Source organism: Hibiscus syriacus, unplaced genomic scaffold (genome assembly GCF_006381635.1).
Source record: "Hibiscus syriacus cultivar Baekdansim isolate YM2019G1 unplaced genomic scaffold, ASM638163v2 tig00111028_pilon, whole genome shotgun sequence".
Classification (NCBI taxonomy): domain Eukaryota; kingdom Viridiplantae; phylum Streptophyta; class Magnoliopsida; order Malvales; family Malvaceae; genus Hibiscus; species Hibiscus syriacus.
The window spans coordinates 183,295-255,383 of record NW_024062961.1 but is presented as its reverse complement, the minus strand read 5'-3'; the positions used below and the strand labels follow the sequence as shown (position 1 = coordinate 255,383).

General features: G+C 34.4%; 6 protein-coding genes across 11 annotated transcripts in view; 2 read left to right on the top strand and 4 right to left on the bottom strand.

Annotated features, from left to right (window-relative positions):
• Positions 1-3,523, bottom strand: part of LOC120151196 (protein OBERON 1-like) — a 6,167-nt gene extending 2,644 nt beyond the window's left edge. The window contains exons 1-4 of the mRNA XM_039163723.1: positions 3,350-3,523; positions 2,204-2,601; positions 571-1,123; positions 377-443 (exon numbers count right to left, since the gene is read on the bottom strand). Coding sequence (XP_039019654.1) covers positions 377-443; positions 571-1,123; positions 2,204-2,562 — 979 coding nt within the window. The 5' untranslated portion in view covers positions 2,563-2,601; positions 3,350-3,523. The remainder of the gene's footprint in view (positions 1-376; positions 444-570; positions 1,124-2,203; positions 2,602-3,349) is intronic.
• A 5,221-nt stretch (positions 3,524-8,744) lies between these two features.
• LOC120151197 lies at positions 8,745-9,654 on the bottom strand. Its single transcript, XM_039163724.1, is given in 5 exon segments — positions 8,745-8,798; positions 8,836-8,924; positions 9,377-9,404; positions 9,407-9,501; positions 9,532-9,654. Coding segments are annotated over 5 exon segments (312 nt in total). The 5' UTR covers positions 9,578-9,654.
• Positions 9,655-14,018: 4,364 nt separating this feature from the next.
• LOC120151201 lies at positions 14,019-32,682 on the bottom strand. The gene is made up of 3 exons (XM_039163727.1): positions 31,782-32,682; positions 19,278-19,585; positions 14,019-14,516 (listed from the first exon to the last, which is right to left on the bottom strand). The coding sequence occupies exons 1-3, from the start codon at positions 32,642-32,644 to the stop codon at positions 14,158-14,160; spliced, it is 1,530 nt and encodes a 509-aa protein (XP_039019658.1). The 5' UTR covers positions 32,645-32,682; the 3' UTR covers positions 14,019-14,157.
• A 1,644-nt stretch (positions 32,683-34,326) lies between these two features.
• Positions 34,327-47,229, top strand: LOC120151159 (5'-nucleotidase SurE). The gene is given in 11 exon segments (XM_039163692.1): positions 34,327-34,553; positions 34,995-35,089; positions 35,624-35,688; positions 36,073-36,116; positions 36,271-36,348; positions 36,472-36,596; positions 36,599-36,624; positions 44,938-45,114; positions 45,622-45,681; positions 45,766-45,892; positions 46,965-47,229. Coding segments are annotated over 10 exon segments (927 nt in total). The 5' UTR covers positions 34,327-34,407; the 3' UTR covers positions 45,877-45,892; positions 46,965-47,229.
• A 428-nt stretch (positions 47,230-47,657) lies between these two features.
• Positions 47,658-50,128, top strand: LOC120151160 (protein transport protein Sec61 subunit alpha-like). Of its 6 annotated transcripts, none has more exons than XM_039163698.1 (4): positions 47,658-48,011; positions 48,157-48,203; positions 49,465-49,597; positions 49,777-50,128. In XM_039163698.1, the coding sequence occupies exons 2-4, from the start codon at positions 48,169-48,171 to the stop codon at positions 50,014-50,016; spliced, it is 408 nt and encodes a 135-aa protein (XP_039019629.1). In that variant the 5' UTR covers positions 47,658-48,011; positions 48,157-48,168; the 3' UTR covers positions 50,017-50,128. The 6 variants fall into 6 exon arrangements, with proteins under 6 accessions (XP_039019629.1, XP_039019626.1, XP_039019627.1 ...); XM_039163695.1 differs by having other exon boundaries at positions 48,157-48,247; XM_039163696.1 differs by having other exon boundaries at positions 48,114-48,203.
• Positions 50,129-70,581: 20,453 nt separating this feature from the next.
• Positions 70,582-72,089, bottom strand: part of LOC120151193 (primary amine oxidase 2-like) — a 2,805-nt gene continuing 1,297 nt past the window's right edge. Inside the window, 2 exon segments of the mRNA XM_039163722.1 lie at positions 70,582-71,441; positions 71,872-71,985. Of these exon segments, the coding sequence (XP_039019653.1) occupies positions 70,704-71,441; positions 71,872-71,985 (852 nt within the window). The 3' untranslated portion in view covers positions 70,582-70,703.

Below are 72,089 nucleotides of genomic sequence, written 5' to 3'. Positions count from 1 at the left end.
TTCTGATACACATTCGGACATAGATACACAAATATGACACTCCTAACTATGTTAGGCACATACTAGAGTTTGTGTAAAATAGTATAGATACTATCTGGATCCACTAGAATGATTTTACAAGAAAAGCCACTGTGCGGATAATATGCATTAACATCTAACTGATTGAAAACAAGAGGGAAAAAAATGAAGAAAAGAACAAAACAAACTGGCCTTCTAAGAGAGAGAATAAGAAAGTTTTCTTAAGCCCCTCAATATCCAAATCCATAGCCAAATATTTTGATGCAAATTAATATAATGAAATGTTTCATGTATTAGTAGCTAATAGAGTTGTCACTTCATTTATTTTTCATATGCATGAGATTTACAGTTAAATTACCTGTTGTAATAGCAGAATCACTTTCTTTCGCTTTCCAGATATCTTCAAGAGAAGTCCCATATTTAAGCTGATGTAAATATCAAAAGCGCTTACTAGCATTTTCACAAACCCTCAAAAAGCAGAAAGATATTTCTTGGAAAATCATGAAAGCTGTAAAGTGTTATAGCTAAAGTGCATTGAGCCATTGACCTTACCTCTTTGATAGCGGACTCGATACGGTTCAATAAGCCTCTTGCATTGGTGTTCTGTGAACCACGTAAAGCGCAGAAACCAATGTTAAGAATCTTCTCAATCTCATCCCGAGAATCTATGGATTCACAGGTTTTTAAAAGCAATGTCACATGAGGAATCAGAGATGTCTTTGAATCACAACGCCGGCAATAGTACTCTGCATCCAACCCAAAACTACCTCCAACTGTCCCAGCCATGTAAGACCGAAGAGCACAGTTTAGATGAGCAACATGCCCACATATATACCCATCCACCACTGCTTCACATTTGATATAACTATAGCCTCCATGTTTCAAGTCTATAGTCTTGCTACACAGAATACAGCAACAATCACGGCAGAAACGAGATTCACTGCAGCAAAGATCACAAGGCAAGGAAACCAAAGAAGGGCTTTCTGCTTCAGCATATAAACTGTTACACGTCTTATTCCCGGCCTTGCATGTCAAACTATCAGACTGGGGGGCAGAAACTGGAACTTCCTTCTCGTCAGAGGGGCAACAGAGAAAGCCTGAGCCACTGCATTATTCATTAAAAAAAAGTTGTTGGAAAAAAAGAAATTAAGTTTCATAGTTAGGACTAGATATCTTGAATATCCATCAAACATTGATAGTGTGAAAAAAGCAAAATGAAAGATGATGAAAATTACTATCATTATAACCTTCGTAAGTTAAGACAAAAACGCAAAATCTAAATAAGAACGTAATCTTATAAATATGCAATACTTGACTCATAGACCTCTCACTTCTATTTTCCTTGTATTTTCTATTCAGGATGATTTATTTTTGTGAATAAGAGTGCAAATAATCAACTTTCATATTTTTTTTTCTTCCCGCTTTTCCCTCATACAAAGAAACAATGAAAAAAAAATCTTTCAAACCTATGGGCTGTGTTCATCCAGGTTGCTTCACTCTGGGTGGATTGGGTGCACTCTTGTTTTATAAAAGGTAATATTGTAAAACATGTACCTATTTTGCAGAGGTCTAAATGGGACTAGAAGGAATTATTGAAACTCTTCAATTCATTCAGTATGGGATGAAATAAGACAAACAAGAGAAAGCAAATTGGCGCAGGCTAGTCTGAATAATTTCACAAAACTAAACATGCCTTGATCTCCTGGAAGGATTTGTTAGAAGGCTGCCTACAAGAATCAGACACCAGAATGGGACACTAGGAATTGGTGATTTGCCTATTCTGCAATCAGACAGAGGCGACCTGTGACCCCTTTACACATGATTGTGTTCCAAGTTGCTATGGAAGAAAGTATAGTAAGAATGTGGTACATACAGAGCTGTTGGCAGCCATCCATGATTGTGTTCTAAATTGATATGAGAGAATTATACTATTAAGTATAGGATTTAATAAATATAGCAGAGAACTGTTGTTCCGACCAAAAAGGCTAAATAACTGAAATACTGAATCAGATCATATATATTGAGAACAAAGAACTGCGACATTATACATGTTTTAAAAAAATGTAGAAGTTAATGCAGCTAACCACATAAATAATTACAAAAACTGAAATGAGAACATGGAGACAATAGAATAGAAGAAGAAAATGAACAGATTTATTGATGCTGACCGTTTTTCAAAGAATGTTTCTTCGCAGGGATTTTCCAGCTGAACGAAGCAAAAAATGCATTAATGTCTGCACCAGGGAGCACCATTTTGATATACCGCTCAACTGAAAGCTTGCTTGCAAGACCACGTTTCCTGCCTGAGTCTAAAACCTTTTGGAGGCGCTTTGGAGGATACAAATACCTATCTAAGAAATGACCAGTAATGGCTACTCTCCTTCCCACCTTCCAAGTCCATATGTCACCCTTATTAGGCCAATCCTCTGGAGCATAAGGCAAGCCAAGCCCAGATGTATCCGGCAAAACTGGACTGAGATGAAGACCGTTTTCTCTTCTCCTAGGAGTGCTTACTTTATTTTCCTTAGTATTATCAAGCTCCATAAGATTCAAGTTTAGAAGAAGTAGCCAAGAGCCAGTACACTGCACTCAATACTGTTTAAATTTTTTACGTGTTCAGCAATGAAAAGATTACAAAAACAGTTCAGTTATTGCAACATAAAGCCCATCATTCATAATCCAACTCCTATGAAACAAGAAAAAAAAAGATAGCTACATTTACAGTCCACTGCAAAAAAAAATATCTACAGCTGAAATCCATATTGAGAACCATTCAAACAGTTTCCAGTATTCAGATAAATTTCTCAAATGATGATACACATATATATATCAAATTACAAAGCATAATACTAATTTTAACTTAATATACGATAATATTTATATAAATGAATTCATTGAGCATGTTAAATTTCAAATCGGTCTGATATGTATGTAATGTCATGCAAATATTTATATAATGCCAATCAAGAATTTTATCTTTTTTTACATATCTAGAAATTAAAATCTTTTGCATAGAAAAAATAGTTAAGACATTTTTAATTTACACGAAGTCATTATAAATAATATAAACATTACAATAGTCATTTAAATCAAAATTAATTATTCAAAATTCAATGGCGTCATAAAAAACAATGCAGGTTTCGTTAGCATCCAAAAAAAATCTCAAGAATCTATTCACAAAATCCAATGAACTTGAACAGTGTTTGATGATTAAACATGAAATCATAAATTATTGAAGCCAATTACTATCGAATTTTGTATCTTTCAACTTAATGATTGAAGCAAAAACAAAAGCCAGGGAAAAAGGAATTTAACAAAAAAAAAAAATCACCTGGAACTGTTTAAAAATTTGACGGGAGCAAGATGGCGATCTATGCACCTGGTAAAATTGAAATTAGACTTTGGCTTTCTAAACTGGAAATCAAATAATCTCGACGTTTTCAGATAACAAAAAATAGAGGAAAAAAGAATTAGAGAGAAAGATGACGAAGTTGCGGTTTAGATTGAAGGAATAATAGGGGACAAAAGATTGAATAATAAATGAAAACCTAATTCAAAAGAGAGAAATATTTAAAGTGTGGTTGCGGCTATCGCCGTAAACGAGTTGAGTCGAGTTCGAATATTATTGAACTTGATTTAATTTAAAAAGTTTAAAGTCGAGTTCGGTTCTATTTGAAAACTTGCAAATATAAATAGTCAAGCTCGATTTAGACTTATAATTAAAATTTAAAAATTAAAATTCGATTCAACCAAAAGTTTATGAGCTTAAAATTTTTAAGCTTACTCGAATCAAAATTAAAGCTCAATTCAAGCTCGAAAAAATTTAAACTCGAAACTTTCTCAGACCTAGCTCGATTGAAGAGCTTGAACTTGAGTTTCAACCTGAACCTTAAGGGGATGTTTGGTTCAAGGAATGTGAGATTCTCATGGAATGAAATTCACATTCCCATGTTTGGTTGACTGTGAATCTTATTCTCGGTAATGTTTTTTACCAATAGTAGATTTTTTTGAGTATATTATCGGAAATGTCATTACCTCTTTCCTTAGGTATTGTTGGATTACCGGCGTTTTGGACTAAAATACCCTTAAAATATTATTTTTTTTCAAAAATACCATTCTTCTGTAATTGAATAATGAAAATTCTACGAAGGTTAAATTACAAATTTATTCTTAAACTATTTTACATTTACAAAAAAAGTATAATTAAAATTTTATATAAAGTTCAGAAGTTAAAATAAAATTTTACCATTTCATTAAACCTTTTTATATTTTCAATTTTGTAAAAAAAATATAATTTTATGAATTCAATTTTTTTAAAGAAAATATATAAATATTTTCCAACTTGTTAAAAAAATATATAGTAAGACAATTTGGTCAAATATACATTCCAATAATCTTTTATTCCTTTAACCAAACACGGTAATCTTACATTCCTGCTAAACCAACCAAACACAAAAACAACATTCCCAATAATCTTATTCACCGATAATCTTACATTCCCACTGGTAATCTTACATTCCATGAACCAAACGCACCCTAAGTACATGAAAGACTTATATTATATAAATAAAAAAACAACATATAAATGTTAATATTATTAATAATTTAATTTTAAAATAAAAAAATAATATATTATTTTTCATTTGCTCGAGAGCTTTTCGGATTGGTATCAAGTAGCTTACTTCGACTCGTTAAGAACTTGAGTCAAGTTCGAGCTCGAGTCGAGCTCATTTGATTCGAGTATTGACTAAGCTTTGATCGATTCGAACTCGAATAACTAACGATCTGTCTCTCTCATTTATAACCCTTGTCGGGCCTCAACGAGAAATTTGATTTTTTAAAATATTATTTGGGTAAATTAATTAATTAATTTTATTTAAATATACATATTATAATATTTGTTGATGCAACCGATGATCGGACCATCGTTGACCGATAAGTTTTATGGTGAATAAATAAAGAAGAGTCTCAAAGGATAGTAAATAGAGTGTATGGGCCAAAGAAGTCCCCTTCTCTTTGGGTGTCTAAGAGCTTGTATATTAACTCCTTATTTGTGGCAGTGTCAGACTTAAGATCACAATTATTGTTTGTAGGCCGACAAGACGATTAAATATAGTCGTTAACTAGTAGATTTGGATCTTATCATATTTTGTGAAATTTTCAATTATCCCATCAATAGGTGGCGTTGGCCTAGATGATTTAGATAATTTTGGAGGTACGACGCTTTGACTTTTGGAAATATAATATTTAGTTCTAAAGATATAACATTTGTCCCTCCTTAGTCGATGAAATGATATGAAGTAACTTGACCCGACATTTATTTGTGGAGGTATAACCTTTAGTCGATGCACTTACTATATGTACTTGGAGGTTTATCCAAGCTTTATGTATATTCTCTGAGGAGAATGCTCAGCTTTTAGACCTACGTGAATTTCTTGTTAAGGACTCTCAACGCTTTAATAGTAATTATTTCTTCATCTTTTGGAGGTCGAATGTGATACCTTACGTCCTTAACAGAGGTAATTTCTATTATGCTTGGCCGGTGAGAAAGTTATAAGGTCGTTCATTGCTCGAGATATTTCTGGGCCTTTGACTATGGAGGGGCAACTTAATATCCTTTAGGCGTTTAACCATGCACAATGTTTGAGCTTTTGACTCAATGTTTACAATAGTGCCACATATGCTCAATGTTAGCATTAGTGCCTTGGGCATATTGTATGGACATGATATTGGGGTTTTTTACTATTATCATTTGCGTACAATTTTATTATTAATACATTGAATAGGATTGTTAATTATTATAATTATCTTTAATAAGTTATTGTTGTTGGAACAATAGTAAAATAAGATTGATATGAAATTTGATAAATATTCATGAGATGAATATGTGAATGAGATTCATATATATTTGTTGAGAACAAATATCTGGATTGACTCGTTTTGAGATTAATACATAGATAAAAGTTATATATTAGTTTCAAATAGTTATGTCATTAAATTCTTATACTTGAAATTACTACAGTTCTCAAGATGATGATTGTTATGTTTTGACATTATAAAACATTGTCTTCAATCGGACAATTATAAAAGTTATGCTTGAACATGACATGAATCATGTAGTGATATGTGAGTGATTAAGATGTAATTTATCTCTCTTATCATAAGAGAGATATCTTAGGACCCTTAATGATTGAGATTGAGAAATGCATGGTCGTGCTCAAATGAGTTGATAGAGATCAATGACATTTGTTTATGTAGTTCAATTGAGTATAAAATGATATAAGGTTGACATTTTCCATGTCTTATATTCTATTAAGATATCATGAGATAAAGGATTATGACATAAGCTGCATTAAGGTTGTCTCAAATCATGAACTTTTCATTTAACTTGGGTAGTCATAATGACTTGTTGGATATCACTTATGACTTGTATGATCAAATGAGATTTTATCTACTGCCAACATTAATTGAACTTATAGGGTCGCACACTAAGAATGAATAAGAATGGTCGTGGTTATTACTATAAATGATATTTTAAGATAATGAGATTATTTTAAATTATATTGTAAAAGATTATTTATTGTTCAAATTTAAATAAGTTAAATTCATATTCTTTTGATAGAATATTTTGTTTATTATTATTTCTTTATTTGATTTAGAAATAATATTAAATAAATAATATAGTAATATTTTGTTAGGATTTGGATGATTTTGAATTCCTTATCAGATAATGGATATGCTTTATATTATTATTTATTTAAAGTGTTTTAGATAAATAATAATTATGTTATTATTTAATTTCAAATAATTTTAAATTAAGTATGATATAAAATAGAGGATTAATTTTAACCCTAATTATGTCATATATATAATATATATGTGTAATATATACTTAAGGTAATTAATTAATCTTCAGTCGTCAAAATAAAAAAAAAACCCACAAAACATATTTTTTCAAAAAGGTAACATTCCATTAATCATTCTTGATTCATTCGCGTGTGGATACGTGTAGTAGATGATTGTCTTTTAGAAAGACAACACCTTTAAAGATGGAAAAAAATAAGAGACAACATGAAAGGATTTCAAACTATAGATTAAGAATCTCACGACTTTATTTTTCGCGGTTAGTATGATATGCATGATATTATATGATTGATCAAAATTATTTAGATTTTTCGTTGTGTTATCATTGCCTTGATTTCCTCTGGTGGCATCAGAACCTCTTGCATGTTCATATTAATTATATGTATTGTGTATGATTGCTATAATCTATGCTATTAGGTGCATGATATTAGAGTTTGTGCGAACGATAATAAGAATCAAACTTCTTGTGGTGTTTTTTATATTAAATTAAATATGTTTTGTGATTAAAGTGTTTAATTGCATGATTAGATCATGGCAATACAAATTTATCAATCGTGATTTACGATTGGTCGTGTATAAGCCTTATGTGTAGTTAGATTACACTGTTTAATGCAATTAAACTAAGTTTTGGCTTGTTCACAAGTTTATTGATGAGATCAGAAAAAATGAAAATTTTGAGGCGAAATCTTAAGATTTCTCTTTAGAAAAATAATAAGTTTAATTTAATACAAATATAAAATTATTTTAACGTTGTTATGATTTTATGTAATTAAATATTTTTTATTTAATATTAATCTTATTATTATATGAAATTTAACAACATATTAAAATATTATTTTTCTAATGTTAATTTAATAACATTATTAATAGACATGCTCAAAGGTTGAACTATTGCACAAGCCCGAAGGTCCATTTAAAATTTAGGAATATCAATTAAAATATTAGGTTAAAAAATAGGTTTGGACAAAAAATAGACCAGTTTAAAATACGGGTTAAACTCGGACTTCGACATTTAAAGTTCGACCCAACCCGCTTTCTAGGTTTCTAATATATTTTATTATTTTATATTTATATAATTTTTAAGATAAACTACACATTTATTACATAAAATATCAATTTTATTTCATTTCAGTACCTACTTTTTTTTATTTATTCCGAAACCATATATATCATTTTTTTTATTTCACTTTAGTACTCAACCGTTAAAAATTTAATGAAACTTCTGCACGTGGCATTTTTTTATAGGTAAATTATATTATTCATCATACAATGATCTTCTCACTCTTACTTTGGTCACTATGTTTAATTTTTTTAATTTAATTACTCAACTTTCAAATTGCTCATGTTTTAATCACACTAATTTATTTATTGTGACATGCCATTTTTATTATTATTTTATAATATATAATTAAAATAAAGAAATTAATTTGAAAATTAGAGTGATTAAATTGGAGTAATTTGAAAGTTAAATAATTAAATAAAAAAACTTCAATGACCAAAACAAGAGTGAGAAGATAGTTAAGTGATGAATGATATTTACCGATAAAAAAGTACCATGTAGTAACAGTTCCGCTAAGTTTTTAACGGTGAGATACCAAAACGAAATAAAAAGTAAATGTTAGGTTGATTTTGAAACAAATGAAAGTTTAGGTACTAAAACGAAATAAAACTATAGTTTAGATCCTAAACATGTAGTTTACACAATGTTTATCAAAAAATTAAATATATAATGATATATAAAATTATAATACAAAAATGAACAAATATATTAAGTTATCCATGTATTAAACAGTTAAAATATTAATAAAAGGGAAAATATATATTATTTAAAGATAAAATCATAAACTAAACCTTTTAATTGTCTAACGATTTCCATGCAAGTATTCTTCATGCATAATCATCAACTGTTCTGCTACCTGTGGAAATACTGAATTCAAATCAGAATATATGTACCGCTTCAATGCTCCCATCCTCAATCTCTGTATTTAGAGAGAGTAGCATGCTTTCACGAAGCAAATTCTCTAAATCTTCTATCTGGTGTGCTGCAAATCAATTTATTTAAGTCAGTAGTCGTATTCCTATATACCATCTTAACAAGTTTTCAAAACAACATGAGCGGGACGAATGTAGGATGTAAAATAGAAAACATCAGCAGCAAGAGCAGCAAGGTAGGAGTCGATTCATGGAAATAGATTTTCGACATATTTACAAGTTAGTATCATGATATTTTTTTTTTCAATATGTTGTTCAAAATCACAATATCATGGTAGGAACACGAACAGGGATAGACACATGATTTTATGTCAAGGGTGTGAACCTTTTAAAAGTTGTATGAGAAATTTCAAGGTGTGAAATTAGATCATCGATATAAAACACAAAAAAAATACCTAAATTATGTGAGAATTTGAGATTCTCGTTAAATATGACTATCTCCTAACGTCCCTCCATCTCTGAACAGAGAAATAATTATAATCAATAAGAAAAAGAAAAGAACCTTTGGAATGAAGGAACCAAGAGAAGACATCAGCGGATGGCCACCCCATTGGTTTCGGATAGCCATTTGAAGACCATGCCATCGAGATAGAAGGGTTGTAATTCTTTCAAGCAAACAATCATGGGAGGCTGGTGACGACTCAGCCTTTTGATGAGTTGATGGAAAGCTCGAATGGTTGCTTTGTCCATTCAAGGATCCCATTTCCTCAGTCCTCTCTAATTCTTTTCAAAATATCACAACACAGAGAAATTAACATTTTGTTCAGCTTATATTCATATAGTACATATATGCATATGTATTTGTACATACATATATATATATATATACTGTTGTTCCTTGTTTGTTGAAAATATGAGAGTAAGATTGAAAGAGTTGCGAAAAGTAGGGATCAAATGAGAAACGATCGGTTGAGAATAGTCAACCATATTAAGCAATATGAAAAAGAAATTGAAAACATTTATCAAGAATTTAAATAGTTGACCATATCTAGTTTTGGTTTGGTAATCGGTATTTATAAGAAATAGGTTTGGATGATTAGTTGTTTGTAAAGCTAGTAATGCATACTCCAACACCAAAATTTAGAAAATATAAAGTTCAAATAATTTAGGTCAAGTTATTTGTGATTCGAATTGTTGTTGGACTATATAGACATTAATATATATAATACTCGATTTTCTTCCGGACTATCTTTTCCTCAAGGCTCAAACATTTTTATTGAAATTGATTTTGAAGTATAGTGTCTTCTTTAAATAGAATCGGCTTTCAGTTAGTTTTTCAACGCGTGGAGAAAACTAAATACTGGTCTAATACGAAAATTTTAATTATTACGAATTTTTATTTTTATTAAATATTTGTAATCAATTCAACCTTATACTTTCAATTGTTAGTTTAGGTAATTTAGGATATTATTTAAATTTTAAGATATTTTTAAGTCATAATTAGATTTATTTTATGCTTCCTTTCCAAGATGTCTATCTAGCATTAATGAAAAAGATGCTAGGGTTTTTTCTTGTGTAAAAAGGTGAGGCTATAAATAAGCTCTTTTCTCGTGTAAAAAGGGGAGGAAAAGAAAGAGAGAAAAAGAGAGAATCACCTAAAGTATTTTAATATGAAAGAGAAGAGCAATAAAATTGATTTCTTGTTTAAAGGTAATTTTTTATTTTTTTCTGTATTAGTTTCGGTCGATTTCGACCTTAAGGTTTCTCGAAAAAACCGATGGTATCTTGAATGAAAAGTTTTATTTATATTTATTTTATTTGATCTATAATTTGAAATATATAAAAGGAATTGGTATTTTAAATTTTTGGATTTATATTAAATTAAATGACCCGATAACTCAATTTGAATCCTTATGAGATCATAAGGTTTTCATATGGATATGAGATAATACTATTCACAGTCCATTTATTCTTTAAAATTTTAATCATATTCCCACAATTAAATGACTGGCCCAATTGGATCCCTATAAAATCATAGGTGTTCTCATATGGGTACTTTATTACATAGAATGCATGATTAGAAATCAATACGTGTCTGAGTCACCTCAGAGTCTACAGTGGCATTTAGAATATTTGGGTCACCCATCATGATAAAATATGGGTATTACAGATCATGAGTGTAGTTTGAAGGCTAGAAAGAACATGTAAACCTTTATATGGATGACACAAGAGATGACATTGTCCCACATAATGGACTTAATTTTTTAGAAGATGCCGGAGAAGATGAGGTGTTTACTTTAGGAATCTTAAATTAGATCGTGTGAGTGATCCTTAGGGTCCATTTTACCCTTACCTTTCTACCTCCACCACCACCTGTTACCACATCACTAGTCTCGGATAAAGGGTCTCTAAAGATACAAGATTGATGACATGTGATACGTGAGGAAGTCTTGATAAGAATCGATCAATTGTTAAGAGATACTTTGAGAGTTTGAGACAATTACATCTTACTCTTGAGGCTACCTTGAATGCACCACTATACTATAAAAGGTGACATGTACGACTGGTGGGAAACATATAAGATGACCTTATAGCCAAAGCCACTGACATAGGAGGATTTCTTAGCTGAGCTTAAGATTAATTATATTGGAGAGGCACATATGAATGATTTGATTGAACAATTTTCACACTTGGTTCAAGGAACCGATCAATCTATGAGTACAAGAGAGTTGGGTCAATAACTTATTAATTGGCTTTACCGCTAGAGATTAAGTGTATCCACAATGTGTTTCATGTGTTGATACTCAAGAGATATTGGTCAGATCCTTCCCGTATCATTTTGATTGAGTCTATTAAGGTGCCACTACAAGAAAATATACCTTTAATGACACACGAACGGTGACACACGTATTTTATGACTTGTAAAAAATGTGTACCATTGAGGATAAGGGGCTAAGCAACAAGAGGGTACCATTGATGAAAGTTACATGGAGAAATTATGGATATGAGGAAACTACTTAAGAGCTAGAGGAGTCTATATAGCTTCAATATTCACATCTCTCAAGTATTTTTTAAGGATGAACTTTTAAGAGTTGTAAGACATAGATTTTTGAGTCAATGTTTTATACTAACTTGAGTTGTGGATGAACCAATAAATTAGAGTAGTTGAGTTCCTTGGGTCAAGTTTTGTCTTGATTAGAAGAGAATAGGACCCAAAAGAGTGTACAAATAAAGCTTATAAGGTAAGGGTAAAAGAAGGATGGCAAAAGGTGTAATTAGACTCTTTTCTTAAAAATAAGGCTAAATACCTATTAATGTGAGTTTGTTTTATGTGGGAAACAGAAAGGTAAATTATGTACGGTGATATCACCCTCTTCTCCACTCTTTTCTCTCGTTATATTCCTCTCTTTCTCCTTCCATAAACCCTAATTTTTTAGCACTAAAAGAGTGAACCCTTTCATCCAAATCAATCATTTGGGATCCAAGAAGGTTAGATTTAACATCTCCGATCCATGAGCTTAAAAAAAGATCATCATCTTGTCCAAAACATGGTGTGAAGCTACTTAAAGGTTTTTGAAAGGGTTCAACATTTGAGAACCTTTTCAAGTCATTTCTGTTTCATTTTCATGCTTTAAATCTATAGTTTTACTTCGTCTTATATTTTTTATGATGTATGAATCAGTTCCATGATTGTTTGTTTGACAAAAAACTTGGTGAGATCTCTAGAGGAAAGAAAAAGTGGAAAGTAGTGAATAGCTAAGCAAAAGAATCTTCCTTGTTGATTTATAGCAAGGCAATACACATTTAACTTCGAAGTATTTCCTGAAGTTCATATGTATGATACTTTGTATACGAAACAGACGTATGTTTGAGTGCTTTGGTGTCCATCACTTCTGACTAAAGAGTTATGTCTAAGAATATGGATTCGGTAAATTCTTTATTTTCACGGGCATGGTAGTTGATCTTCTATACGCATCCGAGGAGCATAGTCGTGAGGGGTTGCCAACACCATTTTATCATACTACAGTACCTTATTTTCTATTGACGGGCATATGTATTCATACGATCCTTCTATATTTTTGTCCATAAACTATTATAATTTTAATTTACATTTTGTTGTAGTCAGAGCTTTAGTTTTTGTAAAATTATTTTAAGCTTATATACTTTTGATTTATCTACTTTTTTGTGTTTTGCAATGAAAATTTAACGTTTAGTATCAATCAAAAATGGATTTTAAATTTCCATTTTATATTTGATGGTCGTCTCGATAACAAAATGCAATACGCTAGACCATTCAAATATTTCAGATCAAGTTCAGGGTGTTACAAAGACAGTTATACGAGATTGAAGCTCCTTAATGTGTTAAATTATAAGTTAAAATAATAATATAGTTTATATACTGAAACATGAATAAGATCCTTTAGATATACGTGTAAATCAAGTACTATACTCGGATAAGAGAGGGCTGGTAATCCTTCATCGACGATGCTTCTTTGATTACATAAAAAAAAATTTGAACACTGAATTTTATAAACTCGCTGGCATCAACTCTATTATTCTAATGAAATTCATAAACATAAACAAGCATACAAGTCAAATATAAACAGTTGGATATGAGTGTAGTCATCTAGCTTGCTTATTTATTAACCGTGCTTAAACCAAACAAATAAGAAGAAGAAATACAACTCAAATCATATCAAATGCTTAATTTGCTATATATCCTAAAAAATATTTCAGAACAGGCATTAAATAAAATTTCTCAGGTGGCATCACATATGTCCAGGGGCGGACCCAGGGGTTGCCAGGGTAGCCCGAACAACCTCTCAAATTGTGAGGAACATTGATCAAATGATATTATTTTAATAATTTTATATATATATTTTGTGATTTTTAGGTAGAATCCTATATTTCAGATAAATTCTTATAGAAAAAAATTTTATACAACAAAATTGTCTACTTAGTATTAATTTTTTCTAATTTTTTTAATTAATACAAGTGTCACCTTTAATATTGTGCAACCCCTAAAAAAATTTATAAGAATTTTTTGTGCAACCCCTGAATTTTTGTCATAGGTCCGCCCCTGCATATGTCCACGTTAACTAGCTAACTGAAGTATGGTTTTATAAGAAAACACCACTCTTCACCTATCCAGACTTTTCTCAGCATAAAACTACGAAAATGATCTTCAAGTTGATGCCAAATAATTTCATCAATGAAATAAAATTCATTTTCCAATACCATGAAATGGCAATATCAGATATCTACGGACCAGTTATTGCCAAGTTCAAACAACTACAATTCAGAATACATTACAGTACCTTTGCAATGTTAAGCCAGAGCCAACTATCTGGTTCCTTTAGGCTCTCTCCGACTCTCGATCACGACCTTGTTCCGCGTTTCAAAATCAACCTTCTCCATATCAGCAACTGTTCCTAGGTAGCCGTAAAAGATCCTTTTTCTTTCTCCAGTCCTCTCATCCACCTTCACGAGGTTTGGATTTTTATCATCCTCCTCCTTCCCTAAAGTCAATGGCTGTAGACGGGACCAAGCCTTGCGACCACGGTTTTCCTTCTCAAAGTATTCAGCAAGATTGATGGCATCATTCAGGCCTGACTGATCACTCGCAAACTTGGCCAGTGTAATACCTAGATGACCTTCTCTACCATACATGGACTTGCACTTGCCACTTCCAAATCCAAGGTCTGAAAGCACATGAATAAGAGTAAAATGAAATATTTCGACTTAAGTTCACTCATTTGAACTTTCAAATGCATGGTGAAATATCTTTTTTCCAGGGTTGTTATGTTTTTGTAATATCTTTGGAATCATGATATAGATTCCCCAAAGTCAGAAAAAAGCATATTCTAACATCACCAGCAGACATACTCGGATGAAACACGCTCGACAAAATATCTCAGCCAACAAAATAAGACCGGTCAAAAAGTTTTGCTCTCAAAGTGGCTGCTGTAAGAACACTTCCATTGTACAAGTGAAAACAGATAGCAAAGAGGGTCATTTAAATGGATCAATCAATAAAAACAAATAAATGAGACATCAAGAACCTACTGTAATTGGCTGGCATGAAACAGTAACACAACATGAAACCCACCAGGTAAAAAAACATAGCTCTGACAAAGATGAAGGGTAACAAAATTTATCTGTAATGCCATGTACAATGAGCACAATCAAATGACAAACATATAGCAATCCAAACTTCGAACTTCAAGGTGATCAGAAAGCGAATCATTTAATACAAAAACGCAACTGAGAAAAGGAAAAAGACAAGTTTGTGGATCAAAACAAACAAGTTTAAAGTAAAGTAATGAAAGAAATAGATTACTACCCATAAAGACCATGTCAGAATATGACTGCATCTGTGTGCTAGAAAAGGATCCTCATCACTACTTAAAATTAATAAACATCAACTACTTTATCCGTGGGTGACACTTTCAGCTACTTATATGGTTCATATTTGTTCAAATTCCTTTTCACCTTTTTAATTCATCATCATTTATCTTTATATTTAATTTAAGGCCATTAAAATTTCAACCATAGATTAACTTCAATGTGAATTAGTCACATCTGAATAAACAGGTGGACATATCCACTACTGTGGAGCGATCTTTACCCCTGTACAACAGTTACATCAAGTGGAGCCAGAAGGGCTGTTTTAGAGAGAAGAGAAGGCGGCTCTAGCAAGGTGCCAGTGATTTTAAAAATCTAGAATGATTGATCTAACAGGCAAAAATCAACATTTTAGCGAATTCTTATCAAGTGAGATACATATTCCCACCAAAGGGCTAATGAGCCACATGAAATGAAATAAAACAGTGTAAAATTATATGATTATCGAATAGTTATCTCAAATATGATATCTTACTACTAATAGTAGCTCAGTAACTAGACCATTAATGAGGTCTTCTGTGCTTACATAAAATCTAATTGCTGACCATATCCCTTTTATGCATAGTGGCCTAGCCAAATGCCCAATCTTCCCCTGGAAGGGATCACTCCATTCCATATATAGTTGTTGACCAAGTTACTTGAGCATGTGTGCGAGCAGTGACCGATTCAAAAATATTTTTGAGGGTGGACACACATGCTTTAATAACACAATTTCGTATGGGTGGCTACAAATAAAATTTCAGGGAGGGCACAATCAATAAAATAAGTAACTAACCGAAGAAAATTCGGATTTCAGGGTAGGCACGTGTCCACCCTAGACTAAGGGTCGATTGCCACTGTGTGTGTGTGTCAAATACGAGTATGTCAATTTTTTATATTTATTTGGAGGGCAATATATCTCTGATGTCTGATTATGTGTCAGGCAAGGGAGTCAGACATGAGTATATCAAGAGAAATAGAGTCAGAGCAACATAGGTCGTTACACAATTATTAGCAACAAAAAGAAATACAATATCCTCCCTGCCACACAAAAAAAACTTCTGAATGACATCAATGCAGCATGCTACTCGAATACACTCCAAAAATTCAATCAATAATAATTTGAGAATGGTAATTCAGAGAAATACACAGCTTCATGAAGAATCCATGAGCATTAAGTATTTTAAAAATCATGTACTGCGTGATCTCCTACATTTTCGTTTAGTAAAATAAATGGATGTCAACTGCAGCAGTCTGAGGAATCTTAAAAATTAGAAAAGCTAAACATTGTCCATAATGGAAAACCGGGCATTGTCTACAGCTCATCTTCTCTAAGCATTTTCTCCAGAAAAGAAAGAGGTATGTTGCCAATATCAAAATTTTCTGCCACTTAGCATCATCCTATTCTTTATTTCCAATAAGTTAACTAATAATAACAACAACAATAATAACAATATCACAAACTTAAAACCATCATTTTAACTGAAAACTGAAAACTGGCATAACCTGACTAACAACACAAACCTGTAGCTTAACTACTTATGCTCTAGTTGGAAATTGATTATAATTAGCAGTACTTGCAACGGGAAACTACAACCAATATTAGGAAAATGCAAGCATCAACCACAAAAAAGCTAAATTAGAGTCAACATAATCTAGATGGTATCAAGAGAACAAGTAATTTTGGATATATGGAATCCAATATAAGCACAGAAAATCTACGGCTCTTCCGGAAATTGTTATCAAGGGCTCAGACATAAGTAAAGCAGCATCTAAAGATTTTCAAAAAAAGTAGATCTCATCAACTCTCATCACCTTAGCACTAGCCAAACCGGAACACCAATAACAAAACATGTGGTTTTCTTAACCAGAAACATTGCAGTAACCTCAATGAAATTACATACCGATTGCAAATTTGAGTGGATAGTGAGTGGGTCTGAATATACTCTATTTCAAGAGAAAATTAACCTATCGGACATAACTGAATGCTGACTCCCTGGTATTATACTTACCACAACAACAATTAGAAGAGTTAAAAAAGTAAATGTGAGAGCAAAAATTACTAAGATGGGCAAAAAGAATTTCAATAATGATAAAATATCAGTACAGTGAAGAGTGCAACTTTTGTTAACCAAAAAGGTGATATTCAGAATCAGTGTTTTAATACTAGTGACTAAAATTTAAACCATAAACAGAAAAATGGCAGAAAGGTTAACATGGGGCGAAGAGAAAATTAAAAAATATAACAAGTAAATAAGATGTTTTTGTAGGACCATTGATATTCAGGAACAAGTCTGTGGGACACAAAACTTAGAGCTCAAGACAAAAAGGTGCTTAAGAAACAAATCATTGATATTTTCATGCGAAAATATTGGAACTGAAATGAGATTTTATGCATCTCGACTCAAAACATGTATTTTACCATCAAAGATGTCTGTATGATAAATGTCTGAACTCAATGAAATACAAAAGATAATTATTTACTAGTCCATTAATACAACAGAAGCATGCATAAACAAACATAGCATCGTTTTTTTTTTGTTGAAATTAGTCATAATGCCATTAACCGAAATTAGCTTCTGTTACAACTTGACCAGCAATACAAGATGGATAGTCATATTGAAAGGACATGGTCGAAGCTGTAGTGGAAGCATACTGAGCGAGACAATGAGCCACATCGTTGGCAGAATGGCAAAGGGAACGGATACTAAAGTCAGGGTGCGTGTCCAAGATATTCTGGGCCTCTGCTAAAGCATGGAGGCAAACATAGCATCATTTTTATATAAAGCCCAAACGTCAGGCATGGAGGCAAGCACAACTGAGGAGTCTATCATGTTAATCTCCTTTGCTTACCATTCCATCTTGACACCAAAATGTAGGAAGTGAAGCTAGTTTCTTCAAACCAGATGATTTCACCAGGTTATAGGTTTCAACAGGTGTGAGGCTCAAGGAAATTTTATCAAGCTAGTACATTGATCTGGATATTAATCGGGACCAGCTTGAGGACCATCTTCCTAATTTAATCAAACCGTGTTTTTTGAAATGGATTGCAATTAAACCAATTAGAGGACTACCTGCTCAAACTGCCAAGTCCAGTCCAACTTTAATAATATTGGGTAAAGCATATAAATCATATAGCAACAATAGCCAAAGCTTTGATGGAAATCGACCAAAGCATCAGACAAATAATACTAGCTTGGTTTCTCTAAGAACATATATTAATGCACAGGTAAAACTTGGATCCATTTTAATAGATCAAGCAAAACTTGTCCCATCACCAGTCTACGTCAGATAAACATGGTTCAGATCCCATCATGCTAGATCCATAGAAATTAACATTAAGCATACTGGTTAGAGACTGTAAGCATCAACAGAAGAGGGAGAAAATGTAAAGGAATTAAAAGAAAGAGTGTGCACTAAACAAATTTAAGAACTTTAGAAGTGAAACTGAAGTTCAGGATTGGCTACATTGACCATTCAAGCAAGGCACAACGAAGAATACGTGCAAGCATAATCAGAAATATTATCCACAACTGAGGATAACAAAAGTTCACGTCACACTTATTATCAAAAGGATTGAATGAAGGGGAAAATTAAAGAATCAGTACACACAAATTGCTGTCTCAATTTTCACCTAATAAGCGCATACAAAATTGAGGAATTAGCATGCACAAAATTTGTCACAAGGTTCAGAAAATTTTCTAGTGTTACCCCCCCCCACACCACAAAACACAGGAAAAAAATAAATAAATCTCCAACATATATATTGCATACTTGCTCCTTTGCTGGATAGATGGCTTCATGAGATGGAAAGAGTTCTCAAAATGGTGCACCCATAAGTTTATCAAGGCCAACAGAGATTGCACAGTCGTGCTAAACAAAATGGAATTTGACTAAACTAACAAGTGCATTTGATGACAAATTATAACTGGTCTACGCAGTATGAAAACATAATTTAAAACTTATAAGGAAAGAGAAGGGAACTAAATAGATAACAAGGATTAACTAAACAAATCACTAGCCACCGTGTTGATCATCAACAACAATGAAGTATAATGAACAATTGGGGCACATTATACCTCTTAGTTTGCTATCCATTGCTTTGTTTCCCATACCTTCCACGCGCCCATCTTTCCCCTTTCCTGTTATAGTATTATGTACTATCACCATAGGAGGCCACATAATCAAATCCTCTTGGTTTGAGGCTGCTTCATCTGCAGGTAAGAACTGATAGGCCTTTGAATTATCAGGAGGCTTTGAGTGGTTCCATCCCATTAGTACACATAGAGCCTTGTGTAAGCCTAAGTGATCCACACGCAAGTCAGGATTATCTGAGTAGTACGTGTGCATTATCAGACCATGCATATCAGAGAAGTCTTTAGAGAACCTGTAATTTTTCATATCAAGTGCATTGAAGAATAAAATTCAGGTCTTCCTTTGAGATATCACTAGAATCAGCCGACATGATTGAACAAGGGAAATGGAGAAAAAAAATATTCAACAGTTTAAGAATAAGTTGAACAAATAAAAGAAGTATCGCGCATGGCATAGGGCCAACATATTCTACCGTCACCCAAGTAGACCACAAACATCAAATAAAAACTTGCACAAAAGGCAAATTTTTTTTATAAGAATTGAAGGCCTCGTTAAAAACCCCCTTCGTAATTAATGGAGCTTGGAGAAAGCTCCTTAATCATTGGAAGTAGGAAAAGAGAGCCTTAGGATTTTATTCAACAACATAAAATACATAGGAAACAACCAGGACCACACCCCCCATCAAACAATAAACAACATAAAGCGCTCAAAACCCAAAGCAAACCAAAACTATACAGAAACCTACTCAAAACCGACACAGCAGTACCCTAGATCAGAGGGTGAGTCCTGATTCCCAAACTAGCAATACTATTACAAAGGATCAACCACAACAAAACCCATCGAAAAAGCACAAAACATTACAAGAAGCCTGTTACACTTAATCGATCCCCTGCTTAGCTAAACTGTCGGCCTCCAAATTACAGCTCCTAGGAATCCATCTAAGAACGACCCCCTTAGCAGTAATAAGAGCTTCAATATCCTCCACCAGATCACTGAAAAAGGAAAGGGCAGGTTGTAGCTTTAAAATCCAATCCACTGCACATTTGCAGTCGCTCTCAATAATAAGTCTTCCCTTCTTAGCCCAATTTGAAGAATAGAAAAAACCCAATCCTTCCTAAATAGCTTTCAGTTCAGTCAAAATAGGCAAACCAGGCCCTACTGCAGAAGAGAAAGAAGCTAAAGAGCCGCTGAAAGAGTCTCTCAAGACACCACCAATACCCCCTTGCATCCCATCGCCAGTCACTGCTCCATCAACATTGAGTTTAAACATATCAGCTGGAGGAGGAGACCAACCAATAACCTTCTTAGGACCAGAAGTAATGAGAAAAGAATCTGCCCTCGTAGGATCCCCTACTAAAAGGTCTGTCTGAATCCGAACCAAAGGATGTTTAGCTAAGAACCATTTCGCCAATCTAAATCTAATGATAAAATACAGAACTGAACTGTCACATTTTCCATTTTCAAAAACAACCAGATTTCTTGCCTTCCAGATTGACCAGAAAATAACAGCTGGAATGAACCTCCAAATAATAGAATTATGCCTAAGATTGGACCATGAGCAGAGAATAGAGGAAGGATCTTGATGCAGAGCAGTAGAAATATCCCATAACCTTAGAAATTTACTCCACAATCCCGAAGCAACAGAACACGTTAAGAACAGGTGAGCTATAGTTTCATCCTGGGAATTACATAATGGACACAGTACTTCCGTTAGAGGGATCCCTCTTTTCTTCAATTTCACTCTAACTGCTAGTTTCTGATGGCAAATCTGCCATAAGAAGGTTTGAACTCTAGGCGGAGCCAAACCATCCCAAACCCACTTCTTCCACTCAAAACTCTCTTCAGAACTATCATATAACGACAGTCTACAAGCTTTGACCGAGAACATGCCATCCCCTTACCCGACCACCCCAAGAAATCATCGACAGAACATGACAGCTTAATCTTGTCAATCAACAATATTAGATCGATCCACTGGTCCAATTCCCAATCACACAAATTCCTTCTAAGCTGGATGTTCCAAACCCAAACATTATCTTCATACCCACCAAACTCAGAGACCTTTCCCCATTTATTTGTAGACAAAGCAAAAATTCTGGGAAATTGATGATTTAAAGGCAAACTAGTGATCCAAACATCAGTCCAGAAAGCAATCGACTGACCATTTCCCACTTGGATCTTTGAATTGTCTCTTAAACAGTCACCGATCTGATCATTCTTCGAAAAGTTACTTAGGATGCCTTTCCAAATCCAAGAATCAAAAGGAGAAGCCGCATCTGAAATAGAAAGGGACAGGACATCAACATTGTTTTTGCAGCAGATCAACTCCTTCCACAAGCTTCTTTTTTCATTTGCAAATTTCCAAATCCATTTCCCAAGTAGGACTCTATTTATCACCCTTAAATCAAGGATTCCCAAGCCACCCTCTTCAATAGGTTGACAAACCGACTTCCAACTCACCCAATGAATTCGTTTCTTATCAAGGTCTTCACCCCAAAGGAAGTTAGCCATCAAAGAATTCAACTTCTTAGTCACTTTGAGAGGAATCTTGAAAATAGATAAAAAAAAGATCGGCAAGGATGAAAGCACATATTTAACTAGAACAAGTCTACCCGCCAACGACAATGATTTTGCTTTCCAACTTGCTAGTCTTTTATTAAAATTTGGAAAACAGGATCCCACATACTCTCTGAATTCTTCCTAGTGCCAGTCGATAGACCAAGATAAGACATAGGAAAGGACCCCACTCCACAGCTCGCTTTCATAGCCCATTCTTTAACCAGGTCAACATTCATATTAACTTCAAATAACGAACTCTTAGACAAATTTAAATGTATCCCAGACATGACCCCAAAAATCCTCAATACTCTTCTAATATTTAAAATCTGCATTGGAGAATCTCTGCAGAAAAGGATTAAATCATCTGCGAACTGTAAATGTGTCAAATGAAATGAGTTACCAACCCTACCAATGTTGAACCCTTGAAAAAGACCTAAATCAGCAGCCTTAATCAACATAAGATGTAACAGTTCCCCCACTAGATTGAACAGGAGAGGTGAAAGACTGCACCCTTGTCTCAACCCTTTACTAATGTGGAATTCGTCAGTAGGACAGCCATTAACTAACACCGAGATAGAAGCTGAAGAAACACAACGTTTAATCCATGAGATCCATTTTTCCCCAAAACCCATAACCTTCAATATTCTGAATAGGATAGGCCACTCAACCGAATCATATGCCCTACTAAAATCAGCTTTGAAAACAACTCCTTTTCTCCCTAGTTTTCTCCAATAGTCAATGCCTTCATTTTCCAGAAGCGCACAATCAATCAGTTGTCTACCCAGAATAAAAGCGAATTGTGAAGGGCTTACCAAGCTATTAACAACAGAGACAAGCCTTTTCGATAGCACCTTAGAAATGATCTTATAAAGGCTGCCAACAAGACTAATAGGCCTGAAATCTTCAATTCCCTCTGGATTCGCTTTCTTAGGGATTAGAGTAATAAAGGAATGATTCACTTCGCTAAACCATTGGAAATAAGGATATCGTCATTACCCAAAAAGATATTGTAATCGGGTTTGGAGAAGAGAAGGGGAGATAAAAGGGATTGCTTTTAGATGAAAATGCACCTCAATTTTTTTTTGATAAAAAGGAAGGCCTCATTAAAACCCCCCTTTATATCCGTCAAGCAACAAAGACTTAACGAATATTGGAAGGAGGAAAAGAGTGCTTTAGAAATTTTATTACAAAAGAACCAAGTACACTAAGAACACACTATCACCAATTACCCTTGGCAGCACTCAACACTGTGCAAAGATGCACTACAATTATGACTATGTTATTACCCTACACAAAACTACCTCCTAAATAACTCAGCCAGGAACAAACTTAAACAATGAACAAAGCTGTCAACTAATCCCAAGAAAACAGAACAACAACATAAATAAATGCACCTCACAATTAAGCACAACTACAGAATAAGGAAGGTTCAAAAGCCGTAGATTTAACACAATCACAATAACAGGCATCTGATTGTACACAGATTTTAAAGAAATATATTGCTACAACAGGATGTCAGATCATGGCATCAGCACAGACAATAGACTAGACCAAAAAATGTTGAATCAAGATTCAAGACCATGAAAAGTATTGCATGAAAAGAAGATAAGAAAATAAAGCATATGAGATTAGTACTCAGTTCTTAAGATATGAACCAGATATACCCTCTTTATATGCCAAAACTTTTGCACTCCAATTTGTGATAAGAGAACAATAATCAGGTTTCCACTTCTAGTGCCATAAGGAATACGAACAGAAAGATGATTCAAACTTTAGAGAATGCCATCAAACACAAAAGAAAGCCCTGCATGATCTATGCATGCCAGCATGTGGACATCATACTTAGCGGATAAAACAAATAACAAATTTTTTTTTTGATAGGAATGGAAGGCCTCATTAAAAACCCCCTTAATCAGCAGAATGAGGAAAAGAGCGCCTTAAAAATTTTATTGATAATAAAAGTTTACATAAGATTTAAACACTACACCAAATTACATCACATAAAACTTAACAACTACTTTCAACTAGACCTCCTCGCTGGATCAGAAAATCCAGTGATAGAACCTTACAGTCAACCTATCCCTTTCTTAACTAAGCTATCAGCCTCCCCATTGCTTGCCCTTGGAATCCACCTCATTGAATGAACCATATCATTTGAAAGAGACAAAATCTGATTAACTAAAGGCGAGTAGAAAGCAGGAGCCAAAGCCGGTGATTGAATCCATTCCACTACCGACTTGCAATCACTCTCAACAATCAATCTCCCAACAGATACCCAAAGTGATGCCAGAAAAATTTCAATGCCTCTTTTAATAGCCTTTAATTCAGCTAGAGGAGGAGTACCTTGGCCAACCTTCTCTGAAAAAGTCAAAAATGTGCGACACTCCCAATCTCTCAAAATACCTCCAATACCTCCACCCGAGCCATCAAGCCTAGCAGCTCCATCAACATTCATCTTAAGAAAATCAACAGGGGGTGGAATCCAACGCAAGATATGACAAACTTTGGCTTTGGATAAAGAAAACCCATCTGCTAGGGATGGATTACCAATCAGCAAATCCTCTTGAATATGAACCATAGGAAACTTGGCTAAAAACCATTTTGAAAGTCTGAATCTAATTGTAAAGAACAAAGACATGCTGTCAAGATTAGATCCTTCAAACACCATAGCATTCTAGCTTTCCAGATTGACCAGAAGATAACACCCGGAATAAACTTCCAGATCGTCGAATTACCCCTCAACTCACCCCAGGAACTAAGCAAAGCAGGAGGGTCTTGAGGAAAAACAAGCGAAATATCCCAAAAACTAGCTATATTATTCCACAATTTCCACACAACAAAACAAGAAATAAATAAATGTTGAACTGTTTCCTCATGATTCTTGCAAAAAGGACACTGAATATCTTCCCCTAAAGAAAGACCTTTCTTAACCAACTCGGCCTTAACTGCCAATTTCTGATGTGCGAGTTGCCAAAGGAAAGCTTCCACTCTAGGTGGAGCAAAACCCATCCAGACTCCTTTTAGCCACAAATCATTACTCCCATCCACAGAACCAAGAGATTTTCTGCAGGATTTAACCGAAAACAAGTCATCTCAACTAGCAGACCAAAAAAGGGGGTCTTCCACCAGCTCTGACAGTTTGAAATCCTTAAGTTTTGTCATCAAAGCCAACCACTGGTCCAATTCCCAATCACTCAGATTCCTTCTAGTTTGAACATTCCACTCCCAACCACTCGATCCATAGCTGCCAAACTCAACAACCTCCCCCCCTTTATTAATGGAAAGCACATAGATTCTAGGGAAAATTATTTTTAGAGGAACCTCATCTGCTCATACATCATTCCAAAAAGAAATTGATTTCCCATTACCTATTTGCAGCTTCGAATTCGATCTAAGAAAGTTCCCTACCGAATCATTCTTAGAAAAATTATTTGCAATGCCTCTCAAGATCCATGAAGATTGCGGAGAAGTAACCTTTCCAATAGACATAGTGTTCCAACAGACCTTTTGCTTGCTACACAACACAGATTTCCAAAGAGAATTTTTATCATTGGCAAATTTCCACACCCACTTGCCTAGTAAAGCCCGGTTAGTAAGATTCAAATCAATGACACCTAGTCCACTACACTTCAAAGGCCTGCAGACCGTATTCCAATTTACCCAGTGAATCCTCCGCTTATCCCCTTATCACCCCAAAGAAAGTTAACCATTAAAGAATTAAGCTTCTTTCCAATATTGCACGGCATTTTAAAAAGGGATAGAAAGAAGATAGGCAAAGAAGTTAGCACCGACTTCAAAAGAACTGTCCTACCGGCCAAAGACAGACAGGACGCTTACCACCCAGCAAGTTTGGAACTGAAATTCTTAAAGACTGGATCCCATAGAGCCTCTGTGTTTTTCTTAGCACCCAAGGGAAGTCCCAAGTATTATGTTAGAAAAGAACCGACTGAACAACCCACTTGTTTGCCCAATCCGATAAAACTCTATCTTCCAAATTGATTCCAAACAGCTTACTCTTTGCTAGATTGAGGTGAAAACCTGTCATAATGCTAAAAATCCTCAACACCCTTTTTACATTCTTGATCTGATTAATATAGGCTTGGCAAAAAATTATTAAATCATCGGCGAATTGTAGATGGGACAACCTAGAAGAATTTTCAGAATTCCCCATAATGAAACCATGGAATAAACCCCTCTCAATTGCTTTAAAAAGCATCAAGTGTAGCATCTCGCCTATAATGTTAAACAAAAGTGGAGAAAGACTACATCCTTCTCTTAGACCTTTGTTCATTGAAAATTCCTCAGAAGGGGACCCATTAACAAGTATTGAAATAAAGCTGTAGACAAACATTGAGTAATCCACGAGGACCATCTATTTCCAAATCCCATCTCTTTCATTGCTCTAAATAAAATAGGCCATTCCAAAGTCTCGTAAGCTCTACGAAAGTCAACTTTAAAAACTACCCCTTGCAACCCTTGTTTACTCCAATAATCAATACCTTCGTTCGCAATGAAGGCGCAATCCAATAACTGTCTCCCCGGAATAAAAGCAAATTGGGATTGGCTGATGATATCCCCAACACGGCCACTCAACCTCTTAGATAATACTTTTGAGAGGATCTTGTATAAGCTACCTACAAGGCTTATAGGTCTGAAATCCTCCACACTTTCCGGATTAATCTTCTTCGGAATGAGTGTAATAAACGCGTGATTAACTCCGTGAACCCATTTTCTACCCAAATAAAAATCCTGAAAAAATTTCAATACATGCTCCTTTAAAACCGGCCAACATTTCTTGAAAAAACCCATGGTGAAGCCATCCGGGCCTGGTGCTTTAGAACTATCCGAAGAAGCTATCGCTTGCCATAATTCTTGTTCTGAGAAAATCTCCTCAAGTTTTGAAGATTGGAACCCTGATAGCTTAGCAAAATCCAGGGATAAATCCTCTACACCCAGTGTTAACTTAGAGCTATAGGATTCCTTAAAATAGGCCGCAATATGAAACTTAATAGATTGCGGATCTGCGACTACAGAACCATTGATCTTCAAACTAGTAATTTCATTTCTTCTACTCCTGTTTAGAGCAATTAAATGAAAAAATCTAGTGTTTCATCCCCATCTTTAATCCATCTCGCCCTTGATTTCTGGAACCAAATGCTTTCTTCAATCCTATAAAACTTCCAGAGATTCGATCTGAACTGCAATAATTGCCCCCAGTCCTGTTGGGAGAGATCCTCAGTTTGAGCCTTAAATTCAAGATCATTAACCTTCAATTCCAAACCTGCAATAGACTCAGAAATTCCATTGAACCTTCTGCCTGACCAACTTCTGATCGATTTTTTAGCTCCTTGTAGAATGCTAAAAATGCCCCTACTCTTTCTACTCCCCCTCGAAACATCCAAGGATGATTTAACCATATCCTCGAAACCTTCTTCCTCAAGAAGATAATTAAAAAATCTGAATGGTTTGGGACCCCAATCAACAGATTTTTCCTCCAAAGAAACGGGATTATGATCAGATAAAGACCTCGGTAACATGCTTTGCACAACATTAGGAAAACTGATCAGAAAATTCCCAGAAATTAAGAACCTATCCAATCTGACCCAAGTAGAGGCTTCTCTATTATTACACCAAGTAAACCTTCCCCCAACCATAGGTAGATCGATTAAGTTAGTTTGATTCAGGAAATTTCTAAGAATATCTATAGAAAACCAGTTCTGGGACATTCCTATCTTCTCTGCCGGATCTAGATACACATTAAAATCTCCCCCAATGCAAACTGATACGGTTTGAGCAGCGACAAAATTCAGCAACTCCCTGAAAAAAATCCTCCTTTTCAGAATCAATGCTTGGACCATAGTCATTAATAATCACACATTTATCACAGGAATTCTTAAATTTTCCAAATATAGCTATGAATTTGCTACTTAAATGACTATTTGTAACTTCAAATTCCTTATCATTCCACAACAACATTAATCCTCCTGCAAACCCCATTGCTGAACGACAATCCAACCATTAAGAATACTTCCACCTATCCTTCTCCTAATAGCCTGAGAACATTTTTCAAGCTTTGTTTCTTGAATGAGAAGAATGCATGGTTATAATTCTTGACCATATTAGCTACGGCTCTTGATTTTTCCTTTTTACGAATACCCCTAATGTTCCAAGAAATAATCTTAATATGTACCATGGATATATATATGAAACCGAAACCTCAAAGCAAAGCAGCCAAAAGATCCTTACTCCCCCGATCCACCCCTTCCCTACATTCAGCCAAACCCTTTTCCAGATTAATTATTTTATCCAAAAAGGCCTTCTTCCCCTCTTTGAATAAGATCCCTAGCAATTTACTGACTTCCCATGTAGCCAATGCCTATTCTAAAAATAAGGAGAAATTTGAAGAATACACAATAGGGATACTAGCCACATCCAGTGCTTCCCTAATCAAAATCCTTTTCTTTCTTCTAATACCATTCCTTGCTTCTTATCCAGGCTGAACACCTTTTACACCATCACCAGCGCCCGGGGACGCTGTAACCGGTCTACCTCCGAATTCTGACTAGAACCACCTTCATCCTGGATCCCATTTGGACTTCTCTCCGAGATATTAGTAATAGGTAGATTACTCGAGATAGAAATAATTCTAGACATGTTGTGATCAGACGACTCCGGTGGTTGCAATGTCCCATTTTCTCTGCTTGGATTAAACCACACCTTTCTTTCTCTAGATCTTCTATACACTCTAGATATAGACCCTCTATTCCATCTTCCCAAATGCAGACTTCTATACAGGTGATTGAAAGGACTCCAGCTATTAAAGCCAATAGCATGAGTCTCCTTAGAACATCCTCTCCCCTGGTTTCTGCCCATGTGAAGCGACTTTTCTACCCTAACCTCCTCTATAACTTCTTCACTACTAGCTTCTTTGTTCAGGATTGTCCCTCCATCAATCAAAACCTCATTGGACTTATTAGCGAAATCCTGACGATGACCCCACCAGGAATAGGAGTTGGGAGTAAATAAGAAGGATCATTAACCGATTTATGCCCATTAAACTCAGCCAAACCAGTTTACTGCGGATCCACCAAAGCCTCCAGCCTGGATTCATTCACTTTACCAAACCCCAAATTAATTAGATTAACAGTAGGCCCAGAAGGAGAAAATGGGGTGGGCTCACTCGAATCCACAGATTGGGCTGCCACACTTTCATCTAAAAAAATCATCCCTTAATTCAAGACCTCGATAATCCCCTTTAAAATTCAAAATCCCATCTGATGATTCTGACATCTTAGCACCACTAGTTTAACCTTGTAATTCCTGCGACAATAAATGCTCTTCCCCTTTGCCGCCTGCCATAGATGTACAGTTATCCCCTACCAACCACCTGTCATCTGTGTCCATAGAATCCTCAGCTATCAAGTCCTGATTACCAACTCCGACTGAATGCCTATCTTCTTCATCCTCTGCTAGAGCGTCGTTACTGTGCACACCATTGCCGGCCACCATAGATTTTTTTGCTGCAATGCTTTCCTGTTTGATACTAACCGATCTCAAATTAATTTTAACCTTAAAAGAACGCCCATACGAACCCATATTAACAAATTCCTGTATGTCGAACGGGCTGGCCACCTTCAGTAGAGCCCTTGCCACCGCCATATCCTCCCTTTTGATCGTCGACTCATGAATGCAGACCAACTTCCCCCATTTTGAAAGTAACTTTTCCAAAAAAGATACGTTCCAACATAATAAGGGAATTCCAACCAATTCAACTGAACAAAATGCCAACGGAACACCTTCTTCGCTCATGAGCGGGTCAAGCCAGTCAAACCAAAAAAACAGATCCTCCCCTCTGCTCGACCTTGCCTTCTCTAATTCTTCCACTGAATCAAAAGTTAAGATACAAGAGTTCCAAGTATAACCCCATTTAGCTCCCTTGACTATGATTCCATCGCTAGCCATCCCCTTCACCACTAACTCCAAATCAAAGTGGGATTTAATAATTCCAGTCAATGATCTTTTAACCCAATCATACTCGTCTAATGGGATATGCATCTCCCACACATTCCTAAGCCCTTTTTCCTTTCCTGGACGACCCTCCTTAATCTCTTTACTCGCCTGAACTTCCCTATGCTCATCATAAGAGACTAGCGCATCCTTATATGATCTCTCATCCCTCAATTTACTGACCGACTCTGATCCAAGTCTTCTTCTCGATGTCATTCCCTTTTTCAACTTATCTTCTTCCCTTCTGACATCACTGTTAGCAGCTTGCCTGAACTTCTGCTTCTGGTTCTTAGCTACTCCAACTGAGACTTTCTTACCATCTATCAAATACCATTCACATTTGCTATCGCCTTCATCAGCCCATCTTCCTTCGCAAACTGAACGAAAGCAAACATATGGTTTCTATAGTTCTTGTTGGAGCTACTCGGAATGTAAACTCGAATAACGCGACCTTGCTGTTGAAAAATTTCCTTTACTGTTCTCCAAGTTACCCTCTTACTTAGATAGTTGACAAACGCCATCCATTCCTCACCGGAAGACTGACCGCCTACGGCACACCCATCAAATTGTTTCATACAAGGTAATGCAAAAAAAAAAACAGAGTTAAAGACTAATTAGTAATTACATTAACTTACACTAGCAGCCTTCAACTTCATTCTTACTAATAATTTAACTTATCAACCACCAAAAGAATGGCAATTAAAAATTACCACAATCAGGCCAACCCAGCTATCTAATGCAGATAAGAACGAAGTTACAAACCAGAACGTATTAGTACAAAGCAGAATAAAATATTGGCCATATGCTACTAACAACTAAGCCAAAAAGACTGACATCTACCACGAATATCCAGCTCAAAGCCTCCAATAATCAAAGGTAATAATAACATGTTGCCATAAAAGAGAAGGTAGTTATAAAATGCATAAGGGTAAAATGTAGCAGCAACCTAAATAATTGTATGTAAGATACTTGAAAAGGGATATCAACTATGGACATGCTTACTACTCAACAACAGTGACAGGTGAAAATGCAAATGATCAGACTCATTCAAACTGATGTCAATCCATAAATTAAATTATACTATTTTATTAATAAAAATGAAGCATAATCTAATTTAAAATCCATCAGTAAAACAACATAGCCAAATATGAACACGTAAACGTAGAGGACACACAGATGAACAGATAATCATCTAATTATTGATGAATCCCTATTGAAGCTCTATTACATTGCCATCAAGAGAAAAAAGAGGGGCTATAATACAAAATCTAAAAAAGCAATATTATCTCTGTGTTTGCCAAGAAATGGATAAAATAGCAGACCTTAACCCAAAACCTAGAAATGTCAGATAGTTGAGCTTGCCAAGAAAACCATTAATAAAGGGAAGACAACTTTGCATCAGCATTGTCGTACCTCAACCGAATTTCACAATTGTTGTACAAACTGCCAAAACCCCATCTATTTATTGAGAACTTAATCTTATTATTGAAACTCAACAGCTAATACTATTAGTAATAGTCTATGCTATAACACATCTATCGGATTCCCAAAAAGCATTTTATCAAGACAAGGACATAATCCAAAAGAGTAGCGCTTAAGTAAAAGCACCTACAATAACATCAAACACTGACACCTACAACATCTCAGTGCCATGTGCCCAAGTAAAAGCATTACAAGCCAACTGAACACAATTCAAGATATCTGTACCCTTAAGTCAATATCACCTATAAAATACAGCATTGTAGCTTTAACCATTAATAGCAGCATAACAAATAATATAATCTAACTATTTGCGACACGACACATTATGTAAGAACTAAAACACCTAGATAGTAAAGCGCTGTTCTGATTTTAAATCATAATACGGAAATCGAACAATACAAAACAGAATCAGAAAAGTTAATTACAATTCAGAATCAAACCTAAATTTAGCATTAAACTTGCCGCAAGCCAAGCATTGAAGCCGCCCTTGTTTCCCATCCTCCAAGTAATTCTTTTTCTGTGCCGCATTATCAAATACTGCCTTCACAAAGTGCAAAAACGCCTTTTTTATAGCGCTTTCCAAATGCTTATTATTAAACCCCAAATTACTGTTTTGAAGACCCCCGCCAACTCTCATATACTTGGCCGACCTCATTTCTTCATTCGGGCTACTCGTTCCTGCTAGGAAGTCTGGCCCTCCAGACCCCAAAGTGTAGACTTTTGCATTGGCATGCCCGAACCTTTGCACCGCAGGTTCCTCCTTTTTCTCCTCTCTAAGATCTTTTCCTTCTTCGCCGTACTTTCTCTTTAACGGGCCAGACCCATCGCCGGGAGAATTCCAATAATCACGATTATTGCGGAAGCCCATCATTGGGCTACCGAAGTCGCGAGGTCCAAGTATGGGTCGGGTAGGAAAGTCCTGATAATCGGGTGGGAGTGCAAAGTAGGAGCGTACGCTGCCATCGTAAAGGACAATTGTCCTACGCTCCAGCATGTGGAACCCGTACGACGGTGGAGGTGGAGGGCCAAGGGCGGCAGGATCGGGGAAGGGGAAAGGAAGATGAGGCTGATTTAGGTCGGACTGTAACTTCTTTTTAGCGGCGGAGCTTGGAGATGAGCCAGTCTTGGTGGAAGGGCTGGGCTTGGTAGAGGATTTAGGGTCTGCGGTTGTGGAGGAAGGGTTTTTATTCGCGGAGGTGGAGGAAGGGTGTCTATTGGCGGTGGTGGTGGATGATTCCCAACGGGATCTGCGGTGGTTATTGGACGACAAAGACGGTTGTTTTCGCAGATTCGGACCGTCCATCAGAATTTAGTTGGATTTTAAGGTTTTGGATGCATTTAGGGAAACAGGGGATGGATCTTTATAGGGTTGTAAAGTTGACTCCATGGTTATTTGAACCAAACCGGTCGATCGGATTGGTTGAATCGTAAACCGATTCAAAAAAAAAGTTTGGTTATGTTCGGTGGTTCTTCTGTTTTTAGTCTGTTTGAAGTTAATCATCCATTCAAAAAAAAAAGTGTTCTGATCACTTTATTTTAGGTTTTTTTATGACAAGATAGTAAAATGGTTAAATTTTAATTAAATTTTCGATAGAATATTAATTTACCTTAAATTTCACATAAAACATTAATATAATCCTTAAATTTAATATATAAAATATTAAATTAACCCTTAAACCCAAATAAAATTCACATCGTTGGATTCCGTTCATCATCATTGTTGATCATTATTGGTTGTCATCGTCGATTGATATCCTAACAATTATTGAATTTTAAAATTTTTAATTTACTTTTTCAACCTTCCAAACAGGAATATGATATCAATTTTACCAAAAAAATATAAAAAAATGGAAATTGAATTAATTTCTTTCGGCATAAAATTAATCTAATAAGAAGGTTAGATGATTAAGATGATGAATGATCTAAGAATATCAAAATAGCATGAACATCTTTCCAGACTTTACTGACATGCTATATATATTAGGATTATCAAGATGATTAATGATCAAATTCAAAGTGCTGCTGCAGTTCAAGACATCTCATACATAACCATAGTCGTTCGATTTCCGAGTTCTGGTTCTGAAGTTTAGTTAAAGTATAACATTTTCTATAATTTGATTTTAGTGGGGTTGAGTCACAATATAAGTGTTATTTATAATAAGAAAGTATTTTTATAGTGTTATGATTTCGTCGGTATTTATTGTTTTTTTATACCTTATTATTTATGGTGCTTGAATTTGGGTATTCAAGAATAACAATAATTCTTTTACCATATAATACACATGATTCGTACAATCATATACAAATCTAAAAAAAATATTGTAATATTGTGTAAACTAGAATTTAACTACTTAAACCTTGACCTATTACGAAATATAAAAAAATAACCAACCAAAACAGTTGTAATTATTAGTTAATAATTAAATACATGTTATATTTAAAAATATAGTTAAACTAAGATTTAAAATAAACATAAATTTAATACTTTCATATTTTTAGTTAATAATATTTATTTTGTATTATGACCTTAATTTTTTTTATATTTCGTACTAAGGGCTCGAGTTGTTCTATTGTTAATTTTATTTTTATTTTTTTGATAAGTTAAATAAGAAATGTTGTGAAACTTTTGCCAAACATAGTTATTGGCATCTTCAATTAATTATAAGATTAAACATATTAAATTAGTTTAAAATTATGACTAATATGATAGAATGTGTAATTAATGAAAATTAAATTATAATTATATTAATTTTATTAACTTTCACATCGACACTTTTATTAAATGTTAGATGTAAATGATTTGATTAAATGCATTTAAATAAATAAGTGATCTAATTGATAAAATTTTAAAAATAATGATCAAATAAAAAAGATAAATAGTTATATGGTCAATGATATAGTTTACTCAAAATACTATCACACGCGAACCGACGAACTCCATAGTATTAGATTCGGCTGGTCTTATTCCATAGACGTACACGAAGCATTAACTAAAGAAATTATCATTAGTTGCCTTTCACTCACAGTTTTTTCTTTTTCTTTTCCTTTTCCTTTCGGCCGGCCCAAATGGATAATAATAATAATAGCTCCGATGACAGGCCAACAGTGATGGTGACGAACGACGACGGAATCGACGCCCCCGGACTCCGATCTCTTGTCCGCGTCCTCGTCTCCACCAATCGATTTCGCGTCCTGGTTTGCGCTCCTGATTCGTACGTCACTTGATTCCTTATCCTTTCTAACCTACATATGTACAACGCTTTCCTGATTCTCTCGGCCGATTTGCTATTTATTTCTTAGTTCATACCACTGTTTGATGGAAGTTGGTGTTGGATTCTGTAAATAATAGGATCGTTGTGCTTATTGCTGTTTATTATGAGTTTTTACAACTGTTTGATGAAAGTTAGTGGCAGATTCTGTAAATAATAGGACCGTTGTTCTCATTGCTGTTTATTTTGAGTTCGTAGGACTGTTTGATCTGAGTTAGTGGTGCTGTGGTGGATTCCGTAAATAACAGGATCGTCGTGCTATCCGCTGAGTGCTGTTTATTTTGAGTTCTTACAACTGTTTGGTGAAAATCGTAGATTCTGTAAACAATAGGATTGTCGTGGTCATCTTGTATAAAATTTTACTTTTTCCTTTTGTTTTCTCAGGGAGAAATCAGCTGTTAGTCATAGTATCACATGGATTCACCCTGTTTCTGTAAAGAAAGTTGATATTGATGGAGCCACCGCTTATGCTGTTTCTGGTTTGTTTTAATTACCTTTTATTCCCTGTCAAACATAATTATGAGTGTGAATTTTAATGACAATTATGTTTTAGAATTTTGAGGATTGTTGATTTAAGGATTGTCAAAATGTTTCCCTCATGAGGTATTGTATGTTTTAGAGGTGAAGACTATCCTCACCATTTTTTCCTCTGAGAAAAGATGTCTCATGAGAAGAAGGTAGTCCTATACTTAACCACTATTCAATCATTGGCTAGTTGATATGGGATTGTTTTCTCTTCTCGAAAAAAGTTCTGCTAGACAAAGATGTGGACTAAATGTTTGCCTGAAGGCTGGTAAGGAACTGGAACAGTTTCCCATAGACAGCACCACTTATGTTAAGATTATTGAAGTAAGCTCACTTTGACTAACCAATTGATTGTGGCTACACATATCAAGGGCTACCTTCGGAGCGGGCATGACCTTTTAGTTTACCTTGATATTTAGTATGCATTGTTTAAAGATGCTAGTTAAGTTTAGGGCATAGTTACAATTCTTGATGGATTTTGTTTGTAGGAACCCCAGCTGATTGTACTTCTTTGGGTATCTCAGAAGCACTCTTCTCCTCGATTCCTGACCTGGTATATCTCTTACTGTATTGAATAATAATATGATAGAAATGTTGTATAATTATTTATGTAGTAGTTTAGATCAGTTTATCCTTCCATATGCAAATTGGGGACAATGGCGAAATCTATTTTTCTTTTCTCCTCTGGACCAATGTGGTTTTTATAACTCCTTTCTGGACTAAATCATTGTGTGGCCATGTTGCAAAAAAGATTGATCTTTTTGTTTGTTTGGTTTTTGTTTTCTTCCGACTCTTCATAGACTTAAATACCCGTGTCAGATGCTTGTCTGGCACATATTTAGACATGATCATGGGGATATGACTCTCTAAGTGAAATAGGTTTTTTGTGTTTAATCGTGTTGCTAGATGTTAACTTTCTTCCGTTCCATGCACACAGGTTATCAGTGGCATAAACATGGGCAGCAACTGTGGTTATCATATGTTAGTAATCTTGTTTTTCCTCTATACACGTACATATTAGTTGGCTCCTAATTTCATTTTCATTATCCATGGCTCTGTATCATGTTGTAAATGCTGCTGTGGGAAAAGTTGGCGTTTACTCATTGTGACTGATTTAGCTTATTATTGGAAGCAGTGTCTACTCTGGTACAGTTGCTGGTGCTCGAGAAGCCTTCTTCAATGACATACCAGCTGTTTCGATATCATATGACTGGTATGTGGATGTATATTTTCATTGCAATATGTTTGTACAAATGGGTCATTTAAACTAGTTTGTCATTTCTTCTCTAGTTCATACAAGCCTTCTTATGTGACTATTCTTGGTGTGGAATTTCAGGGTTGGAGGTAAGAGCAGTGTTGATGACTATAGGCTAGCTGCTGAGGCTTGCTTGCCAATCTTCAGTGCAATACTGGCTGAGATTAAGAGTAAAAGTTATCCTCTAAGAGGCTTTTTGAATATAGATTGCCAACAGATATTACCAACCACAAGGTAAATTTCAGATTTAGAATGCCACATGTGTGTAACATATCTATATTTTCTTCATCTATAGTTGTTTAAAATCTAAACTATTGTCCGTTTATTCTAATATAATTAATCTTTTGTTAAATGCTTCTTGCTTCGCCTGCACTTCATAATGGGGATATATTCCTCATTTTTTTTTACTTTGCTGTACCTTTTTCAGTTCAGTTCCCTTCCTGTATATTCTACTTTAACTTCTCAACTTGAAAACTTGTTAAAATTGGTTTAAGAAGTTGTATTTTTAATTTTCTTCTGAAAGGGCCCGACATTTTAGCAGTTAAATGGCTATCTTTGCCTTGTTTCCTTTTGGACTTTCCACTTTCTTTCTGCTCTGTTTAGTTACTTCCAAATTTACTTATTATCATTTTCAAACCTTGCTCATGATTACTGTTGTCGTCCACCGGTTGATTTGTACTCCATGTCTCTAGATTTCCTCTTAGAAATGAGTCACATTGACTTCTTATCCACCACCAACCCTACATAATCAGCTTCTGTATAAGCTTTTAAGTTCAAATTTCCTGACAATTTCTATTCTATTCTTTTGTTTAGTAGTTTGTCTTTAGTAAATCCACCTTATTTTTGCAAGTCTATAATTTTTTTTTTCTACTTCGGTAAATCCACCTCATTTTTCTGCAAGACAATGACAAATGTTCCTTCTTTTAACTGTGCGCGGACATACAATACAATTACAAGATGATACAGACGTCGTGACACTGAAATTTCAAGAAAATTAAGACTTACGTCCAACACACACAACTATAAATTTTTTTATATAAATAATATACAAGAACAATATTCATGTGCAAATAATTTTCTCTCTTTTTCTTTACGACAGTTCAAATTTAAATGTATAAGTTGAACCTTTCAAAATCCATTCGGATCAAATAGGTAAAACAGAAAGGCCAAAAGGTTTTTATTATCACAAAATTATTCTTTGGAGAACTCTTTTCATACAAGTATCATTTTGTACACCTCTATCTTCCTTCTCTCGTGTGCTTGGTCCCTGTAATATCTTGACATTAATACTCTGTTTTCTACTACTCATTCTTGCATTTGACTCTCTATTCTTGTTTTGTTTTTTGTTTCCTTTTTTCCTTGTAACATCATTTCTGGTGACAATATTCCAAAGCATGCTCTAGGAGATTGTTCTAAACCATACAATGCTTATTTGAGTCTACATTCTGTGGTTTCTTTTATCTTTGACATTAAATCCCTAAGGCAAATCCACAATAAATCTCCTCATCGAAGTTTTTCACATAAGAAAACTTTCTTAATATTTACCTGTTGTAAGCTCCAATTAAAGTTGGCTGTCATAGACAACAAGATCCTTTGTTCATTTTTATTACCAGTGCAAATCTTGGTGATCAATTTTGCAAGGTAAAAAATTGATCTTACCCGTGCAACACATACTTGTATCCAACCTCAATCTTGAGCCAGAGTAACATGGATTTTTATTAATTTGCTTTATTATTTAATACTTTTGTTATTGACATCTGATTCAACAATACTATTCTGGATGTCTTAAATGAATATTTTTTTTTTGATAAGAATGGAAGGCCTCGTTAAAACCCCCCTTCTTGATTAATGAAGCTTTAGAATAAGCTCCTTAATCAGCGGAAGGAGGAAAAGAGTGCCTTAGAACTTTTATTGATACTGAAAGTTTACATAAGATTTAACAATTACACTAAAATCCAGTACATAATACTTAAACACTCCAACTGCCATAATAATCATCTCACACAGTCAACCTATCATTTTCTTTGCTAAACTGTCTGCCTCTCCATTGCACGCCCTTGGAATTAACCTCACTGAATGAACCTTTCCCGTGATAAGTGTAGAAATCTGATAAACAAGATGCGATAAAAAAACTGGGGCCAGAACCGGGGAATGAATCCAATCCACTACCGACGAACAATCACTCTCAACGATCAACCTACCAATAGACTCCCAACGTGAAGACAAAAAAATTTCAATGCCTCTTTTTATAGCTTTTAATTCAGCAAGTGGAGGAGTTCCTTGACCAACATTCTCTGAAAAAGTCAAAAGGGGAATCCATCAAGCCTAACAGCTCCGTCGACATTCATCTTTAGGAAATCTACCGAGGGGGGAATCCATCTTAAGACATGATGATCTTTAGCTTTCAATAGTGATACTCCATCTGCAAGGGATGGATTACCAATCAATACATCCTCCTGAATAGTTATTTTAGGAAATTTGGCTAGGAACCATTTAGTAAGCCTGAATCTAACAATGAAGAACAACGACATTCTGTCAAGAAGAGATCCTTCAAAAACCATTGCATTCCTAACTTTCCAGATTGACCAAAAGATTACTCCCGGGATAAATTTCCAAATCATCGAGTTCACCCTCAACTCACCCCATGAACAAAGAAGCGAAGGAGGATCTTGTGGTAACACCAACGATATGTCCCAGAAACTAACTATTTTGTTCCATAATTCCCAAACAACATAACAAGAAATAAATAAATGCTGCACTGATTCCTCCTGTTTCTTACACAAGGGACACAAAATATCATCTCCTAGGGGTGTACCTCTCTTAACCAACTCAGCTTTGACTGCTACTTTCTGATGTGCGAGCTGCCAAAGGAAAGCTTCCACCCGAGGTGGAGCAAGACCCATCCAAACCCCTTGTATCCACAAAGCACTACCCCCAACTCATTGGCAAGAGTATTTCTGCAAGATTTGACCGAATATAGACCATCTCCACTAGCAGACCACGATAAAGAATCTTCCACCAGCTCTGACAGTTGGATATCGTTCATTTAGACATCAAATCCATCCATTGGACCAATTCCCAATCACACAAATTCCTTCTAGTTTGGACATTCCACACCCAACCGCTTGGTTCAAAGCTTCCAAACTCTACGATCTTCCCCTCTTTAATAGGAGAGAGCACAAAAATTCTAGGGAAATTTTTTTTTAAAGAAGTCTCATCAGCCCATGCATCATTCCAAAAAGAAATGGACTTTCCATTTCCCACTTTCAACTTCGAACTTGATCTAAAACAATCTCCTACCGAATCATTCTTCAAGTAATTATTAGCAATTTCTCTCAAAATCCAAGAAGAATGCGGATAAGTGACCTCCCTAATAGATATTATTGCAACTAACCTTGTGTTTGTGCACAACACTCTTTTCCATAGGGAATTTTTGTCATTGGCAAATTTCCACACCCACTTACCCAATAGAGCCCGATTGGTGAGATTCAAATCTTGGACACCTAAACCGCCACCATTCAATGGCCTACAAACCGTACTCCAATTCACCCAATGAATTCTCCTCTTTTCCTCTTTGTCACCCCATAGAAAATTAGCTATTAACGAATTTAACTTCTTACCAACTTTGCAAGGCATTTTAAACAAGATAAGAAAAAAATTGGTAAAGAAGTTAGCTCCGACTTCAATAATACTGTCCTACCGGTCAATGACAGACATGAAGCTTTCCAACCAGCAAGTTTAGCACTAAAATTCTTAAAAATGGATCCCATAAAGCCTCTGAATTTCTCTTAGCACCCAGAGGAAGACCCAAATACTCTGTTGGAAAATAACCTACTGAACAGCCCACTTGTGATGCCCAATCTGCTAATACTTCATCCTCCATGTTAATTCCAAACAGCTTACTCTTCACCAAATTTAGATGCAAACCCGCCATAAGACAAAAATCCTCAACACTCTTATGACATTCTTGATCTGAGTTATATTTGCTTGGCAAAAAATGATCAGGTCGTCCGCAAACTGTAGGTGAGACAATGTAGTAGAATTTTCAGCTCTCCCAATAACAAAACCTTGGAACAATCCCTTTTCGACTGCTTTGGATAACATCAAATGGAGTATCTCACCAACTATGTTAAACAAGAGCGGCGAGAGACTACAACCTTGTCGTAAACCTTGGCCATAGGAAACTCTTCCGAAGGAGACCCATTAACTAGAATCGAAATCGAGGCTGTCGAAAGGCACTGAGAAATCCACGAGGACCATCTGTAGCCTAAACCCATCTCTGACATTGCTCTAAATAAAATTGGCCATTCCACAGTATCATAAGCTCTCCGAAAGTCGACTTTTAAAACAACCCCTTGCAACCCTTGTTTTCTCCAATAATCAATTCCTTCATTCGCGATAAAAGCGCAGTCCAACAGTTGTCTCCCCGGTATGAATGCATATTCAGACTGACTTATGATATCTCCAACACAACAACTCAATCTCTTGGATAACACTTTAGAAAGGATCTTATATAGACTGCCCACAAGACTAATTGGTCTAAAGTCCTCCACATTATCCGGATTAAGTTTCTTCGGAATGAGCGTAATAAACGCATGATTCACCCCATGTTCCCATACCCTACCATAGTAGAAATCCTGAAAAAATTCATAACCTGCTCCTTTAAGCTAGGCCAACATTTTTTGAAAAAACCCATGGTGAAGTTATCCGGGCCAGTGCTTTAGAACTGTCCGATGAAGCTATCGCTTGCCATATTTCATTTTCTGAAAAATTCTCCTCAAGTTTTGAAGATTGGTCCTGTCAGCTTTGCAAAATCCAGAGATAAATCAGCCACTTCCAGAGTTAACTTAGAATTATAGGCTTCCTTAAAATAATCCTCAATATGCAACTTAATCAATTGCGGATCAGATACATCAGAGCCATTAAACTTCAAACTTGAAATTTCATTTCTTTTACTCCTGTTTAACACAGACAAATGAAAGAATCTCGTGTTTCTGTCCCCATCTTTGATCCATCTAGCCCTTGATTTCTGGAACCAAATACTTTCTTCAATTCTATACAACCTCCAAAGGTTCGATCTGAACTGTACCAGTTGATCCCACGCCTGTTGGGAGATAACACCACTTTGTGCTTTAATTTCAAGATCATTAATCTTCAATTCTAATTCTGTAATTGACTCAGAAATCCCATGAAACTTTCTGCCAGACCAGTTTCTGATGGATTTTTTGGTTCTTTGTAAAAAACTGAAGATACCCCTTTTCCTCTTTCTCACCCGCAAATTATCCAAGGACGATTTAACCAAATCCTCAAAACCTTCCTCCTTTAATAGATAATTAAAAATCTGAACGGTTTAGGGCCCCAATCTATAGATTTTTCCTCCAATGCAATGGGATTGTGATCTGATAAAGACCTAGGTAACATGCTCTGCACAATATTCGGAAAACAGATCAGAAAATTCGCAGAAATTAGAAACCTATCAAGTCTGACCCAAGTAGAAGCTTCTCTATTATTACACCATGTAAACTTTCCCCTTACCATAGGAAGATCAATCAAGCTAGTTTGGTTCAAGAAATTTCTCAGAATATCAATAGAGAGCCAATTTTGAGACTTTCCCAACTTCTCTATCGGATCAAGGTACACATTAAAATCCCCCCCAATGCAGACTGACACGGTTTGAGCAGCAACGAAATCCAACAGTTCCCTGAAAATTCAGCCTTTTCCGAATCAATGAAAGGACCATACACATTAATAATCACGCACTCTTCACTTGTGTTCTTAAACTTCCCAAAAACTGCTATGAATTGACCACTTAAGTGACTATTGAGAACTTCAAAATTTATCATTCCACAACCATTAAACCCCCTGCAGACCCCACTGCTGGAACAAACATTCCTCCATTCAAAATACTACCACCTATCCTTCTCCTAAGAGCCTGAGAACAATTTACTAACTTTGTTTCTTGAATAAGGAGGATGCACAGTTTGTGCTTCCTGACCATAGTTGCTAAAGCTCTTGATTTTTCCTTCTTACCAAAACCTCTTACATTCCATGAAATAATGTTTATCTTTATCATGAAGACTGTTGTTAAACCAAAGCCTCGTAGCAAAAAAGTAGACAAAAGTCTATTCCCCCGAGTCCAACCTTACCCTGCTTTCATCCAATCCTTCCTCAAAATTTATAATTTTTTCCAAGGCCTTCTTCCCCTCTTTGAATGTAATCCCTAAAATTCTACCGACTTCCATGTTGCCAAAGCCTCCAAAAATACCGAGAAATTTGAAGATGATGCAGTATGGAGACTGACCACATCCAGAGCTTCCCTGATCAGAAGCCTTCTCTTCCTTCTTTTGTCCACCCTAACCACTGGACCAGACTGACAATCTGTTACAGCATCTTTTACACTCCTAACCTTTGCAGAAATGTGCCTAAAACCACCTACCTCCTCCACTCCCATGGATCTTCCCTCCACAATAACAGGAAGAGATTGATTACTCGCCATAGGCTCAATATAATCATGTTATGATCAGTCATCACCAAAGATTGCAATGCTCCTTCTTCCCTGCTCGGTTAAACCACACCTTTTTGTATCTAGTTCTTTTATACACTCTAGAGATAGAGCCTCCATTCCACCTTCCTATCGATGCATTCCTTATATGTAGACTTCTAGACAAATGATCTAAAGGACTCCAACTCCTTAAACCATTTACAAGAGAGTCTTTATATAATCCTAACCCTTGGTTACTACCCATATGAACTAGCCTTGCTTCCCTTACCACCTCTGTTGCCTCCACTCTACTATCTTCATTATCCTGGACTGTTACTTCCTCTAACCTTTCATCCTTTGACTTTTTTGAAGTCCCTCTGTCAATGGCCCCACTAGGAATCGAAATTGGGATTAAGTCTGATGGAACATTATCCACATTCTGCGTATTTGTTTCAGCCGAACCATGATGCTGCTGAACTCCTAATATTTCCCCCTGAGACTCCTTATAATGACCATAGCCCAATTTAATTAATTAACAGCTGGCCCAGCAGGGGAAATATCAATGTTTTTTTAATTGGGCTCACTCAACTCCTCTGATTGGGCTTTCTCCCTTTCAAAGAAGATATCATTCCTTAAACCAAGACCCCGGTAATCCCCTTTAAAATTCAAATCTTCATCTGAAAAATCTGATAACTTTCCTCCACTAGGTTGACCTTCTCCAACCTGCAACATTAAATGCTGATTTTCACTGCAGCCTACCACTGTTGTACGAACATCCCCTACCAACCATCTGTCTATTGTGTCCCTAGAATCCTCAGCTGGCAACTTTGAGCTACCTACCCCGCCTGAACACCTATCTTCTTTCTCCTCCGATGAAGCTTCATCTCTGAACTCACCATCATCGGCCACCGTAAAATCTGCTACTGAAGAGTTATCCTGTTTTGTACTAACTGATCCCACATTAATTTTCACCTTAAAGGATCTCCCATACGAGCCCAATATAACAGATTCCTGAATATCATAAGGACTGGCCACCCTCAATAGTGCCCTTGCCACCGCCAGATCTTCTGTTCTGATCGTCGACTCATGAATACACACCAGTTTCCCCCACCTTGAAACAAGCTTTTCCAGAAAAGGAACATTCCAACATAGCAAGGGGACTCCAACCAATTCCACCGAACAAAAAGCCATCGGACACCATCATACTCATAAGTGGGTCGAGCCAATCAAACCAAAAGAACAGTTCCTCCCTTCTGTTCAACCACGCCTCCTCAAACTCTTCCTTCGAGCCAAAGGTTAAGATACAAGAATTCCATGAATAACCCCATTTAGCTCCCTTTACCTTAATCCCTTCACTGGCCAGCCCCTTCACTACTAACTCCAATTCAAAATGGAATTTGATAATCCCTGTTAATGATCTTTTCACCCACTCATAATCATCTGAGTGAATATGCATCTCCCACAAATTCCTCAGACTTGCTTCCTTTCCTGGATGACCCTCGGCTCTTTACTCGCCGGAACTTCCCTCCGCCCATCATAAGATACTAACGCATCCTTATATGATTTGTCATCCCTCAAACGATTGAAAAACTCAGATCCACCACTTCTTCTCGGAGTCATTCCCTTCTTCAACTTATCTTCTTCTCTTCTGACGTTACTACTAACAGCTTGCCTGAGCCTCTGCTTTTGATATTTAGCTACTCCTACCGAAACTTTCTTTCCATCTATCCAAATCCCATTGACATTTGCTATCGCCTTCTTCAGCCCATCTTCCTTTGCAAACTGAACGAAAGCAAACGTATGGTTTCTATAATTTGGCTTAGAAGAACTGCTCTGAATGTAAACGCGCAGAACACTCCCCTGTTGTTGAAAAATTTCCTTTACTGTTCTCCAAGTTACCCTCTTACTCAAATTGTCCACAAATATTGTCCAATCCTCGTCGGAGGACTGACTGCCTGAGGCCCTCTCTCTCTCTCCCACTCCCTCTCTGACACTCTCTCTCTCTCTAACTCTCTGACACTCTCTCTCTCTCTAACTCTCTCTCTCTGTTTCTTTCCCTCAACAAGGGATATAAGTTGACTAGACAGGGTAGAAGTATATTCAAAATGGGGTGGAAGCAAGTTATTTCAGAAAGGCAAGGAGGAAAGATGTTATCCTCAATGGAAATGGAATCAGACTCATCGGCAAGGACAGAAATTGACACAGCAACAGTACCAGCCGGACACCTCTTGTACAAAAGAGAGGTGATCGCTTATTCTCTAAGTAAATTTTTTGTTGCATAATACTATTTTGCTAACTTGGTTTCTCGTTAATTATGCAAATATTAATTGGCTTTTTCCCACTTAAACCTATGCTTAAGAAGTTGATGTTTTCTATTTGAATTACTAGAATGTCGGTATGCATCTCTCCAATTCTTTATTTTTTTTATTTTTTTGAAGTATTCAGTTAAATCTTAAACCAAACTTTTTAAAAGCACTTTTCAAAAATAATGCCAAACTGGCAGCACCCATGTCTGACATATTCATACATGGGTGTCAGACACGGGTATGGGGATGTGACTTTCTGGTATATGACTTACACACACAAGCCCGAGTAATATACATATGAATTATCAAGTTGAAAACCTTTTAGTATTTTATTCAAAATTATGATGTGAATAAGTTGGTAGCTAAATGCCTCGTTTGTTAGGGCATTTGCATTTACCTTCCATCACTTGCTTGAATTTATATATTTCTTTTCAATCTTTATAGATAAGAGGAGCTGTTCTTGATGAAGTTGATACCGATAAGAGATCTCTTCAGGAAGGATATGTGAGTATCTATTCTCAACCCAACGCAACTTCTTTCAATCATATAGTTTGTAATTTATGTGTGATACTTGAACTATTATTTCAGATCACTGTAACTCCTCTTGGAGCCGTTTCTCCGGCAGAGACTGATTTCCATTCTTTCTTTAATGAATGGCTACCAAGTGCAATTCAACGGTTCTCTTCATCAGCATTGTAATCTTCATTGCTTTCTGGTGAGTCAAATAAACCTGTACGTGCCTCATAAGTTACCCTTTGTCTCTGTTTCACTGTAAGTGTTTGGCATCTTATTATTTGTGTAATTTTGCTTGCACACGGCTGGAAATTTTCTCTGGTCTTCAGTTTCTAGCATTAAGTTATGAGCTATACTGAATGAGTGACTCCATTCGATCCCTTATAATGAGACAACTGCAGGCTATGGTGTACGGTCTCATGTTGGTTTAAGATAGTTATTTTTTTGGTTAAACTAGGATTGTAAACGAACCGAGTCGAGCTGGAGTGGTGCTGAGCTCGAATCGACTCAAAAAGTATAAAATTGAGCTCTACTTGACTCGAAAACTCACGAGCTTAAAATTGTCAAGCTCGACTCGAGCTTGAAATAATTTGAACTCGAAATATTCTTAGACTTAGCTTGATTGAAGCTCAAACTCGGGCTCGATACTAAACCTTTAATACATAAAAGCATTATATTGTATTTCTTTTTAAAAAAACTTATAAATGTTAATATTAATAATAATTTAATTTTTAAAAAATAAATATTTAATATATTATTTTTTCCGAGTTGCTTACGAGCTTTTCAAGTTGGGTATCAAGTAGCTCGTTTTGGTTCGTGAAGAATTCGAGTCAAGCTTGAGTTCGAGTTGAGGCTATTTGATTTGAGAGTTGATCGATCTTTGATCGAGTCGATCTCAACTAGCTCGTGATCTGTCTCGTCTCATTTGCAACTCTACTTCTTTACTACAACTAATGCGGATATATTTCATTTAACTAGATAGTCAAATAAATATATTTATAGAATTAGTTAAAATGGATCCTAAAACCAATGGATGGAGTTGATTGAAAGGTTCTATGCAAGAATCCCACTGTTATGCAACATGAACAATCATATCCGATTTCAATTTATTTGTGTATTATCCCGTTAATATTTAAAATATTTTAAGTAAATGTTATATAGATTCGATACGTTCTTGTGTTCCTGCCCTGTCATGTTCGTGTTATTTTTTCTCGTGTGGTATTATGTCTAAAGTTGCCTGTCTATCCTTCTTAGTTGCTGCTTTGTTGTTTCAGGAGCTTGGTTAGAGACTGATAGGTTCTCGTCTCAGCATCTGCAAAGCTTTTATGATTATAAATTTTATTTGGCTATTTACTCGGAAGAAAACCTTCATTCGATAAATTATGTATGGAGTGTGGACCTCATGTAATCCCTATATTGGCTATTTACCTTTTTCAAACAAACCCCAAATGATTTCCCCAAGAATGGGCCGTGCGCGAGGGGCGGGTGGATTCATTGTTTGCATGAATTTCTCGATCATTAAAAGACACATTATGAGAATATGTTATCTGCTCTGGATGCAAATCTACAACAAGAGTTAGAAGGGGTTTGTCTGAGTTACAGCATTAGGAGGATTTGGAAGGTGTTGTTCCTTGTCACTATTTAAGAAATCATTAAATAATTCAAGGTTCGCAAACTTAGCAGAGCCGCCAAATATTTCAGACAGAGACTAAAAAAAAAGAAGAAAAAAAGATTAGTTGCAAGTCAATAAATCAACTTAAGTATAAACTAATATATGACATATGTAAGCTTTAAACACATTATAAGCTCTAGTTTAGTCATAGACTATTAAACTTAGAATCTGATAATCATGGTTTAGTTGGAAATTAGGTTGTGGATACCACATTAGCTGATCAATGTGTAACTCAAATTTTAATGAAATAATAGATTTACAATCATTCAATCACATGTAGGGACTTATATGTAAGCAGTACAAGTTTATATATAATATCACAAACTTTACATAATTTAGAGACCACCTGGACAATTTTAGCCAATTTAAGAAGTGGGTATCAATACTAAGGGTCTGTTTGGTTGGGGGAAAACATTTTACGGAAAATGTTTTCCCCGTTTTCCTGTGTTTGGTTCCCGTAAAATATGAGGGTCAACGGAATTTGTTTTACGATCAACGGAAAACTCAAAGCAAAACAAGGTAAAATGACTTACCGTTTGGAAAAGGGTAAGTCATTTTCCTTCGCTTTCCCGTACCTTGCTCCACATCGAAAAATCGAGCGATCCAGTGGCCTCCTTCTCACCGGAGAGGCGGACGATCGTCTTCTCAGGTATCTCCCTTTTCATCTTCTCCCTTTTCATCTTCCTTAACCTCCTTTTAATTATTGTTTCATCTTCCTTGACCTCCATTTTCATTTTCACTGGCTCGACAGAAATCAGAAACCTTCGATTTGGTTTGATTTTGAATCCGTTTAGGCACGACTGCTGATGATTTGTTTCCACTCTTCGACAAGTACGGGAAGGTCATGGTCTCTACCTCTGATTTCTCTTCCTACATTGCTTTCTGGTACTTATGTTTTTCCTTTCCCCCTTCGTTCGGTTTGATCTCAAATTTACCTTTTCTGATTTGTGCTCCCCCTATTTCGGTGTATATGGAAATTTTAATTTTCTTTGATTTGTTGCCATTGTATCAGCATTTTGAGGTCTAATTATTAACTAAATTTTAGTTAAAATGACGTGTTTGAATCAGATTACATAGTCGGCTGGGGGACATAATTTGTTAATCAGCTTATTGGTGCAAATTCGTTCAAATTACTAACAGTTATATGAATCATGCAACTGAATTTTGTTCTCCGGGTTTACTGGTTTGAATTTATCGGTAAAAAGAGTACCCTTTTCAGTATTTTAAGTTTAGATCAATTTTGGGCCCTAGTTTGAAGAGGGTTTCATTTCTAAATTGTGTTTTTTGTATTATAAAATGGAAATGAATGAGAATTTATTGACTTCAATTTGTAATGACTATTGGATGAGGTATTAGAGGCTGTGATTTTAAAGCCTATCAATTCTTCTGAAACTGTATTTTAAGTTGAATATGAAGTTGTGCAAATTGGTTGTAACTTACTTGGTTAAGCAGAAGGAATCATCTACACGCTGATAATATTGTCACTATGGTGTCTAGGGAAATATTCAAAAATTGGTTGTTTGAAGCGTTCTTTTTTATTGTAATATAAAATTTTGTTTTGAACTGAGTAATTTTGTTGGGGTTAATAGCATAGCAGGAAAAAAGAATTGATTTTTGTGCAACTTTTCTGCTAATATGCATGGTGCAATCACTTTGTTTTAATATTTGTTTATGCTTATAGTGATAGTCTGACACATCCATTCATTTGAGCCAATGACACTCAAGACTGAGGTATAGTATAGGTTTGAATGAACTTGAGTACATAATTGTCTAGAGTATGTATTCTCTGTGTCTTTTGTTATTCATGACTGAGGTCTCAAATGTGCAACACTGTTGGAACTTGTTCTAGTTCATTTTTGAAGTCTCACAAAGTGTGAGTTTCTATTGTGAAAATGTTAAAAGCTGCTGTTTTGACTAGATGTGAGATGGCATTTAAGTTTATCTCATGTGGAATCTTATAGTTCTATATTCCTGGGAAGGGGGAAAATGTTTAGGCTTGATGGGGACCATGGGGTGTAAAGGATGGTTAAAACAGAGTAGAAATGCACTAGAATAATTTTTATTTGATGCAGCTTTGATGTTTTGTATGTTCTTTGTTTCAGCTATTTGGTTGCATCTATGGGGCATCAACTGCTATGGAGCTTTGGTCTTGCATGTCTCGATGTTTATGCTTTGAGGAAAAAGAGAGATCTTCAGAATCCTGTTCTAATGAGCCTGTTTGCTGTAGGTGATTGGGTATGCAACTTTTCTCCAAGAATCCCCACTAATCTCCTTTAGTCCCACTAACCGCCTGGGATGATTGAGTACACTAGGAACTAGAAGATGAGTATGCTATGCATGTAGTTCATCAGTTGAGGCACCATTACTCTTCGTTTAGCGTTTGATGAATCAATTTTTGTCTGCTATTTCGTAAGGAACAACAAATGGTTATGCCTGGCCATCGCGAGGAAAGCTTACAGAAAGAGCTGAACCGTTACATTCCCACAGCTGCTGCATTCGGAGGCATGTGCATCGGTGCACTCACAGTTCTGGAAGACCTTATGGGAGCAATTGGATCAGGAACCGGCATACTTCTTGCGGTCACAATCATTTATCAATATTTTGAGACCTTCGAGAAGGAGAAGGCCAGTGAGCTTGGCTTCTTAGGATTGTGAGCTTAGGCTTTGACTGAAGGAATAGTAGTATATATACCTTGGAACATAATTTTGTTGTATGGTTAGATGCACAAATGATGAGAACACTTATTATGTGCCTTTAGTTACTTGAGGAGAGCCTTTAAAATTTTGCCTTAGATTGTGCATTAATTTCACATTGATTTATTTATGAAATCCAAGGCTAATTTTTTTGTTTGTATTGTTACTGCATTAATTTCAGAGGTAGTTCAAAGACAATAGTAAAACTAAAGACGTCTGCAATAATAAATTAGCAATTTTCTTGGCTAAAAAAACAAAGCATAGTTTTATGAAAATACATATTTTATTCAACTTTTATAATATATTTTTAATCAATTATTAATATTATCTAAAATACACATTTTTATAAAATATAATTATATATAAAAAATGAACCTTTAAAAAATAATAAAACATGTTCAATATGTACAGCTTCTTCATTAAAAACAAATTCTGAAAACAATTTTCAGGAAAATTACCCAAACAGTGTAAAACATTTTACAATGTACCATCCAAACACTGGAAAATGTTTTCTGGAAAATGATTTACATTTCTATAAAACATTTTCCAGATTTAATTTTCCGAAAACGTTTTCAGTGAAACAAACGGACCCTAAATTATGAGTATCAATATTGTGTGAACAATATCAATATCTTTAGACAATATTGATACCAAATAAGTATATTATGTCCTTATTTCAATTAATTAGCATCGATATCAAATTTTGGGTATCATAATTCCAGTATTGATACAAAAAATACATATTGTAATATAAATTTGACCTGTGGTATTTATATTCTCACAGACAGTACTAATTCACCTATTAATTTGGTATCAATACCATATGTATACTATCGATAATAAATGCATTAAAATGGACAAAATCGCCCCTAAAACATACTTAAAAACCTTTCAAACTTTACCTAAATCATAGACAACATATATCACAGCCAATAACAACTCAAACATGAATCAATACATCAATTTCACCATGAATTCATAAATGTACACAAGATATTAAATACATACTGTCATAACCATTTTTTAGGTGGAACAATTGTTTATTGTTTAAAAACGATTACAACTTTTTATTTTGGAAAATGAGTGATTTTGGATTAAATTGGATAGAGTCACCATCGACCTTTGGGTTAGGTAGGTCAAATACCTAAAAACGTATTTTAAAACAATTTTAAGAAAAATTATTTTTAAAAGACAAAATTGGTCTGCGTTACCAGAGGTTTATTTTAAAGGGTTCGGGAATCGATTATGCGTGGGGAAGATTAACACCCCACAACGCCCAAAATTGGTATTGTGTCGCTCACACGTTGTCGTAATAGTGGAAAATATTAATCGAATATAAAATTAAATTATGATCCATTTATTGAATATTAATTTGCTTCAAATTAATTAAGTAGAGAAAATTGTTTAATTTGAAAAGATATCTTAATATTAGCAATCTTTCGTCGGGAAAACTAACTCAACTATTTCTTATCAATAAAAGAATATTCTCTCATTAATAAATATATGAATCGAATATAAATGAAAATTGACAAGTTTCATTTGCATACAATGAAATAAATTGTGAATTAAAATAACACACATTGTATTAGTAAAATAAATTAATTAGTAAAATAAAATTGATTTATTTCAAGTTCGTATTTGTTCGAATGTCGTGTTAGATTGTACCACTTCGATCAAGTGATACTTTCTACGCCCGTTCTACAAATTCACGAAATATTAAAATATTTAATCAAATATGAGATATGAATAACATGTTGGCACAAAATCAATTAATATGAACGTAATATATAAGGATAATTGATATACAAACATTCAAGAATTACGAAATACCAAGCAAATAAAATCACATGTAATATAATAATAAACATAAAAGATGAATAATCAAAGAGAAAATAACTTCAGTGACCGAAAATACCTTATAATATATGATTTTAACCAATTTTTTTTGTATTTGCGAAAATGACCAACAAATTCGCAACCGAACTCCAGTTTCGCAACACAAGTTCCAAAATCGTAACGCGAAAGTCAAATCGCAACGATAATAGTAAATCGCAACGCGAATTCTCCAAATTCGCAACTCGAATTTTGCAACGCTAATTACCGATGTAGGTAATTAGCGTTGCGAAAACGAAATTCGCGTTGCGATTTTGGAGAATCACGTTTCGAATTTCGTTTTCGCAACTCGAATTTCGCAACGCTAATTACCTATAAAGGTAATTAGCGTTGCGAAAATGAAATTCGCGTTGCGATTTTCCAAATTCGCAACGTGAATAGTTAAATCGCAACGATAATATGTAATTCTCAATGCGAATAGGTAAATCGCAACGATAATATGTAAATCGCAACGCGAATTCTTCGAATTCACAACTCGAATTTCTCAAAGCTAATTACCGATATAGGTAATTAGCGTTGCGAAAACGAAATTTGCGTTGCGATTTTCCAAATTCGCAACGCAAATAGTTAATTACCTATATAGGCAATTAGCGTTGCGATTTTCCAAATTCGCAACGCGAATAGTTAAATCGCAACGTGAATTTCGTTTTCGCAACGCTAATTACCTATATCGGTAATTAGTGTTGCGAAATTCGAGTTGCGAATTTGGAGAATTCGCGTTGCGATTTACCTATTCGCATTGAGAATTCTCCAAATTCGCAACTCGAATTTCGCAAAGCTAATTACCGATATAGGTTATTTGCGTTGCGAAAACGAAATTCGCGTTGCGATTTTGGAGAATCGCGTTGCGAATTTCATTTTCGCAACGCGAATAGTTAATTACCTATATAGGTAATTAACGTTGCGATTTTCCAAATTCGCAACGCGAATAGTTAATTACCTATATAGGTAATTAACGTTGCGATTTTCCAAATTCGCAACGCGAATAGTTAAATTGCAACGATAATATGTAATTCTCAATGCGAATAGGTAAATCGCAACGCGAATTCTCAAATTCACAACTCGATTTTCGCAACGCTTGCGAAAACAAAATTCATGTTGCGAATTTGAAAAATCACAACGCTAATTACCTATATAGGTAATTAACTATTCGCGTTGCGAATTTGGAAAATCACAACGCGAATTTCATTTTCGCAACGCTTGCGAAATTCGAGTTGTGAATTTGAGAATTCGCGTTGCGAAAACGAAATTCACGTTGCGATTTAACTATTTGCGTTGCGAATTTGAGATCGCGTTGCGAATTTATTGGTCATTTTCGCAAATCCAAAAAAAGTTGGTTAAAATCGTATATTATAAGGCATTTTCGGTCACTGAAGTTATTTTCTCATAATCAAAATATTAATTAAATGATTCAGAATAAAATAAATATTCAAAGTAACCTAATACACTAAATATTCAGATTAAAATGGAATCATATTAAAATATAGGAACCATAATACACTAAATATTTATCTTTTAAAATATTAATTAAGGACGAAAACACAAGCTAAATAAATTTAAGATCCATATTAAAAATTCTAATAATTTCATCAATAGCCTAGCCTGATTTACACCGTTTTGACCTTTGAATACTTTTCCGTAGGCCCTGATCTGTTTTGTCTATATCTGACAACATGCCCGTGTCTATTGTATCTTCTAAGGGTCTTTTGGAGACAAGTGATGCAGACCCTTGATTTACTACATTAGGAAAAAATGTAAACTTTAGTTTCATTTCTACCCTCATTAATATCTTTTTGAGCACTTTCCTGTAACCTGTAAGCCACCCATTCTAAATCATGGTATTCTTTATCCGACAAAATAATGTAGTCTTTTTTATCTGCCAATGGTAGTGCCTTGAACCCCTCGCCCAAGATTTTTCAAATTCCTTCCCCAACAGCTGGCTATCCTGAGAGTTGCTATCATTAAAAATCTTTTCCCAAGTAAATGACATTTAACCAAGGGTCTAAACGAATTGAATCACAAATCAATGAACTTGAATAAACAGAAAATGTAAGGACTGAAATAGAAAAATATAAAATATCAGGACACCCACAATATTCTAAACAAAAAAAACAATAACAATAATAAATAAATAAAAACTAGAATGAACTATATAACACATGCATGACCGAAATACAAATATACTAACACATTACACCCAAACTAGAAAATGTTTTAAACACAAATTAAGGCGAAATTACAACTTAAATAAAACAGAAGATCGAAATAAAAAAGAAATGAAGTCGCACTGATGATCTAAATAGAAAGTTTACAATATAAAGAGGACCTTTACTGTGAATATCCCAGGCGCGAAAATGCTCAGCAGGTCCTCCACGAAACGATGCCGTTTTGGGTCAAATATAAGAGCTGTGAAACGCCTCAAAATTAACCCCAACTCTCATTTTGCTTTCCTTCTGCGTGAGTGGAAGAGAGAATTTGAGAGAGTTCCAGAGAACTCTCAAAGGCCGGCGAGGCTCCTCTGTGCCGGCCGCCACTGAGCAGCGGCAACCGCCGTACGCCGGCGTCGGAAGGAAGAGAAGTGGGTATCACTCGAAGCCTCTCGTGGCCTAGAGCAAGGATTTGAGATCCTTTTAGCCTAAAAGTAGCCCAACCACCGTAAATCTAAGAAGAAACCTCTCGGTTTATTCGAAACCCCCTACACAGGATCTCTTTTTTTCTTTATTTTAGTTTGAATCTCCTTCTAATCACTCTTTTTTTTCCGTGGTTTTTCTCCTCACCGAAATGTCTCCATTTATCATTTCATATGGGTCTGTTGAATGTTGAAAATCGGTGGTGGATTAGGTTTAGATTCCCGTGATTTTCGGGGTTAGGTTAATATGTTTTTGACTTTGGGTGCTGATTTGTTGCATGCTTGTCAATGGTGGTGGCCCTGGATGTCTCGGCTTGATGTCTCAATGATGGCTTCGGAATGGTTCGGCGACGGCTAGCGTGGCTGGAAGCTGGAACGTTCGGCGGCTGTTGGTGACTGGCTCGATAATTAGGGTTAAACCCTAAATGGTCACTGATCTGGACCGTTGGATGGGTCCAGATCGTATGGCTCAAGAAGCGACGGCGCCTGGAAACCCTAACTGGGTTCTGAATCAAATAGCCATGTTTGGGTTGGGTTACTAGATCCGACCCTGTGCTTGAACCGGGTTACAAATGGGGTTATAATCTTGCTGGGATTGTATTTGATTTGTAATTGGGCTTCAAAACCTGCAACAAAATGTAAAATATTTAATTAATATTTATAATAATAATAATAATCTTAATAATAATATTCGACCCGGACAAAAACGGATGTCTACACATACTTTAACATGATATAATTACATGGAACTCATTAAGGTCACTATTATACTTGTCAACTATACTTCATCAAGCATTATCACTTAAATCCATCAGGATTAGACATGTTCACCTGTCGACTTACCATTAGAGATGCATATAGTCATATTTAAATCCGATCCGGATCGGATAAAAACGATCCGGTTTTTTCACTAAGCTAAAAAATCGATTTATAAAAAAAGCGGTTCGGATCATAACCGGTTTGGAGAGCTGGATGATGTAACCGGTGTAATCGGTTTCGGTTTGAAAAAAACCGGTTTTTAATCCGGTAAAAAATCCGGTCATCCAATTTTTTAAACCCCAGACCGGATTTTTTTCCGGATAAAAAACCAGTTTTTTATCCGGTTTTTTTCAAACCGGTTTTTAATCCGGTAAAAAATCCGGTCGTCCAATTTTTTCCCAAACCGGTTATACTATCCGGTTTTAAAATATCCGATCCGGTTTAAAAAAAACCGGTTTTTCCAAATCCGATTTCGGATATTTTTTTATGCAAAATCGATATTCAGATTTTTTATGCACCTCTACTTACCGTGTTCTTTATGGGATGGAACATGAGTCATATCTTTACCATTTTATCAATATAGCATTGTTTTATTTCACAATATTTACTCTTTATTATTTGATTCAATTTGTAACCACTATACGCATGCCATATCTAGTAACTTTTTTTTTCTTTTATGGATTTACGCATGGATCACACATTATCTTCTAACATTATTTACACATCTTTAAACATCATGAAAACATAACATATATGTTTTAGTTATACAAACCATTAAACTTATGCAGAACATAACTTAAAATGAAAGAATAACACACATGACAATATATATGTATACATACCCACTATTCCAGTAGTTTAGCCAAGGAAATTTACAACGGAAAGGAATGTGATTGACTTGCAAATCACTAAATGCAATCCTAAACACACTTATGAGTTCAAAGCTCTATTAAAGATATATAAGAAAATAAAGTAAGATTACATAGCTTAATGAGGTAATTTTGACATATATGATAAAGGATGGCAATGAGCTATGCACAACCTTGATCATCTTATAAGTACTTAGCACATCTTTGTATGGGCGCCAACATTTATCATACTTTTAAGCAAGTAAATCATTTAATAACATAATTTAGCTCGATGATTTATTTACAAAATTCAAATACACGAATCCTATAAAAGATTGTCATGATCGTGCCACAATTCCATCAAGACCCAAGTTCGACCACACAATCATACCACATCTCCATGATCCTCAACATTATCGGGACTAAAGTCCAATCACACTACATACCTATACATCAGCAAAGACTGAAGTCTAACTATAAGCTCTATGGATTCTTTGGCATGCCAATTGTATCTAAAATTCTCTAATAATAAAGGGCCCAATATTTCTAAAAATAGTGTATATAATGTAACCAATCAACCATGACTTCCAATAGCATTCTATTATATCGATAGAGCACATAATTCATATATCCCATACTTAGGTTATGGCTCTATTTATTCCAAACTATAGTTTGAACTTCAATTCAGAAAGCATACTATATGTTCATCTATTCATATGAAACATAGCATATCCAAATGACAGATAAAGCCTATCAAAGTTTACTTACTCTATTTGTTGCCATCCGATTGCTCCACAAGAACTTTTTTGCATTTGCTATCTTCAACATATTCAAGTATGTATATACAAACAAAACCATAAACATATACAATATACATATAGACTTGATTGTGATTACACCCATCTAATGCGAGATTATGAACAACCTCATATCACCAACTTCCCTAAAACTTTCCCTTTCCCTTTTCGGTTTAGGGTTTTAACTGAATTCTCTTTATCTAGCAAAGAGACATAAGTAAAGATATGATGATCATCTAATATTCTACGTAAACCCTAAAATCATCACAGATCTCTAGATGAAGTCAAGTAAAGGGGTTTGCTTACACAACTTAGATGATTAAAATAAATTAAGTTAGATGATAGGAAATGACTTGAGATTTTGAACAATATACTTAATTTAGGGTTTTGAATTTTTATATTATATGATTAATTTATTTTAGTTTTAGGGTTTTTGGATTGATTGTCTCAGACGGAAGAATAAGGGATTACGGATGAAAACTCAGGGGTATTGAATTTGGGGCATGGATGATTAGGCTGGATTAATCCTTAAATTAAAGGTTTAAGCTTTTAGTCAACTCTTTATAAATGGTGGATTGACGTTTGGAGAGTATGAAATCTCTCTCTCTCTCATAAAATGGAAAATAGAAAGTTAAACAAATCGCACAAAAGTTTGATAAAAATTGCAAAAGAAAAAAAAACTTGTAGAAGTCTTATAAAGAGAAAAAAGGTGTTAGTTTGTAATGATTATGATTTTAATGTTTGCATGTAATTACATTTATAAAATATTTATTTTTTAAAAAAATAAAAAAACAAATCTAATAAAAAAGATTTATTTTAAAAAAAATGGAAACCGAGTTTTTAAATATAAAGGATAAATCATATTTTGTTGTTTAAATTGGATTCATGGATCCGATTTAATAAACCAGATACTTAATCCATAATTTCTTAAAAAAGGATACTTAATTTTTGTCTCAAATCGACGAGTAAATGAGCTAAATATTTCAAATCGAATATTTTTAAATATTCCTTATAATATTAAACTCAATCAAGCTTTAAATATAATGTAAACAATTTTCTAATAAAATAAATAAAATTCATTTTTTACCTAAACAACTCTTCCATCTAGAACACGCATGCTATAGTATTTTTAATAAAAAAAATACTTTTATAACTTTTTATGCAATTTGCAGATTGTACTTTGAATTAAAAAAAAAGAATGCATTTCTTTCAATTGTAACGTTGCTATCAAACTCCAATAGTAATTGAAACAAGGCATTCCTTTCAAGTGGTCAATCTTTCCTTCTTGATTTTGTTGCAGTGATCATACATTTAAAAGGATAATAATTGAACCCATCAAGTAGGTTATGTAGTTAAAGAAAGTGTCATTCTATTTAGAGGTTTTGAGTTCGAGTAGTTGCGTCTGTAGAGTGTGTGTGCACTGTCAATAGTTAAGAAAGATTTGAAACATATATTACCTTTTAATCCTCGTACTATTAAAAAAAAGCATAATGATTATGGTTAAAATGTATTACAAGTATTTATATTGTATCAAAAAGTTTATTTTAATCTTTTTTTTACTATAATAATAATTGATTTGTTTTGTTCTTTTGTACCACAAGATGGATAATAATTTTCATGTACCATGCACAAGTTAATTTCACGTGTATAGTAAAATATATTAAACCCTTTTAATATTCAAATTTAAAATTTTAACTATTTTCTCTTAAATAATAAAAATCATAAATAAAAATTTCTAAAAAGTATAAATATAGTATTTTGGAAAACTTAATATACATAAGAACTTTATAAAAATAAATTAAACAAAATAAATAAAAATGTCTTTTAAAGGAAAATATGTCATAAATATTACTTTAGAGATATTTTAACTATTTATTCTTTTCGATCCATTCTTGATTATGATTTTATTGAAATTGGTGCATATATCTCCAAAACTTATTACTCATATTTATCACAAGGTGAATTGACAAAGGACTGATGTTTTAATAATGTGAGGTGATTATAATATAATATCTCATAAATTTTTTTAATTTATTAACAACGTACATAAAATTTACAGAAGTAACTGTTCGAACTAAGGACCTCTAAATATGGTTTTGGTTGGTTTGAAAGGAGAATTAAGAATGGATGAACCGAGGAAGCGGTTAGCGTTAGTCGTCCATTTGAAAATTTTAAATTATCATATATTATAAATTTTTTTTCCTTTATATTTTCTATTGATAATTTACTTTTGTCGCTTAGAATTTTGTAAATCTTTCTAAACTTTTAAAAGTTTATCCCTTCACATAACATTTTATTTCCATTCCTATTTGAGAAACTCTATTATTGCAGGAAGGTGATGTGGCATGCGATCTGATGGGAAAAAGATGGGATTCTCTGGTCGTAGTTGTTTCACGTCTAGTGGTGAATGCATGAATGGTGATTATCTGCTGTTGGAGTATATGTTTGCTTTCGTACCCAAAATCTTATCTGAATTTGATTTTTGTTTTGCTTTTATTAATTGAAATATATTTTACACTCATGATGTGGGGAAAGAATTGCATTGATTTCATTGGATTCTCTTTGATTAGATGTTATAATCAAACGATGATAGCGATGAAACAAGCAGAAGGAGATCGTAAGTGAAAAAAGAAATAATATATATTAATATTTACGTGAAAAAACATTTCAAAAAAAATTAGAGGTAAAAAAAAAAATTTCACTATATGGAAAGAAAAAAAAATACAAAGAGATTTAGAGAAAGAAAACATTTAATCATAACCTACAATATCTATTTATATGTATAGATATTTGATTACAAAGGAAAATTGTATAGTAGAGATTTACTCGAAGTAGGTTTTCTACATAAAAGGAAATAAGTTTCTTTGTTCTAATCAAATTAAGTTTTTTACTTTCTCTAATTCGAATCTAACTTTAATAATTGACAAGTATCAAATTTGTCAGATAAATAATGAAAGTAATATAGAGAAATCTGGTTATAAAACACCGATAAATGTCGAGCTTTATAACGGTATTTATTTCTAAAATACCGTTAATTACCTTGTCTTTAGAAATATTAGTCCGTTAGAAAAAAATCATAAGCACTCTTAAAATTAAGATAAATATTAGTATAAGAGGTACATAACAATTTGACTTTATTATTTCAAAACTTATACAAATATTTCTGTCGACTTATAAATATGATTATTTAATATTATAATTTGGTTTTGTTATTTCCAAAATATTAGTGTAAGTGTTACATAATATTTGTATAACAATTTTCAACATAGATTTTTTTTTGGCTTGGGTACCTTATAATATTATATATGATTAACAAATTATAGTATGGAACTTTTGATTGGTTTCGTACTAAATTTAATTTTATTTTGAAAAATAAATATTAATTAAAGTGTGAATATTTATTTTTCATTTACTAAATTAAAATGATATTTCAAAATTAATTTAATAATAACAATATATTGGACATTTTCATCATTCTATAATAAGAAATTGAAATTTTAGTAATGAATAAAATAAGTAGATTAAAAAATAATTTATTAATTAAATTATTTAAATGAAAAATAAATCATTTATAAGTATAAGTTTTGATTAAATTTTAGTAATGAATAAAATAAGTAGATTAAAAGGTTAAACTACGTGTTTAATACCCTAACTATCATTTCTGTTATGTTTGGTTACCAAACTATTTTTTTAAATCAGACCTAACATTTAATTTTGATTTTATTTTGGTCACTCATTATGAGAAAAGACACAAAATTGTTATTGTGACATTTTTTTCAGTGGTGACTAACATTATCTTATGATGGCATTTTAGCACCACCTTTAATTTTTAATGGTGAATGACCAAAATAAAACAAAAAACAAACATTAGATATGATTTTTTTTTTAAAATAATATAGTGAACAAAACAAAACAAAAATATAATTGAGGTATTAAACATGCAACAACCACACCAACAAACATGTAACAACCGAGCAAGGAGTCTAATTGCATTAGGATTCTATTGTTAATATGATTCTAAAAATAGTTAGTTTTTTCACTATAAATACATGTAATCCTCCCCCTTTGTAACACAGGATTTACATACAAGATACAGAGGAAAGCACGAAAAAATACAAAGGCAAAGCTATTGTAAACGATTCGAAAAAGAAATAAAAGGTAGCATCTTTTTTTTTACATCGATTCGTTCATTTCTCGCATGTGCATGTTATTTTTCTTGAGATTTGGTTTGAATAACCCAAAGCGTGGGTTGCGCGGATGACCAAAAAGAGGTGGGGTTTCGAAGTTTCGAACCTAGATATACTCCCGATGCATGTTTATTTTTTTAAAGTATTTAATATTCCCCCTAAGTCAATCTTAATCTTTAATTTACCTTGAAATTTACCTTTTAATTTTACTTTTATATTAATTTCTTCCCCTATAATATATTTTTAATTATATTTTTTTATTTATTTACTATATTCCTTTTTTATTTATATTATATTATTTATATTATGTATATCTTATATCATTATATATATATATATATATATATGTATGTATGTATGTATAGATGTATTAATTTTTCTCCATTTACTATGTATATATATATTTTTTTCTTAATATTATATTTTATACGTTTATATATATATATTTCTTAATATTTTATTTTTTTTTTATTTATTTATATATATATATTATTTTTACTTTATTTTATTTTTTTCTATTTTTTTTCTTAATATCATGTATATCTTTATTTTTATTTGTTTTACTTAGTATTATATATTTATTATTTTTATTTGTTTTAGTAAATACTACTTTATATGTACACATTATTTTTATTCCTTTTTAATTTCTTTACCTTTTTTATTTTTTACTCCATTAATATTTTCCTTTTATCTATGTCTTTGTTTTTTAACATTTTATTAATTTTTTTATTTTTTTTTTACATGTTTTGTTATTTTCCATTTTTTCTTGTTTTATTTATTATTCTCACGTTTGTACACTTGCTATCCTAATTCGATTTTATACTCCGCTACGAGTCAAATGTTTTTATCTTTTAAGGGTATTCAAATAAATCAATTGTAAGTAATTTGAATCGGGTCTGTTAAATTTTAATTTTAATTTCGAATTTTCGCAATTAAGACAACCTGGTAAATTAATTGGTACCGAAAGGGCGGTTCAAGGGTGCTAATCCTTCTTTAACCGTAACCGACTCCGAACCCGACACATTTCTGGTAAAAACACAGATCAGGTAAGATGGTGTCCGACCCACCTAAATTCGTTTTAAAATGGTCGGTGGCGACTCCAATCCACATTTTTCAAGTCGAAGCCAATTCTGTGGCCTAATCGAAAGACTGTTACGACAGCTTGGCGACTCCACTGGGGACAGGTAAGTGAGTCAGGTCGAAATTAATTTTCGGTTGTCTTTTTTTAGCGAAAATTACAAGTTTAAATTTTAATTTATTTATTCGATTCCAATTATTTATCTTTGATTATTTTTTTTCAAGTAAATAGTTATACTGACGTTTTTTTCAATGATTTCAGATTTTTGAAAAGGTTTCCATCTCTAGCTCTATACCCGAGCTCCTAACCCTTTTAAGTGGGGTGAAAGCGACGCCTTCGTGTGAATTTATTCACCGTGCAGGCCTAGCAAGTAGCCTTCGGATCATATACCATATGTATTCGTGCGAATTTATTCACCGTGCGGGCATAAGGGAGTGTTTCCTCTCGAGTTTAACTTAGTCCATATATGCTTGTAATGGGCTTAGGACTAAGGGTCTGGTAAGCCCAATAGGGCACCGAAAGGAGAACTCGGTCTCGTTTTTTTAGAACCTAAACTGGGAGACTTTGAAGGAGTTAAAACCCACCCCAAAACCTCATTTCAAACCTAGGATGCCAGAATTATTTCATGCTTTACATTCTGTTTAAAGCATATGAACTAGAAATTTATGCGGTTAGGACTTATTCAAAATCAACTTGCGGGATAGAGATCATGTCCGGGTAGGAATAATAAGCACGTGGGCTAGATATCATGTGGGGTAGGACTTTTATTTTTATGATTGTTTTTTTACCTCACTAACCTTTTTCATTTTTGTTCTCTTTTATTTTGTTTTCATCATTTGCATCATTTAAAAGAGGTATTGATCCACCAAAAACGTGTTTGTTAAAACATAAATAATTTGCATTAATGGACAAAGGGGTTGTAATACAAGAGATGAAAAACGCAGGGGTCCGGCTATGGTCAGAAAAGACTCAGAAAGAAAAAAAGACAATTTGCAAAACAACTATGTGTCACATTCGATCAAGAAGATATGGTGCCCACAATCAAGTACATCAAAAGTTAACTTTTCAAAAATGGGTTGACAAAGGTGGCAGGGGAAAGACGAGAAAAAGGTTACTGACCTCGAGAGTCCATTCAAAGACAACAATAACAAGATGGCAAGTCACTATCGACAAATTCAAAAAACAAGCAAATGAACTTCGGATGATCCCTTTGATGGAGGATTTCAATGGAATTTCCAATTCAGCAAAGGATGAAAGCCAGAGATGCAGTCATTCGACACTTTTTGGGAACCAGTACAAAAAACAACTCAACATTTTCACGGTTCATCCAAAGAGGCCGGAGTGGTTCAACAGGTTATTCAACCGGTGAAAGACGAAGGTAAATGACTAGTCAACCTGTTCCGGATCTAGAGGATTTAGTCCGGATGTACCTTTAAATATGTTTATTGTCTCTTAAAAGATAAAACACTTTTGTCCCAATAAAGGTTATTTACAATAACATATATGTTTTTGGATCAATGCCTCGAACATTTCATGTTTTTGCATTTTGCATCTACATTTCATTTTTAAGCATTTTCATAAACATGAAATTTCTTCATGGAGAAATCGATGAAGTGGTTTTAACCACATGACACACATGGAAGCAAGATTGTAACATCAAAAGAAAAAATGAAATCATAACGAATGAGCTCGATCAGCTGGTTTTACGACTAAGCCTGCCAAGATGATCTGAGAAAAGAGTCCACATATCCTGAGGGCTACGATGTTGAAGCTGTTTGCAGTTGCCACATAGGATGCTCCAAATATTCCTCTGAAACTATAAGGCGCTGAAGCGCAAGATCCAAAACCTGATGGATTCAGGGGCATGGACAGCCGAAGAAGGGGAATTGCATATACCATTTGCACCTAGAAGATTGTTTTGTTTGAACACGTCTTTGATCTTTTACTTAATCTTTTAAACGATTGAATTTATGATACTTTCTAAGGTGAGCAATTGAACAAATTTTAATCTTTAGTTCTTCGAATATTAAATGAATTAAGGATTCTTTTAATTCTTCAAGAATTATGGATTTTTGACACATTATAAGGTTAGACCTTTCTTATCTGTCTCAAACCCCAAAATAAAATACCTTGATTCTTTACCCAAAATAACTCATGGTCATTACCAAAAAGACCAAGTTTTGACGTTACCACCCATTTGAAACTTTTTCATACCATACCTTTCTTTGAGTCGATAAAGTCACACCGTTGCCTTTTTAGACTCAAAATTGACATTTTTATACCATCAAAACCCAAGGCATTGAGTTGTTCATTTGAACATGAGCATTCTTCTAAGACACAACTTGGGGCATCTCGTAGGGAGCCTGAACATTGAGACATGTTGAGGGCAAGAAGTAGAAAGAAGAATTCATTCAAATAATTCTATCATGCATTAATTATATTGTTTTCATGTGAATAAAATTAATCCTGAAAATCTATCCCCCTGGGGATACCTCTTCTGTGAAAGTTTCTATGTATGAAATGATGAACGAATTTATTTCTTTACCCCTTCACAACAGGATTTTTCTTATGATTCAACCCTAACCAAGGATCACCCTCCACACTGGGGGGCAAGAAGTATGAAAATTATATATTTCTGTGGAGGGATATCCCTTGTGTCCCCTTTTGAGTCTATAGTATTTTTCTTATGATTCAACCCTAACTAAGGATCACCCTCCACACTGGGGGGCAAGGTGGAGAAAATATGCTCGCATGAGTGAAGATATTGATTTAGATGAGATACCGAAAGGTGAACCAAATGCCAAGTGCGAAGATTCAATCAGAACAAAAAGAGAACAAAGCAAAGAGAAAATAAAAAGAGAAAAAACAAAGGAAAATTGAAGAAAAAAAAACAAGGTTCTCTCGATTCAAACGACGCATTGAGATTCAAACTATGAGATTGATCAAACACAATCATTTCCGAATCACTGAACACTTCACTCGAAGATCATAGAGCATCAAATGAGATTGATCAAGCACAATCATTTATGAATCACTGAATCACTCCACTCGAAGATCATATAGCATTAAGAGAGAACACATACGAGCATATTCAAATTGAGCAAGATATGATTGAAGAAATCAGAATGAATTGATCTTTGGTTCAATCACCCTTAAACTTGTTTGGACCTTTTATCCCTTTCTTTCATAACCATGAACCATGACCTACGTTACATACCTTAAAAGTCCCTTATAATCATACATAAAGTTCTGAACAGAAGAGACTATCGTCAGATTTCATCCCGCCCATCAGGATTAATCTTTATTTGCAAAAAATAATGTAATTAATGCATGATAGAGAAAAATAACAAAGGGGGGTTCAAGATGTAAATTACGAATGATGTCTTGAAACCAAAGGAGGATTCGAGTTGAAAACCTGAAAACGGCTCGAATACGAAAATTGGGCAGTTGAGGCGATCGCACGATTTCCTTGATAAGGCATCGCACAATCCGAGCGTGACCATGAAAACTGGGAATCGGAGAACACTTCTAATAGAGGAGCATGCAAGCTACCCCATCAAACCTTTGAGCATCAAATAAAAAAAATGCCAAACCTTTGACCAAACACAATAACCTGAGACTTTTTATCCTTTCCTTACTTAACCATTTCCCAAAAATAGCTTTGATCTTGGCACGTGTCAAATAGCTATAATTTATTGAAGGATTAACATTGTAATTAATTCTTTGATATCCAATGAACTCTAGTTTTATGTTTTGTCTCAATTGTAAAACCGTGAAAGGGGCAATATTTTCAAAACTTCTGATTAAACATTTTTCGAAACTCTTTTAATTGATATTTTCAAAACTTTGAAAATAAAAGAGAAACATTTTTTCAAACAAGACAATCTCTCTAGAGTGGATCTTGATAAATGACATGTGGCTCTCAGACAGTAATCTCATGCTTAAAATTAATGTTGAAGCAAGAAATGAGGAACAATAGGGGCACTTTTAATGTTGGGGCATTTTTGGAGATTCAACATTGAAATTGGGGCATCTCGGGGATTCAAAATCCTGATGCGAACGATCATATCTTCCGAAGGATTTTCCTCCACATGTAGGAACCATAGGCAAAAAATGAGATTCTATCCAAGGAATAAAACAAAACCTCATTCATTATGCATACATTTTAGAGCATCATATTTATCATTTTTCACATACATAAGTTTTGCAGCTTTAGAGTTAAGTTTCAACTTCAAGGCGAAAGATACTTGATTCAAAAGAGTTTGTAAAAATCGATGGTGTTTGCTTAACTCAGCAGCAAGAAGTCACACTTCAACCAACTCGACAGATTGAAAGATCGACATTCATCTTCAGATTCAACATTTCCAATATAAATTTTGTCTCGCTTGAGACAATCTCATTTAATGCAGATGATTATCTCACTTGAGATTGCTTTTCTTAAAACAGACTTTGTCTCACTTGAGACTGTTTCACTCGAAAGAAGGCATTTCATTTCACTCAAGATTGTTTTTAAAAAATAAGATTTTATCTCGCTTGAGGTAGTTTCCCTTGAAACAAAATTTGTCTCCCTTGAGACAGTTTCTCTTGAAACATAAAATGAATTTTGTCTCTCTTGAGATAGTTTCCCTTGAAACAAAATTTTGCCTCCCTTGAGACAGTTTCTCTTGAAACATAAACATTGAAAACATTTCCCTTGAATAAAATTTTGTCTCTCTTGAGACAGTTTCCCTTGAAACAAATTTTGTCTCTCTTGAGACAGTTTCCCTTGAAACAAAATATTTGAATATGTTTTATTTGAAACAAATTTCGTATCTCTTAAGACAATTTCTTTTGGAACTAAGTTTTGTCTCTCTTGAGACAGTTTCTCTTGAAACAAATTTCGTCTCTCTTGAGACAGTTTCCCTTGAAACAAAATCTTTGAATTTATTTCTCCTAAAACAAATTTTGTCTCCCTTGAGACAGTTTCTCTTGAAACATAAAATCTTCAAATTTATTTCCCTTAAAACAAAATTTTGTTTCCCTTGAGACCTTTTTCCATGAAACAACAGATATCTTTGAGATCGTTTCCCTTGAAATGAATTCTATCTCTTTCGAGACAACTTCTCTTGAAGCATCATCTGAACCGTTACACTTAGCTCAGACACATACTTGAGATGGTCAAGAAGCATTTCTCAAATCAAAAATAGAATGTACACATCAGATTTGAACATTTGAAGAATTCAAGATCAGGGATCAAAACTTGAAGATTCAAGAATCAAGATTCCAGACAGGCAACTGGAGATCGAGATTTCTCTCCAGATCCCCAAGATAACATATATTGCATATGCATTTTAGGCACACCTAAGAGCATTGCATCCATAGCATCACATATATGCATAATTTTTCAGGTTTTAGTTAGAGTCAATTTCAACTTCGCGCAAAGGATACTGAACTCAAAGCGACACAATTTGCTCGAGAGTATATTTCAACTTCACGACGGAGAATATCTAACTCGAAGCCAAACTTCACAATAAAGGGGTCATCCATGATTTCAACTTCACAGCGAAGGGAATCGTGTCCACCCGCAACATACAATACTTGGATTTCAACTTCACAACGAAGGATATTCAAGTCAAGGCTCAACTTCACGACAAAAGAGCCATCCGCGATTTCAACTCCACGAAGAAGGATATCACCCACACATCCACAATTTCAACTCCACGACGGAGGATATCGTGCATTTGAGGTTCAACTTCACGACGAAGGGGCTTCCCAGTTTCAGAGCCAATTTCAACTTCACAACGAAGGGATATTGGACTCAAGACAACACAAGCTCAACTTCACAACGAATGAGTGACTGATTGTCAACAAACAATTTTTCAGTTTCATTCAGAGTCAATTTCAACTTCATAACGAAGGATATTGAACTCGAGACAACACAAGCTCAACTTCACATCGAAGGGCGACTGGCTGTCAACAAACAATTTCCTAGTTCCAGAGCCAATTTCAACTTCACAACGGAGGATATTGGACTCGGAACAATACTACCCACTTAGATTTCAACTTCACGATGAAGGATATTCAATTACCAGGCTCAACTTCACCCACGGTTTCAATTTCACGACGAAGGGGAATCGTGCACACAAGCAGCATCCATCTCTAGATTGGATTTCAACTTCATGATGAAAGATATCCAACTCAATGAAGGGTTATCTATCACCAAAGACCTTCGAGTTCGATTATATTCAACTCAGAGGTAAACCAAATTTATAGCATAGCTCAAGGTAATAAGGGTTATCTGTCAACGAAAATTGTCGAGTTCGATTCCATTCAGCTCGATGACACCTCAATCACACTATTGTCCGGCTACAATCGAGGTTTTCAAGCCGAGAAAAAGATCTGGGTTAGCTGTGCCTTAGTAGCAAGAAGCCTTTTTTCCGTCAGCATAGCTTAAGTCGAGAAAAGCTATCTGTCAACGAAGACTTTTTGAGTTCGGTTTCATTCAGCTCGAGAGTATATCAACCACATTGTGGAGTCAATGGATTACTTTCCAGACGAATTTTTAGCCAAGGTCTTTAAACCGAGAAGAATACCAAAGTGGACTACAACGAGAAGCCACATTCTGATTCAAATCATTTCAAGATGGACTCGACTTCGTGACGGAGGAGCCATCCGCAACTCAATTCAAAAGGGAGTTATTCTTCAACTCCACTTAACAAAAATTTGTGTCTTTTTATCTTTGTCCTATTTTTCGTTCCACGAAAAAGGACAAAGAGGGGCAACTGTAGACACTCATTTTCTTAAAAGATATAACTAGCAAGAGTTCATCTCCTAAGAGGACTCTTTCACCACCATATCTTTAAAGCAACAACCACACCAACAAACGTGCAACAACCGAGCAAGGAGTCTAATTGCATTAGGATTCTATTGTTAATAGGATTCTAAAAATAATTAGTTTTTTTCACTATAAATACATGTAATCCTCCTCCTTTGTAACACAGGATTTACATACAAGATACAGAGGAAAGCACGAAAAAATACAAAGGCAAAGCTATTGTAAACGATTCGAAAAGGAAATAAAATGTAGCATCTTTTTTTTACATTGATTCGTTCATTTCTCGCATGTGCATGTTATTTTTCTTGAGATTTGGTTTGAATAACCCAAAACGTGGGTTGCGCCGTTGATCAAAAAGGGGTGGGGTTTCGAAGTTTCGAATCTAGATATACTCCCGAGGCATGTTCATTTTTTAAAAGTATTTAATATTCCCCCTAAGTCAATCTAATCTTTAATTTACCTTGAAATTTACCTTTTAATTTACCTTTTATATTAATTCCGTCCCCTATATATATTTTTAATTATATTTTTTATTTATTTACTATATTCCTTTTTATTTATATATATTTTTATTATATATATCTTATATATATATATGTATAGATGTATTAATTTTCTTCATTTACTATGTATATATATTTTTTCTTAATATTATATTTTATTCGTTTTATTATATTCTATTTTTTTATTTATTTATATATTATATTTTTACTTTATTTTATTTTTTTTCTATTATTTTTTTCTTAATATCATGTATATCTTTATTTTTTATTTGTTTTACTTAGTATTATATATTTATTTTTTTTATTTTTTTTAGTAAAACTACTTTATATGTACACATTATTTTTATTCATTTTTAATTTCTTTTACCTTTTTTATTTTTTACTCCATTAATATTTTCTCTTTATCTGTGTCTTTGTTTTTTTAACATTTTATTCATTTTGTTTATTTTTATTTTTATTTTTTATGTGTTTTGTTATTTTTCATTTTTTCTTGTTTTATTTATTATTATCACGTTTGCACACTTGCTATCCTAATTTGATTTTATACTCCGCTACGAGTTAAATGTTTTTATCTTTTAAGGGTATTCAAATCAATCAATTGTAAGTAATTTGAATCGGGTCTATTAAATTTTAATTTTAATTTCGAATTTTCGCAACTAAGACAACCGGCAAATTAATTGGTACCGAATGGGCGATTCAAGGGTACTAATCATTCCTTAACCGTAACCGACTCCCGAACCCGACACATTTTTGGTAAAAACGCAGATCAGGTAAGATGGTGTCCGACCCACCTAAATTCGTTTTAAAATGGTTGGTGGCGACTCCAATCCACATTTTTCAAGTCGAAGCCCAATTCCGAGACCCAACCGAAAGACGGTTACGACAATCTTATTATAGTATATATATATATATATATATGATGTAAAAAATTAAAAATTTGTGTACTCGTAATGTGTGTCTCTAATGATGCCCACACAATAGTTCCGTGCATACGTGACATTGATATATCCAAATTAAATAATACGAAACATGCATATTTTATTTCAAGGATAATACATTAGAATAGCGTAGTTCCTCTACATCCAATGAGTACCCTTTACTATAGGGTATTTGATTCTCATTAAAGGACAATGCTCAGGGTCAATTGGTGCAATTGCCCCAACTTAAATGTTGAGGAGGTACGGTTTTCAGCACCGGACTGTACTCAAAGAAATTGGTAGGTTTAAGCTCAAACCCGCCACTCAATGTGGGCATCATTGGAAAATCCTCTTGGCAAGGCACATGGTGGAACCCCATGGTGTACCAAACCACAATGTCCTTGTTCTCGATGTTCCTGTTCTTCTCCGTCCACACCGCTAAAGTGTCGTCTCCTCGACTCTGGTCAACGTATCGTCCGCCCGCCCATTTCTCCGACTTGTTATACGGAGTTACCCACACGTTATAATTTGTGAAAGCACCTCGGATTTGTGGGTAGTCATCGGTGGCGAGGAGTGGTCCGACTGCAGAGCCGGGGACCAAACGGTACCCAACTGTGTTCCCAGGTTTAGTTTTCTTGTTAGGGTTAACCACTAAGAGTTCCGGTGAATTCAACCCGAGTTGGATCTGTGCATCGGATTCGGTTTTGACTATTTCGTGTTCGAAGTTCCAATAACTTTTTCTTGGGATGTTCTTGTCCTTGACTCGTTTGGTGATCAAATGGGTCTTCACGAAGGAATTTGCGTCGCCATCGACATCGAGATCGAGATGGTATGTTAGGAAATGATCGTGGTTCACCCCAATGGTGTTGTCTGTTACTAATGTACCGTAAATTTCCTCTTTGATTTCGTCGGTGTTAGTGTAGGGTACTGCCTTCACTTCCAACACTCCTGTCAGACCAACCTGGGGGCATGGAAGACAACATAGGTAGAAAAAATTGAAAGCAAATAAATCAATAAATTAAAGAGAATATTATTATCAAAAAAATATCTAAATTCGAATAATTATGTTTGTAGGTTTATGTACAACATTAATATCAATAGATTAATTTTTTTAAAAACAATCTCTACCTCATAATGATTTCATATTTATAATTAAAATTTATATCTTCTAATAAAACTATCTCTATTTGAACACGTGCAAAATTTGGTCATAATCAAAATGTGGACCCCTAAAACACTGCACAGCAATAGGATCATGTTTCCATTTGCAGCATAAACTACCAAGAGCCTTAAAGTCTTGCACTATTTTGGAGCTTGAGTTTATATATGAGTTGGACAAAACCAATAATTTTTTTATCTTTTATCTCAATAAAAAATAAAAAGGAAAATACCCCAAATTTAATGGACCCAGTTGGCTTGAACTCCCAATCAAGGACATAGTCATAGTTGCCCACAGTTGCAACCATTCTCACCACAAGGCTAATATCTGGTCTCGCTTCTCTAATCTGCGGTATCAAATCCAAGTCAATTCGAAAATAAATAAATTGTCATATATTTTAAATATATTTTTTATAATTTTTTATATTTCCAAAATTAGAATCAATTACTA

What these genes read in the sequence shown, in the direction of transcription:
- LOC120151201 (XM_039163727.1), bottom strand. Translation starts at nt 32,644, where the DNA reads ATGGACGGTCCGAATCTGCGAAAACAACCGTCTTTGTCGTCCAATAAC. An exon ending in AAGTTTAATGCTAAATTTAG is followed by an intron (nt 19,586 to 31,781) that starts GTTTGATTCTGA and finishes GAAAAATTACAG; the next exon opens with GTTCTCTAAAGACTTCTCTG. An exon ending in AATGGATAGCAAACTAAGAG is followed by an intron (nt 14,517 to 19,277) that starts GTATAATGTGCC and finishes ATGTGCTTTCAG; the next exon opens with ACCTTGGATTTGGAAGTGGC.
- LOC120151160 (XM_039163695.1), top strand. Translation starts at nt 48,207, where the DNA reads ATGGTCTCTACCTCTGATTTCTCTTCCTACATTGCTTTCTG. An exon ending in TCTTCCTACATTGCTTTCTG is followed by an intron (nt 48,248 to 49,464) that starts GTACTTATGTTT and finishes TCTTTGTTTCAG; the next exon opens with CTATTTGGTTGCATCTATGG. An exon ending in TGTTTGCTGTAGGTGATTGG is followed by an intron (nt 49,598 to 49,776) that starts GTATGCAACTTT and finishes CTATTTCGTAAG; the next exon opens with GAACAACAAATGGTTATGCC.